This window comes from Aegilops tauschii, chromosome 3, assembly GCF_002575655.3.
Source record: "Aegilops tauschii subsp. strangulata cultivar AL8/78 chromosome 3, Aet v6.0, whole genome shotgun sequence".
NCBI classification, from domain to species: domain Eukaryota; kingdom Viridiplantae; phylum Streptophyta; class Magnoliopsida; order Poales; family Poaceae; genus Aegilops; species Aegilops tauschii.
In genome coordinates this window covers 425,524,208-425,596,296 of record NC_053037.3, presented here as the reverse complement: position 1 = coordinate 425,596,296, position 72,089 = coordinate 425,524,208, and the positions used below count along the sequence as shown (strand labels likewise).

Genomic DNA, 72,089 nt, shown 5'->3' with positions numbered 1-72,089 from the left:
GATCGGTTTATTTTTCTTCGGTTTTATTATTTAGTGAACGTTCACCGATCCGTTCGTTTTGATGAACGTGTTCGTCGGATTTTCGCTGTTAATGAACGTTCGTTCGTTTAACCATTCGTCAGTTTTCTTTTCCGTCGGATTTTTCCGCGATTATTCCAGATCCCGATTTCAGATCAGATCTTCGTTTTCGTTTAACTTTTCGCTCGTTTATCGGAATCAGGCGATTCAAGCGCCTAGAGTTTCGTCTCGAAATTCTCTTTCCTTTTAACCTACTCAAACAAGTTTTTGCTACTGTAAAATTTGACCTAGATCCAGATTAGTAAACGAAGCTTGTTTCTTTCGCCGTTTGACTTTCGTTGCTTCGTTCGAGTTGATTCTTTTTGCAAACCGGAGTTCTTAAGTTGAACTTTCTGGTTGGATCTTTCATTTGAGTTTTACATGTGCATTAGATGAGTACTTATTGTTTGCTTGTTTGTTTGCGATAGAGTACCCGGAGTGCGCCGCTTGTTACTTCGAATCTCTAGGTTTCGCGGATCATCAGCAAGGCAAGTAACACTTTGATCATACTTTTCCATACCCAGTTTTATTTGCACTAGATCAATCCTCAAACATTGCATGGTTAGGATCTAATTAAACTGTGGGTATTGGGATGTAGTTGAGGTAGTACCTATTACCTGTGTTATTTATCAAACCCTTGGGAGTTACTTCTACGTTTGCTATTATATTGCCATGCTATGCTCGTAGACGTGGATTTGGTTTGAGAGATATTCATGACAGATGTGAGATTGTTAATTAATGGTTTACTTAAGGTGGCAACTAAAACTCACATCTGGGTGGATTGAGGCACCTTGGGAACCCACTGCTGCCAGTATTTTTGGATATCCCGGGGTACCCGTGTGATCATCCTATGGACCGCCACCCAGGCTCAAAGGGATCATAAGGTTATTCATGCTAGAAACTTCCGTGTGCAGCCACAAGCTATTATGGGCTCTAGCATAGTTGAGTAGGTTACATGATCTCTTGAAGAGGTGGGCTAGCAGATGCAGGGGAAAGTAGGTGTAACTGTCCATCCGGAGTAAAGGGTGATTGTTTCTGAAAGACTGTGTCTCGGTCATCCGTTTCTCAAACATCATGCAGTGCGAGAATTAAGCGGAGGTGATCGAGTCTTGTGGGGAAAAGTGCACAAACCTCTGCAGAGTGTACAAACTAATCATGGTTAGCCGTGTCCCCGGTTATGGACAACTTGAGTATCTAGTACCTGGATTATCATGTGAATCTCATCACCATGTTACTTTAATTAATTTTATTGGGTTAATGATGACACTTAATTGGGATTGAGTTGGAGGTACCTTCTCAATGTTTAACAACCACCATGATAGTTAAACATAACTTATTCCTTTGCAGTAGGGAAAAATTGGCTTTTCGCAAAACTGTACCATAGAGCTTTCCACCAGCCATATATGCATGTGGTATAGCATTATTATGTTCATTATTCTCTATGTGTTATATTGCCAGCATATTCCATGTGCTGACCCGTTTTCGGGCTGCAACGTTTCATGTTGCAGACTTTTCAGACAATGAGTAAGGTGCCTTAGGTCGTGGTCTTATACTCAGTGATGCCGTTGGAGTTGATGGACTCACTTATCTTCCAAGTCTTCCGCTGTTATCGTATTTAGATGGCCCTAAGCCATATTTATCATACTTATTCTCTTTTGAGATATTCGATGTAATAAGTGTGTGATTGCTACTCTGTTATAAATCCTCCATTTGTACTGTGCGTTTCAGCATTACTGATCCAGGGATGACACTGGTGCACAGCAGCACAGACTATTTGAGGTCTGCTCGCTACAAAGGTGGTATCAGAGCACACGCTGACTGTAGGACACGACCACTAAGCTTAAGCCCTAGAACACTTCTCTCTTCTCATTTCTGACCCCTCTCCACTTTCTACTCTTTTAGGAATGGCGGATGCAAGGAGCAAGTTCATGCAACCAGATGAAGACACGCCTTTTGGACGACACTTGAAGGAAGTCACTAAGTACTTGAACATAGGAATACCAAGCATCACCGGAACCTACAACGCCACATTACCTGAAGAGGAGAGCTGGAAGATTCAAGTTCAAGTTCCAGGAAGGACGTTTGTGCCAGTTACTGAGCCAATAAAATTGGTTTCTGAAGCACCAACCTGGAGTTTAGGGAAGAGCATGGCCGCCCACATCGCTATGGGACGCATTGGAGAAGTCTACCACAGGGAGCTTAAGGATACTATTTATCAGATTTGTGGACGCCGAGACGAGCAATGGGAGATGATCAGAACCAAGAAGGATGGATCAATTGCAGCTTTCATCCAGGAGCAAAACCAACACATTCGTCGCCAGGAGAACCAAATGTGCTCAGACAAGGAAGATCTGAAGAAGGCATTGACGAAAATCAAGGAGCTGGAGGAAGAACTCAAGGCTACACGCGAGGATTATTTGGAGGAAATCGTCGCACTAGTACGGAAGAATGACGACCTGGAGAAGAAGATTGGAGTATTCATGGGAAATCCAGTGCCAAAAGCAGAAGATGACGAATGCGCTTGCCCAGATAACTACATTATCATCGACGACACCGACTCGGACCCCAGTGAAGATGACTTTGTTGATGAGGCTGGAGTAGATATCATGGAGTCTTCAACTGATCAAAATTTCTAGTAGACCACCATATCAGTAGTAGTTTCCCCCACTTAATAGTATAGTTCAAGCACTTTGTAACGCTAGTTAGATCGATTGTATGCCTTGTTTGAATTGATTGAGTGATATTGATTGTATTTGACTCATGAGCATATGGGCAGTGTTTTCCCTCTAGACCTCATTCTATTCTTAACTCTCATCTTTTCTAACCCATCAGATGCCTCCGAGACGCGACACCGGATTTGTTTTCCCACCCGAGATCACCCAGTTGATTCAGCAACAGAATGCCCTGATGCAAGTGTTGGTACAGAACCAAGGCAACAACAACAACAACAACAACCCACCACCTCCACCTGTTGATCAGTTAGCCCGTTTCTTGAGGCTAAACCCGCCGGTGTTTTCCAGCAGCACCGAGCCGATTGTTGCAGATGATTGGCTCCGCAAAGTTGGAAGGGAGTTGGCCACTGCAGGATGCACAGATGCGGAAAGAGTGCGTTTTGCTGCACATCAGCTTGATGGACCCGCAACATCATGGTGGGAGAATTACACAGCCACACACCCTATTGACACTGTCACATGGGACCAGTTTCAGCAAGCTTTCCGCACAGCTCATGTTTCAGCAGGAGCTATGGCTAAGAAGAAGCGTGAGTTTCACAACCTACGCTAAGGAGGACGCACCGTCGGCCAGTATGTGGAGGATTTCAGTAAGTTAGCACGTTATGCACCAGATGACGTTGCTACAGATGCAGCCAAGCAGGAGAAGTTTTTGGAAGGACTGAATGATGAACTGAGCATGCAGCTAATGGTAGCAACCTTCAACAACTACCAGGAGTTGGTAGATAGAGCTCTCATGATTGAAGGGAAGCAGCAGCAGATTGAAAACCGTAAGAGGAAGTATGGACAAGGGAAGTACAATTCGGGAGCTCAGCAGAAGCCACGTTTTGCCCCGAAACCGGGAGGACAGTTTCAGCATACCCATGGAGGAGGTAGTACGCACAACCATAATGGCTCCAAGAATGGTAATGGGAATGGAGGAAGCAACGGACAGAACCGTAATAACCCAACTACCCCAGCCAAGAGGGATCTAAGTCACGTTACTTGTTTCAAGTGCCAGAGGACTGGACACTATGCAAATGATTGTCCTGAAGTCCAGAATGGTAATGGCAATGGAAGCTCTGGGAAGAAGCCGAACCCTTTCAATAAAGGACATGTGAACCACGTGAGCGTGGAAGAGGTTGAAGCACAGCCTGATGCAGTAATAGGTAAGTTTTTGGTTAAGTCATTTACTGCAATCGTTCTTTTGATACTGGTGCATCACATTCATACATATCAAGGGGATTTGTGGATAAGTTTAAGTTGCCCACCAAAGTTCTCAGAACACCTATGTTAGTAACCTCGCCAGGAGCAGAGTATATGGCAAGCCAAGGATGTTTTCAGATGCCATTGGCCATAGGTAGGCATGTTTTCCCCTCAGACCTAATAATTTTGGAGTCGCAAGGTTTGGATGTGATTTTGGGAATGGATTGGCTATCGATGTATGGAGCAAACATCGATTGCGCCAGTAAGTCGATTTTGCTTACCACCCCAGAAGGAAGAAGGATCAAGTATGTATCCCGGCATGTGCCAAAGAGGACTCAAGTGAATTCCTTATCAGGAGTTGTACAGGAGGAAGTACCAGTGGTGAAGGATTACCCGGATGTATTTCCAGAAGAGTTGCCAGGCATGCCACCAGATCGAGACATTGAGTTCTTGATTGAACTTTTGCCAGGCACAGGGCCAATATCTAAGAGACCGTACAGGATGCCCGCAAAAGATTTGGAGGAAATTAAGAAGCAGATTAAGGAGTTATTGGATAAAGGCTATATTCGCCCAAGTTCGTCACCTTGGGGATCACCAGTACTTCTAGTGGAGAAGAAAGATGGATCGTTGAGGATGGTTGTTGATTACCGTGGATTGAATGAAGTGACCATCAAAAACAAGTACCCACTGCCGATGATCAATGATTTGTTTGACCGCTTACAAGGAGCTAAAGTATTTTCCAAGATCGATCTACGATCAGGATACCATCAGTTAAAGATTCGAGAGCAGGATATACCTAAGACGGCTTTTACCACCAGATATGGGCTGTATGAGTATACCGTTATGTCATTTGGTCTGACTAACGCACCTGCCTATTTCATGAACCTGATGAACAAAGTGTTTATGGAGTTCTTGGATAAGTTCGTCGTGGTGTTCATAGACGATATTTTAGTCTTTTCCAAGAATGAGGAAGAGCATAAGGAGCATTTGCGTTTGGTACTTGAGAAGCTCAGAGAACATCAGTTATACGCCAAGTTCAGCAAATGTGAATTTTGGCTGAAGGAAGTTGGATTCCTCGGACATGTTATTTCTGGAGAAGGAATAGCAGTAGACCCCGCCAAAGTTGACACGGTAACAAGTTGGGAATCACCCATGTCAGTTGGAGAGATCCGGAGTTTTCTTGGACTTGCAGGATACTACCAGAGGTTTATTGAGAATTTCTCAAAGATTGCAAAACCCATGACTGAGCTATTAAAGAAGGACACCAAATTTAATTGGACTGAGGAATGTGAAGCTAGTTTCCAAGAATTGAAGGAACGATTGGTTACATCACCAGTGTTGATTCTGCCAGACCAACGCAAGGATTATGAAGTTTATTGTGATGCTTCTCGTCGAGGACTTGGAGCAGTGCTTATGCAGGAAGGTAGAGTGTGTCATATGCTTCACGACAACTTAAACCCCATGAGAAGAATTATGCCACGCATGATTTGGAATTAGCAGCCGTAGTGCATGCGTTGAAGACATGGAGACATTTTCTCATCGGAAACCATTGTGAGGTGTACACGGATCACAAGAGTTTGAAGTATATTTTCACGCAGAAGGAGTTAAATCTCAGACAGAGGAGATGGTTGGAGCTCATTAAGGATTATGATATGAGATTGCATTATCACCCAGGGAAGGCTAACGTAGTAGCAGATGCGTTGAGCCGCAAGAGCCATGTCAACACCCTCATGACAGGAGAGTTACCTCAGGAGTTAGCCGAGGACCTTCGCGAGCTATGTTTGGAGATAGTCCCAAGAGGCTATTTAGCGACATTGGAGATTTAGTCTACCTTGATGGAAAGGATCAGAGAAGCTCAGAAGACAGACAAGGAGATTGACGAGATAAAGGAAAAGATGAGCAAAGGAAAAGCCAAGGGACTTCGTGAGGATGAGCACGATACCTTATTGTTTGAGGACCGCGTTTACGTGCCAAATGATCCGGAGATCAGGAAGTTGATTTTGCAAGAGGCCCATGATTCACCGTATTCGATTCACCCAGGAAATACCAAGATGTATTTGGATTTGAAGGACACTTTCTGGTGGACCGGAATGAAGAAGGATATTGCGGAGTATGTAGCAGTTTGTGATGTATGTCAGAGAGTGAAGGCAGAACATCAGAAGCCAGCAGGATTACTACAACCATTGCCAATACCCGAATGGAAGTGGGATAAAATAGGCATGGATTTTATCACGGGATTGCCCAAGACTCGTTCAGGCTATGACTCAATATGGGTTATAGTCGACCGTTTGACGAAAGTAGCTCATTTCATTCCAGTGAAGACCACTTACACCAGTGCTGAGTTGGCAAAGATATACATGACCAGGATCGTATGTTTGCATGGAGTTCTGAGGACCATTGTATCAGACAGAGGAACCCAGTTTACCTCGAAGTTTTGGAAGCAGTTACATGAAACATTGGGAACCAGGCTAGAATTTAGTACAGCCTTTCACCCACAGACAGATGGACAGACCGAAAGAGTCAATCAAATTTTGGAAGACATGCTGAGAGCTTGTGCACTATATTATGGATCTAATTGGGATGACAATTTGCCATATGCAGAGTTTTCTTACAAAAACAGTTATCAAACCAGTTTGAAGATGGCCCCTTTCGAAGCTTTGTACGGAAGGAGGTGTAGAACACCGTTGTTATGGGACGAAGTAGGAGACCGTCAGTTGTTTGGACCAGATTTGATTAAGGAGTCTGAACAGAAAGTGAGGTTGATTCGCGATAGGCTCAAGGTAGCCCAGTCCAGGCAGAAGAGTTATGCTGATTCTAATCGAAAGGAGACAGTTCACGAAGTCGGAGACAGAGTTTATCTTCGAGTATCACCACTTCGAGGAGTGAAGCGCTTTGGAGTTAAGGGAAAGCTAGCGCCCCGTTTTATCGGACCATACAGAGTTTTGGAACGTATGGGAGAAGTTGCCTACAAGCTGGAATTGCCCGAAGGATTGTCAGGAGTTCACGACGTATTTCACGTTTCACAGTTGAAGAAGTGCCACGCAGAGATGGCTGAGATACCACTGAGGGATACAGTGCCACTGGAAGCGATTCAGCTGGAAGGTGATTTGACCTATGAGGAGAAACCAGTTAAGATTCTTGAGTATGCCAGCCGAGTCACCCGCAGTAAGGTTATCAAGTTTTGCAAAGTCCAGTGGAGTCACCACACGGAAGATGAAGCCACCTGGGAGCGAGAGGAAGATCTACGGAAGGACCACTCTCACCTATTTTCTAGCCAACCCGAATCTCGAGGGCGAGATTCATCTTAAGGGGGGTAGATTTGTAACATCCCAAAATTTCAATTTGGAATGTTATACATAGATCATCATTGCATAGCATATTTTATTGCATTTTGGCAAATCCTCGATAAATCCTAAGCAACTCAAGGACCCTCGGAGAGAGTTGGGGATTTTACCGATTTATCATATTTGATTTTCATCAAATAATAAAACGAGGATTTTTGTTTTAATTATTTTCTCTCCGGAAAAATATTTCACATTAAAATAAATGAGAGGAGAAAATATGACTTCTCCAAAACAATTGAAATATTGGAGGAAAAATATTTAAATCATATATTGGATTTTATTCGGATTTTATTTGCAATTTTAATTGCATTAAAAAAATTGCACGTTTTCAAAACTGCATTTTTGTGTCAAAAAATGTTCAGCTTGTTCTTATTATTTTAATTAGACGGGGAAAATTTGTTTTATCATTTTTGGATTTTTATTTATTTTTCTGCGATTTTTGTTGTTGTTTTCGGCGGAATGTATTTAAAAAAAAAACCCCACCGCGGCCGACCGGGCCGAGGCCCAGCCGAGCCGGCCGGCCCAGCCCCGCGCCCGTCTCCCTCGCGCGCACGCCAGCTGTTGGGGAACATAGTAATTTCAAAATTTTCCTACGCACACGCAAGATCATGGTGATGCATAGCAACGAGAGGGGAGAGTGTTGTCCACGTACCCTCATAGACCGACAGTGGAAACGTTATCACAACGCGGTTGATGTAGTCGTACGTCTTCACGATCCGACCGATCAAGTACCGAACATACGGCACCTCCGAGTTCTACACACGTTCAGCTCGATAACGTCCCTCGAACTCCGATCCAGCCGAGTGTTGAGGGAGAGTTTCGTCAGCACGACGGCGTGGTGACGATGATGATGTTCCACCGACGCAGGACTTCGCCTAAGCTCCGCAACGGTATTATCGAGGTGTAATATGGTGGAGGGGGGCACCGCACACGGCTAAGAGATCTCAAGGATCAATTGTTGTGTCTCTGGGGTGCCCCCCTGCCCCCGTATATAAAGGAGCAAGGGGGAGGCAGCCGGCCAAGGGGAGAGGCGCGCCATAGGGGGGAGTCCTACTCCCACCGGGAGTAGGACTCCTCCTTTCCTTGTGGGAGTAGGAGAAGGGAAGTGGGAAGGAGAAAGAAGGAAGGGTGCGCCCCCCTTCCCTAGTCCAATTCGGACCAGACCATGGGGAGGGGTGCGGCCACCTTTTGAGGCCTTTCTCTCCTTTCCCGTACGGCCCATTAAGGCCCAATACGAATTCCCGTAATTCTCCGGTAATCCGAAAAAACCCGAATCACTCGGAACTTTCCGAAGTCCGAATATAGTCGTCCAATATATCGATTTTTACGTCTCGACCATTTCGAGACTCCTCGTCATATCCCCGATCTCATCCGGGACTCCGAACTCCTTCGGTACATCAAAACTCAATAAAACTGTCATCGTAACGTTAAGCGTGCGGACCCTACGGGTTCGAGAACTATGTAGACATGACCGAGACACGTCTCCGGTCAATAACCAATAGCGGGACCTGGATGCCCATATTGGCTCCCACATATTCTACGAAGATCTTTATCGGTCAAACCGCATAACAACATACGTTGTTCCCTTTGTCACCGGTATGTTACTTGCCCGAGATTTGATCGTCGGTATCTCGATACCTAGTTCAATCTCGTTACCGGCAAGTCTCTTTACTCGTTCCGTAACACATCATCCCGCAACTAACTCATTAGTCACAATGCTTGCAAGCTTTATAGTGATGTGCATTACCGAGTGGGCCCAAAGATACCTCTCCGACAATTGGAGTGACAAATCCTAATCTCGAAATACGCCAACCCAACAAGTACCTTTGGAGACACCTGTAGAGCACCTTTATAATCACCCATTTACGTTATGACGTTTGGTAGCACACAAAGTGTTCCTCCGGTAAACGGGAGTTGCATAATCTCATAGTCATAGGAACATGTATAAGTCATGAAGAAAGCAATAGCAACATACTAAACGATCGAGTGCTAAGCTAACGGAATGGGTCAAGTCAATCACGTCATTCTCCTAATGAGATGATCTCGTTAATCAAATGACAACTGATGTCTATGGCTAGGAAACATAACCATCTTTGATTAACGAGCTAGTCAAGTAGAGGCATACTAGTGACACTCTGTTTGTCTATATATTCACACATGTATTATGTTTCCGGTTAATACAATTCTAGCATGAATAATAAACATTTATCATGATACAAGGAAATAAATAATACTTTATTATTGCCTCTAGGGCATATTTCCTTCAGTCTCCCACTTGCACTAGAGTCAATAATCTAGATCACATCGCCATGTGATTTAACATCAATAATTCACATCACCATGTGATTAACACCCATAGTTCACATCTCTATGTGACCAACACTCAAAGGGTTTACTAGAGTCAATAATCTAGTTCACATCGCTATGCGATTAAAACCCAAAGAGTACTAAGGTGTGATCATGTTTTGATTGTGAGATAATTTTAGTCAACGGGTCTGCCACATTCAGATCCGTAAGTATTTTACAAATTTCTATGTCTACAATGCTCTGCACGGCGCTACTCTAGCTAATTGCTTCCACTTTCAATATGTATCTAGACCGAGATTAGAGTCATCTAGATTTAGTGTCAAAACTTGTATCGACGTAACCCTTTACGACGAACCTTTTTTTCACTTCCATAATCGAGAAATATATCCTTATTCCACCAAGGATAATTTTGACTGCTGTCCAGTGATCTACTATTGTACTCCCTTGCCAAAATCAGTGTAGGGTATACAATAGATCTGGTACACAGCATGGCATACTTTATAGAACCTATGGCCAAGGCATAGGGAATGACTTTCACTCTCTTTCTATCTTCTGCCGTGGTCAGGCTTTGAGTCTTACTCAATTTCACACCTTGTAACACAGGCAAGAACTCTTTTCTTTGACTGTTCTATTTTGAACTACTTCAAAATCTTGTTAAGGTATGTACTCATTGAAAAACTTATCAAGTGTCTTCATTTATCTCTATAGATCTTGACGCTCAATATGTAAGCAGCTTCACCGAGGTCTTTCTTTGAAAAACTCCTTTCGAACATTCCTTTATGCTTTGCAGAATAATTCTACATTATTTCCGATCAACAATATGTCATTCACATATACTTATCAGAAATGTTGTAGTGCTCCCACTCACTTTCTTGTAAATACAGGCTTCATCGCAAGTCTGTATAAAACTATATCCTTTGATCAACTTATCAAAGCGTATATTCCAACTCTGAGATGCTTGCACCAGTCCATAGATGGATCGCTGGAGCTTGCATATTTTGTTAGCACTTTTAGGATTGACAAAACCTTCTGGTTGCATCATATACAACTCTTCTTTAATAAATCCATTAAGGAATGCAGTTTTGTTTATCCCTTTGCCAGATTTCATAAAATGCGGCAATTGCTAACATGATTCGGACAGACTTAAGCATAGATACGTGTGAGAAATTCTCATCGTAGTCCACATCTTGAACTTGTCGAAAACCTTTTTGCGACAATTCTAGCTTTGTAGATAGTGACACTACTATCAGCGTCCGTCTTCCTCTTGAAGATCCATTTAATCTCAATGGCTCGCCGACCATTGGGCAAGTCAACCAAAGTCCATACTTTGTTCTTCATACATGGATCTCATCTCAGATTTCATGGCCTCAAGCCATTTTGCGGAATCTGGGCTCACCATCGCTTCTTCATAGTTCGTAGGTTCGTCATGGTCAAATAACATGACCTCCAGAACAGGATTACCGTACCACTCTGGTGTGGATCTCACTCTGGTTTACCTACGAGTTTTGGTAGTAACTTGATCTGAAGTTACATGATCATCATCATTAACTTCCTCACTAATTGGTGTAGGAGTCACAGGAACAGATTTCTGTGATGAACTACTTTCCAATAAGGGAGCAGGTACAGTTACCTCATCAAGTTCTACTTTCCTCCTACTCACTTCTTTAGAGAGAAACTCCTTCTCTAGAAAGGATCCATACTAAGCAACGAATGTCTTGCCTTCGGATCTGTGATAGAAGGTGTACCCAACTGTCTCCTTTGGGTATCCTATGAAGACACATTTCTCCGATTTGGGTTTGAGCTTATCAGGATGAAACTTTTTCACATAAGCATCGCAATCCCAAACTTTAAGAAACGACAACTTTGGTTTCTTGCCAAACCACAGTTCATAAGGCATCGTCTCAACGGATTTTGATGGTGCCCTATTTAACGTTAATGTAGCTGTTTCTAATGCATAACCCCAAAACGATAGTGTTAATTGGTAAGAGACATCATAGATTGCACTATATCCAATAAAGTACGGTTATGACGTTCGGACACACCATTACACTGTGGTGTTCCAGGTGGTGTGAGTAGTGAAACTATTTCACATTGTTTTAACTGAAGGCCAAACTCGTAACTCAAATATTTTACCTCTGCGATCATAGAAACTTTTATTTTCTTGTTACGATGATTCTCCACTTCACTCTGAAATTCTTTGAACTTTTCAAATGTTTCAGACTTTGTGTTTCATCAAGTAGATATGCCCATATCTGCTCAAATCATCTGTGAAGGTCAGAAAATAATGATACCTACTACGAGCCTCGGACCACATACATCTGTATGTATGATTTCCAACAAATCTGTTGCTCTCTCCATAGTTCCGGAGAACGGCGTTTCAGTCATCTTGCCCATGAGGCACGGTTCGCAAGCATCAAGTGATTCATAATCAAGTGATTCCAAAATCCCATCAGTATGGAGTTTCTTCATGCGCTTTACACCAATATGACCTAAACGGCAGTACCACAAATAAGTTGCACTATCATTATTAACTTTGCATCTTTTGGCTTCAATATTATGAATATGTGTATCACTACGATCGAGATCCAACAAACCATTTTTCGTTGGTGTGTATGACCATAAAGGTTTTATTCATGTAAACAGAACAACAATTGTTCTCTAACTTATATGAATAACTGTACTGCAATAAACATGATCAAATCATATTCATGCTCAACGCAAACACCAAATAACACTTATTTAGTTTCAACACTAATCCCGAAAGTACAGGGAGTGTGCGATGATGATCATATCAATCTTGGAACTACTTCCAACACACATCGTCACCTCGCCTTTTACTAGTCTCTGTTTATTCTGCAACTCCCGTTTTCGAGTTACTACTCTTTAGCAACTGAACCAGTATCAATTACCGAGGGGTTGCTATAAACACTAGTAAAGTACACATCAATAATCTGTATATCAAATATACCTTTGTTCACTTTGCCATCCTTCTTATCCGCCAAATAGTTGGGGTAGTTCCGCTTCCAGTGACCAGTCCCTTTGTAGTAGAAGCACTTAGTCTCTGGCTTAGGACCAGACTTAGGCTTCTTCACTTGAGCAGCAACTTGCTTGCCGTTCTTTTTGAAGTTCCCCTTCTTCCCTTTGCCCTTTTCTTGAAACTGGTGGTCTCATCAACCATCAACACTTGAAGTGGTCTCGTCAACCATCAACACTTGATGTTTCTCTTGATTTCTACCTTCGCCGATTTCAGCATCACGAAGAGCTCGGGAATTACTTTCGTCATCCCTTGCATACCATAGTTCATCATGAAGTTCTACTAACTTGGTGATGGTGACTAGAGAATTCTGTCAATCACTACTTTATCTGGAAGATAAACTCCCACTTGATTCAAGCGATTGTAGTACCCAGACAATCTGAGCACATGCTCACTAGTTGAGCGATTCTCCTCCATCTTTTTGCTATAGAACTTGTTGGAGATTTCATATCTCTCAACTCGGGTATTTGATTGAAATATTAACTTCAACTCCTGGAACATCTCATATGGTCCATGACGTTCAAAACGTCTTTGAAGTCCCGATTCTAAGCCGTTAAGCATGGTGCACTAAACTATCAAGTAGTCATCATATTGAGCTAGCCAAACGTTCATAACGTCTGCATCTGCTCCTGCAATAGGTCTGTCACCTAGCGGTGCATCAAGGACATAATTTTTCTGTGCAGCAATGAGGATAATCCTCAGATCACGGATCCAATCCGCATCTTTGCTACTAACATCTTTCAACATAAATTTTCTCTAGGAACATATCAAAAATAAACACAGGGAAGCAACAACGCGAGCTATTGATCTACAACATAATTTGCAAAATACTATCAGGACTAAGTTAATGATAAATTTAAGTTCAATTAATCATATTACTTAAGAACTCCCACTTAGATAGACATCCCTCTAATCCTCTAAGTGATCACGTGATCCATATCAACTAAACCATGTCCGATCATCACGTGAGATGGAGTAGTTTCAATGGTGAACATCACTATGTTGATCATATCTACTAGATGATTCACGCTCGACCTTTCGGTCTCCGTGTTCCGAGGCCATATCTGTTATATGCTAGGCTCGTCAAGTTTAACCTGAGTATTCCGCGTGTGCAACTGTTTTGCACCCGTTGTATTTGAACGTAGAGCCTATCACACCCGATCATCACGTGGTGTCTCAGCACGAAGAACTTTCGCAACGGTGCATACTCAGGGAGAACACTTATACTTTGATAATTTAGTGAAGGATCATCTTATAATGCTACCGTCAAACAAAGCAAGATAAGATGCATAAAGGATTAACATCACATGCAATCAATATAAGTGATATGATATGGCCATCATCATCTTGTGCTTGTGATCTCCATCTCCGAAGCACCGTGCTTGTGATCTCCATCTCCGAAGCACCGTCATGATCACCATCGTCACCGGCGCGACACCTTGATCTCCATCGTAGAATCGTTGTCGTCTCGCCAACTTATTGCTTTTACGACTATCGCTACCGCTTAGTGATAAAGTAAAACTATTACATGGCGATTGCATCTCATACAATAAAGCGACAACCATATGGCTCCTGCCAGTTGCCGATAACTCGGTTACAAAACATGATCATCTCATACAACACATTATATCACATCATGTCTTGACCATATCACATCACAACATGCCCTGCAAAAACAAGTTAGACGTCCTCTACTTTGTTGTTGCATATTTTACGTGGCTGCTACGGGCTTAGCAAGAACCGTTCTTACCTACGCATCAAAACCACAACAATAGTTTGTCAAGTTGGTGTTGTTTTAACCTTCGCAAGGACCGGGCGTAGCCACACTCGGTTCAACTAAAGTGAGAGAGACAGACACCCGCCGGTCACCTTTAAGCAACGAGTGCTCGCAATGGTGAAACCAGTCTCGCGTAAGCGTACGCGTAATGTCGGTCCGGGCCGCTTCATCTCACAATACCGCTGAACCAAAGTATGACATGCTGGTAAGCAGTATGACTTATATCGCCCACAACTCACTTGTGTTCTACTCGTGCATAGCATCAACGCATAAAACCAGGCTCGGAAGCCACTGTTGGGGAACGTAGTAATTTCAAAATTTTCCTACGCACACGCAAGATCATGGTGATGCATAGCAACGAGAGGGGAGAGTGTTGTCCACGTACCCTCGTAGACCGACAGCGGAAACGTTATCACAACGCGGTTGATGTAGTCGTACGTCTTCACGATCCGATCGATCAAGTACCGAACGTACGGCACCTCCGAGTTCTACACACGTTCAGCTCGATGACGTCCCTCGAACTCCGATCCAGCCGAGTGTTGAGGGAGAGTTTCGTCAGCACGACGGCGTGGTGACGATGATTATGTTCCACCGACGCAGGGCTTCGCCTAAGCTCCGCAACGGTATTATCGAGGTGTAATATGGTGGAGGGGGGCACCGCACACGGCTAAGAGATCTCAAGGATCAATTGTTGTGTCTCTGGGGTGCCCCCCTGACCCCGTATATAAAGGAGCAAGGGGGAGGCAGCCGGCCAAGGGGAGAGGCGCACCATAGGGGGGAGTCCTACTCCCACCGAGGAGTAGGACTCCTCCTTTCCTTGTGGGAGTAGGAGAAGGGAAGGGGGAAGGAGAAAGAAGGAAGGGTGCGCCCCCCTTCCCTAGTCCAATTCGGACCAGACCATGGGGAGGGGTGCGGCCACCTTTTGAGGCCTTTCTCTCCTTTCCCGTATGGCCCATTAAGGCCCAATACGAATTCCCGTCACTCTCCAGTACTCCGAAAAATACCCGAATCACTCGGAACCTTTCCGAAGTCCGAATATAGTCGTCCAATATATCGATTTTTACGTCTCGACCATTTCGAGACTCCTCGTCATATCCCCGATCTCATCCGGGACTATCTTCGGTACATCAAAACTCAATAAAACTGTCATCGTAACGTTAAGCGTGCGGACCCTACGGGTTCGAGAACTATGTAGACATGACCGAGACACGTCTCCGGTCAATAACCAATAGCGGGACCTGGATGCCCATATTGGCTCCCACATATTCTAAGAAGATCTTTATCGGTCAGACCGCATAACAACATATGTTGTTCCCTTTGTCACCGGTATGTTACTTGCCCGAGATTTGATCGTCGGTATCTCAATACCTAGTTCAATCTCGTTACCGGCAAGTCTCTTTACTCGTTCCGTAACACATCATCCCGCAACTAACTCATTAGTCACAATGCTTGCAAGGCTTATAGTGATGTGCATTACCGAGTGGGCCCAGAGATACCTCTCCGACAATTGGAGTGACAAATCCTAATCTCGAAATACGCCAACCCAACAAGTACTTTTAGAGACACCTGTAGAGCACCTTTATAATCACCCATTTATGTTGTGACGTTTGGTAGCACACAAAGTGTTCCTCCGGTAAACGGGAGTTGCATAATCTCATAGTCATAGGAACATGTATAAGTCATGAAGAAAGCAATAGCAACATACTAAACGATCGAGTGCTAAGCTAACGGAATGGGTCAAGTCAATCACGTCATTCTCCTAATGAGGTGATCTCGTTAATCAAATGACAACTTATGTCTATGGCGAGGAAACATAACCATCTTTGATTAACGAGCTAGTCAAGTAGAGGCATACTAGTGACACTCTGTTTGTCTATATATTCACACATGTATGATGTTTTCGGTTAATACAATTCTAGCATGAATAATAAACATTTATCATGATACAAGGAAATAAATAATACTTTATTATTGCCTCTAGGGCATATTTCCTTCACCAGCGCCGCCGCCCGAGTCCGCCCCGAGCACGGCCGCCGCCGCCTTGCCCCCTCCTCCAAGCAGCCCCCTCTCATAAATACCCGCCGCCGTCGCCCCCTCCCTCACCCCGAGCCCGCCCCAAGCCGCCCCGCCGGAGCCGCGGCGCCGCCGCCCGAGGAGCTCGCCGCCCGCTCGCCGTGCGCCGCCGCCGAAGCCGCCCCGAGCCGCCGCCCGAGCCCCGCCACCCCTCCGCCCTCGCCGACCCCCGCCGGAGCCCGTCCCGACGAGGTACCGAGCCACCGCCGCTTGCCGGTTTTTCTAAAAAAAACCGTTCGTTTTTTTTCTTCGAAACCCTAGATCGGTTTATTTTTCTTCGGTTTTATTATTTAGTGAACGTTCACCGATCCGTTCGTTTTAATGAACGTGTTCGTCGGATTTTCGCTGTTAATGAACGTTCGTTCGTTTAACCGTTCGTCAGTTTTCTTTTCCGTCGGATTTTTCCGCCATTATTCCAGATCCCGATTTCAGATCAGATCTTCGTTTTTGTTTAACTTTTCGCTCGTTTATCGTAATTAGGCGATTCAAGCGCCTCGAGTTTCGTCTCGAAATTCTCTTTCCGTTTAACCTACTCAAATAAGTTTTTGCTACTGTAAAATTTGACCTAGATCCAGATTAGTAAACGAAGCTTGTTTCTTTCGCCGTTTGACTTTCATTGCTTCGTTCGAGTGGATTCTTGTTGCAAACCGGAGTTCTTAAGTTGAACTTTCTGGTTGGATATTTCATTTGAGTTTTACCTGTGCATTAGATGAGTACTTATTGTTTGCTTGTTTGTTTGCGATAGAGTACCCGGAGTGCGCCGCTTGTTACTTCGAATCTCTAGGTTTCGCGGATCATCAGCAAGGCAAGTAACACTTTGATCATACTTTTCCATACCCAGTTTTATTTGCACTAGATCAATCCTCAAACATTGCATGGTTAGGATCTAATTAAACTGTGGGTATTGGGATGTAGTTGAGGTAGTACCTATTACCTGTGTTATTTATCAAACCCTTGGGAGTTACTTCTACGTTTGCTATTATATTGCCATGCTATGCTCGTAGACGTGGATTGGGTTTGAGAGATATTCACGACAGATGTGAGATTGTTAATTAATGGTTTACTTAAGGTGGCAACTAAAACTCACATCTGGGTGGATTGAGGCACCTGGGGAACCCAGTGCTGCCAGTATTTTTGGATATCCCGGGGTACCCGTGTGATCATCCTATGGACCGCCACCCAGGCTCAAAGGGATCATAAGGTTATTCATGCTAGAAACTTCTGTGTGCAGCCACAAGCTATTATGGGCTCTAGCATAGTTGAGTAGGTTACATGATCTCTTGAAGAGGTGGGCTAGCAGATGTAGGGGAAGTAGGTGTAACTGTCCATCCGGAGTAAAGGGTGATTGTTTCTGAAAGACTGTGTCTCGGTCATCCGTTTCTCAAACATCATGCAGTGCGAGAATCAAGCGGAGGCGATCGAGTCTTGTGGGGAAAAGTGCACAAACCTCTGCAGAGTGTACAAACTAATCATGGTTAGCCGTGTCCCCGGTTATGGACAACTTGAGTATCTAGTACCTGGATTATCATGTGAATCTCATCACCATGTTACTTTAATTAATTTTGTTCGGTTAATGATGACACTTAATTGGGATTGAGTTGGAGGTACCTTCTCAATGTTTAACAACCACCATGATAGTTAAACATAACTTATTCCTTTGCAGTAGGGAAAAATTGGCTTTTCGCAAAACTGTACCATAGAGCTTTCCACCAGCCATATATGCATGTAGTATAGCATTATTATGTTCATTATTCTCTATGTTTTATATTGCCAGCATATTCCATGTGCTGACCCGTTTTCGGGCTGCAACGTTTCATGTTGCAGACTTTTCAGACAACGAGTAAGGTGCCTTAGGTCGTGGTCTTATACTCAGTGATGCCGTTGGAGTTGATGGACTCACTTATCTTCCAAGTCTTCCGCTGTTATCGTATTTTGATGGCCCTAAGCCATATTTATCATACTTATTCTCTTTTGAGATATTCGATGTAATAAGTGTGTGATTGCTACTCTGTTATAAATCCTCCATTTGTACTGTGCGTGTCAGCATTACTGATCCAGGGATGACACTGGTGCACAGCAACACAGACTATTTGAGGTCTGGTCGCTACATGAGCACCAGCGACCGGCCAACGGCTGGCTCGATTGTCGGAGGCAAGTCGGATGAGGACAGAGGCTTCTTCCCTTTCTCCTTGCTAGCTGGCGCCATGGCGATGGAGGGGACAAGGCTCAAGTCAGATTGGAAGTGGATACGGAGGCTCGAGAAAGAAAGGGGAACAGGAAGCACGCGGGCAGCAAAGAGGAAATAACTGTGTAAAGCTTCGTGGCCGCTTAGCTAGGCGGATATTGGGGGAGCGTGGGGAAGCGGAGATGCCCACGTCCAATCAATCGCCACGCGTCGACCAAGGCCGCAGGCTATTGGGGCCCGCGGTACTCCGCACTTGCCCTTTGGCTTCGCTGCCAAGCCAAGACCGAGCGCGCCTTGGGCCCGGGGGCTACTATCGGCGTCCTGGGAACGGGGGTCCCCAGACTTGCCTGCCTGCGACCTGCAGCGTGGCTCACCAGCGGCCCAGTACGGCCCGTCTTCATCAACCCAAGTTCAAGACCCTCGTGAGGGGCCAAGCCTCGCGGGGCGGATGACACAAGGCCTCCTCAGGGGCGGCCTCACTAGGCAGGCTCGCGAGGAGGCGGAGAGATCAAGGCGAGGGGTACCTCGCGAGGTGCTCAAGACGCAAGCCATGACAATCGAGACCAGGCGGGCGCCAGCCTGCACAGTGTCCTCGTTTCCTCTTTGGTGCAAAGGGGCCAAGCGCAGGCGCGGAGTACCGAGGCATCAAGCAAAGGTTTCCTTATCGGTGCAACGAGACCAAGACCAGAAGAGCGGCAGGGCGGAGGTCACCGTGGAGCCCAAGACGGGGTCATCACCAGTGCTTTTGGCAGTCGAAGACCACCTTTAGTCAGGATAGCTTGTACTAGCTGTCCCCTTTCAAAATGGCCGTTGTTGGCTCCCTTCCCGCTCAATATTTGGGAAGAGGACCAGGGCCTCTATAAATAGAGCTAGCCACCACAGTGAAGGACGGGGGGATCAGATCTAGAGTCAACAGAGACGGATCAATCCCTCTCCAAGCGCACCACCACAAGAACACCTCTCGCGAGGCTGTTCTTCCCCTGTACTGTTCACCATCAGCCCAAGAGGCAATCCACCACACCACACACTGGAGTAGGGTATTACACCACAACGGTGGCCCGAACCAGTATAAACCTCGTGTCTCTTGTGTTGTTGATCGTGTTAGCTTAGAATCGCGGCGAGGTTGTGGGCGCATTTCGGTAGGGAGAAGATCTTCGTGCGCACCCCAGAGTTCAAACCTTAAGGGTTTTGCCGGAACCCGATATCCGACAGTGCTCTCCTAAAATTGGGACGACAAAAGATGACGGCGCTGGATTCTGGAGCATGCGCATGCGGTGCGCCCTGAGAGTCTTCTAGACCGGTTGGTGCTGTCGGCTCATCGTGGGAGGCTTGATGAGGCCACCAGATTAGATGGTGTGCGCTGATGCGTGGTTAGGGCACATCATCAAGCTAGTAAGTGTAGCGACATAGATCTTCAGAAAGGTGGCTTTGGATTGATCCATATATTTGTTCCTCGGTAGGAATAATGTCTTCCACGTTTTATCCCTGCCCCGATGGTGCGAAGAGCATCTTGAAGGATGTGTGGAGGTGTCTCTTCGGTAGATCTCGTGGTATTCGGTCGGTGCTGGTCTTCGGTGGATCTATTTGCATCCAATGTTTGTTCCTCTTCGTTCATGTGGTCACAGATTTGATCTTTTTGATCTACAACTTTCTTCATCGATGACGGTTGTTGCTCTGGTGCATTGGTCCTTTGGGGCCTTAGCACGACGACTTTCTAACTGTCTACTACAATAAGGTTTGCCCGGGTCCGGTGATGAAGGGCAATGACGGCGGCGCGCCTTCGGCTCGCTTCAGTGTTTGTAGTCATCGGTGGGTGGTCTATGGATCTGGTTGTAATTTTTTTACCTCTAGTGTTCTTTGTACGCCATGATTTATGAATAGATTGTAAAATTTCTCTAGTAAAAAAACACTCTTAACAATTTATATTCTATTTTTTTCTAAAGAAAGGAACGAATCACCTTCCCAATTATTCACAGTATTTCATAGACACATGCACGTCACTGCAAGCGATAGAGACCGGTAGCTAGGATCTCGCCAGGGTAGCGTCCACCGGATTAACTAATCGGTGGAGTAACAAACCATGGCGGCATAAATTAAGGTATATCTGCTCGGGGCAAAATTTCGTGTTTTCACCCTTTTGGTGTATAAAATTGGGATCTGACCCCGGTATGAATTTTTTTTTGACATTTGACCCTTCTGCTACTGCCGGAGGACCTGGCGGTAGCGTTATACTGGCTACCGCCGCCCCTCCTGGCGGTAGGTTCCCTGACGCTGTCTGCCAGTTAACGGTAGTGGACACGTGGTGAAGAACCTACCGCCGCCAGCCCTGGCGGTAGGCTAGTGCAACCTACCACCGCCAGCCCTGGCGGTAGGCTAGTGCAACCTACCGCCGGGATGTCTGGCGGTAGGGTCCTGGATAAGGTTTTGAGGGCTGGGGCTGTGCTGCTCCCCCACCAACTCATTCACCCATTCCTCTTTCGAGCTCTCACTCTCTCCCCCTCTTCTCCCCCACCCAAGCACCCACTAGATCCCCCTCCTTTGCTTGAGATTTGTCCGGTGGATCATGGGCATTTGCATCACCCAAGGTACCTCTCCCATTCCCCTTCATTTGGTTGGTTCAAATCATGCATTTTTCTCATTTTGTTGGAACCCTAGTTCATGGTTTTGTTGTGGTGAAATCAATGTATATGATGCATTTAGGGTAATGTGTTGGGTAACGTAGTAATTTCAAAATTTTCCTACGCACACGCAAGATCATGGTGATGCATAGCAACGAGAGGGGAGAGTGTTGTCCACGTACCCTCGTAGACCGATAGCGGAAGCGTTATCACAACGCGGTTGATGTAGTCGTACGTCTTCACGATCCGACCGATCAAGTACCGAACGTACGTCACCTCCAAGTTCTACACACGTTCAGCTCGATGACGTCCCTCGAACTCCGATCCAGCCGAGTGTTGAGGGAGAGTTTCGTCAGCACGACGGCGTGGTGACGATGATGATGTTCCACCGACGCAGGGCTTCGCCTAAGCTCCGAACGGTATTATCGAGGTGTAATATGGTGGAGGGGGGCACCGCACACGGCTAAGAGATCTCAAGGATTAATTGTTGTGTCTCTGGGGTGCCCCCCTGCCCCCGTATATAAAGGAGCAAGGGAGGAGGAGGCCGGCCCTAGGAGGGGGCGCACCAAGTGTGGGGTCCTACTAGGACTCCCTAGTCCTAGTGGGATTCCACCTCCAATATGGAATAGGAAAAGAGGAAGGGAAAAAGAGAAGGAAGGAAGGGGGCGCCCCCCTTCCCTAGTCCAATTCGGACCAGACCAAGGGGAGGGGTGCGGCCACCCTTGAGGCCCTTTTTCTTCTTTCCCGTATGGCCCAATAAGGCCCAATACGTATTCCCGTAACTCTCCGGTATTCCGAAAAATACCCGAATCACTCGGAACCTTTCCGAAGTCCGAATATAGTCGTCCAATATATCGATCTTTACGTCTCGACCATTTCGAGACTCCTCGTCATGTCCCCGATCTCATCCGGGACTCCGAACTCCTTCGGTACATCAACATACATAAACTCATAATAAAACTGTCATCGTAACTTTAAGCGTGCGGACCCTACGGGTTCGAGAACTATGTAGACATGACCGAGACACGTCTCCGGTCAATAACCAATAGCGGGACCTGGATGCCCATATTGGCTCCCACATATTCTACGAAGATCTTTATCGGTCAGACCGCATAACAACATACGTTGTTCCCTTTGTCATCAGTATGTTACTTGCCCGAGATTCGATCGTCGGTATCTCGATACCTAGTTCAATCTCGTTACCGGCAAGTCTCTTTACTCGTTCCGTAACACATCATCCCGCAACTAACTTATTAGTCACAATGCTTGCAAGGCTTATAGTGATGTGCATTACCGAGTGGGCCCAGAGATACCTCTCCGACAATCGGAGTGATAAATCCTAATCTCGAAATACGTCAACCCAACAAGTACCTTTGGAGACACCTGTAGAGCACCTTTATAATCACCCATTTACGTTGTGACGTTTGGTAGCACACAAAGTGTTCCTCCGGTAAACGGGAGTTGCATAATCTCATAGTCAGAGGAACATGTATAAGTCATGAAGAAAGCAATAGCAACATACTAAACGATCGGGTGCTAACCTAACGGAATGGGTCAAGTCAATCACGTCATTCTCCTAATGAGGTGATCTCGTTAATCAAATGACAACTTATGTCTATGGCTAGGAAACATAACCATCTTTGATTAACGAGCTAGTCAAGTAGAGGCATACTAGTGACACTATGTTTGTCTATGTATTCACACATGTATTATGTTTCCGGTTAATACAATTCTAGCATGAATAATATATATTTATCATGATATAAGGAAATAAATAATAACTTTATTATTGCCTCTAGGGCATATTTCCTTCAGTCTCCCACTTGCACTAGAGTCAATAATCTAGTTCACATCGCCATGTGATTTAACATGAATAGTTCACATCACCATGTGATTAACACCCATGGTTCACATCGTCATGTGACCATCACCCAAAGGGTTTACTAGAATCAGTAATCTAGTTCACATCGCTATGTGATTAACACCCAAAGAGTACTAAGGTGTGATCATGTTTTGCTTGTGAGATAATTTTAGTCAACGGGTCTGTCACATTCAGATCCGTAAGTATTTTGCAAATTTCTATGTCTACAATGCTCTGCATGGAGCTACTCTAGCTAATTGCTCCCACTTTCAATATGTATCTAGACCGAGACTTAGAGTCATCTAGATTAGTGTCAAAACTTGCATCGACGTAACCTTTTACGACGAGCCTTTTGTCACTTCCATAATCGAGAAACATATCCTTATTCCAGTAAGGATAATTTTGACCGCTGTCCAGTGATCTACTCCTAGATCACTATTGTACTCCCTTGCCAAAATCAGTGTAGGGTATACAATAGATCTGGTACACAGCATGGCATACTTTATAGAACCTATGGCCAGGGCATAGGGAATGACTTTCATTCTCTTTCTATCTTTTGCCGTGGTCGGGCTTTGAGTCTTTACTCAATTTCACACCTTGTAACACAGGCAAGAACTCTTTTCTTTGAATGTTCTATTTTGAACTACTTCAAAATCGTGTTAAGGTATGTACTCATTGAAAAACTTATCAAGCGTCTTCATCTATCTCTATAGATCTTGATGCTCATTATGTAAGCAGCTTCACCGAGGTCTATCTTTGAAAAACTCCTTTCAAACACTCCTTTATGCTTTGCAGAATAATTCTACATTATTTCCGATCAACAATATGTCATTCACATATACTTATCAGAAATGCTGTAGTGCTCTCACTGACTTTCTTGTAAATACAGGCTTCACCGCAAGTCTGTATACAACTATATGCTTTGATCAACTTATCAAAGCGTATATTCCAACTCCGAGATGCTTGCACCAGTCCATTGATGGATCGCTGGAGCTTGCATATTTCGTTAGCACCTTTAGGATTGACAAAACCTTCTGGTTGTATCATATACAACTCTTCTTTAATAAATCCATCAAGGAATGCAGTTTTGTTTATCCCTTTGCCAGATTTCATAAAATGCGGCAATTGCTAACATGATTCGGACAGACTTAAGCATAGATACGAGTGAGAAACTCTCATCGTAGTCAACATCTTGAACTTGTCGAAAACCTTTTTGCGACAATTCTAGCTTTGTAGATAGTGATACTACTATCAGCGTCCGTCTTCCTCTTGACAATCCATTTATTCTCAATTGCTTGCCGATCATCGGGCAAGTCAACCAAAGTCCACACTTTGTTCTCATACATGGATCTCATCTCAGATTTCATGGCCTCAAGCCATTTTGCGGAATCTGGGCTCACCATCGCTTCTTCATAGTTCGTAGGTTCGTCATGGTCTAGTAACATAACCTTCAGAACAGGATTACCGTACCACTCTGGTGCGGATCTTACTCTGGTTTACCTACGAGGTTTGGTAGTAACTTGATCTGAAGTTACATGATCATCATCATTAACTTCCTCACAAATTGGTGTAGAAGTCACAGGAACAGATTTCTGTGATCCAATAAGGGAGCAGGTACAGTTACCTCATCAAGTTCTACTTTCCTCCCACTCACATCTTTCGAGAGAAACTCCTTCTCTAGAAAGGATCCATACTTAGCAACGAATGTCTTGCCTTCGGATCCGTGATAGAAGGTGTACCCAACTGTCTCCTTTGGGTATCCTATGAAGACACATTTCTCCGATTTGGGTTTGAGCTTATCAGGATGAAATTTTTTCACATAAGCATCGCAACCCCAAAATTTTAAGAAACGACAACTTTGGTTTCTTGCCAAACCACAGTTCATAAGGCGTCGTCTCAACGGATTTTGATGGTGCCCTATTTAACGTGAATGTAGCTGTCTCTAATGCATAACCCAAAACGATAGTGGTAAATTGGTAAGAGACATCATAGATTGCACTATATCCAATAAAGTACGGTTATGACGTTCGGACACACCATTACACTGTGGTGTTCCAGGTGGCGTGAGTAGTGAAACTATTTCACATTGTTTTAACTGAAGGCCAAACTCGTAACTCAAATATTTTACCTCTGCGATCTTATCGTAGAAACTTTTATTTTCTTGTTACGATGATTCTCCACATTACTCTGAAATTCTTTGAACTTTTCAAATGTTTCAGACTTTGTGTTTCATCAAGTAGATATACCCATATCTGCTCAAATCATCTGTGAAGGTCAAAAAATAATGATACCTGCTATGAGCCTCAATATTCATCGGACCACATACATCTGTATGTATGATTTCCAACAAATCTGTTGCTCTCTCCATAGTTCCGGAGAACGGCGTTTTAGTCATCTTGCCCATGAGGCACGGTTCGCAAGCATCAAGTGATTCATAATCAAGTGATTCCAAAATCCCATCAGTATGGAGTTTCTTCATGCGCTTTACACCAATATGACCTAAACGGCAGTACCACAAATAAGTTGCACTATCATTATTAACTTTGCATCTTTTGGCTTCAATATTATGAATATGTGTATCACTACGATCGAGATCCAACAAACCATTTTCGTTGGTGTGTATGACCATAAAGGTTTTATTCATGTAAACAGAACAACAATTGTTCTCTAACTTAAATGAATAACCGTATTGCAATAAACATGATCAGATCATATTCATGCTCAACGCAAACACCAAATAATACTTATTTAGTTTCAACACTAATCCCGAAAGTACAGGGAGTGTGCGATGATGATCATATCAATCTTGGAACTACTTCCAACACACATCGTCACCTCGCCTTTTACTAGTCTCTGTTTATTCTGCAACTCCCGTTTTCGAGTTACTACTCTTTAGCAACTGAACCGGTATCAATTACCGAGGGGTTGCTATAAACACTAGTAAAGTACACATCAATAATCTGTATATCAAATATACCTTTGTTCACTTTTACTAGTCTCTGTTTATTCTGCAACTCCCATTTCGAGTTACTACTCTTAGCAACTGAACCAGTATCAATTACCGAGGGATTGCTATAAACACTAGTAAAGTACACATCAATAATCTGTATATCAAATATACCTTTGTTCACTTTGCCATCCTTCTTATCCACCAAATAGTTGGGGTAGTTCCGCTTCCAGTGACCAGTCCCTTTGCAGTAGAAGCACTTAGTCTCAGGCTTAGGACCAGACTTAGGCTTCTTCACTTGAGCAGCAACTTGCTTGCCGTTCTTTTGAAGTTCCCCTTTTTCCCTTTGCCCTTTTCTTGAAACTAGCGGTCTCGTCAACCATCAACACTTGAAGTGGTCTCGTCAACCATCAACACTTGATGTTTTTCTTGATTTCTACCTTCGTCGATTTCAGCATCACGAAGAGCTCGGGAATTACTTTCGTCATCCCTTGCATACCATAGTTCATCACGAAGTTCTACTAACTTGGTGATGGTGACTAGAGAAGTCTGTCAATAACTATTTTATCAGGAAGATAAACTCCCACTTGATTGAAGCGATTGTAGTACCCAGACAATCTGAGCACATGCTCACTAGTTGAGCGATTCTCCTCCATCTTTTTGCTATAGAACTTGTTGGAGATTTCATATCTCTCAACTCGGGTATTTGCTTGAAATATCAACTTCAACTCCTGGAACATCTCATATGGTCCATGACGTTCAAAACGTCTTTGAAGTCCCGATTCTAAGCCGTTAAGCATGGTGCACTAAACTATCAAGTAGTCATCATATTGAGCTAGCCAAACGTTCATAACGTCTGCATCTGCTCCTGCAATAGGTCTGTCACCTAGCGGTGCATCAAGGACATAATTTTTCTGTGCAGCAATGAGGATAATCCTCAGATCACGGATCCAATCCGCATCTTTGCTACTAACATCTTTCAACATAATTTTTCTCTAGGAACATATCAAAAATAAACACAGGGAAGCAACAACGCGAGCTATTGATCTACAACATAATTTGCAAAATACTATCAGGACTAAGTTCATGATAAATTTAAGTTCAATTAATCATATTACTTAAGAACTCCCACTTAGATAGACATCTCTCTAATCATCTAAGTGATTACGTGATCCAAAGCAACTAAATCATGTCCGATTAACATGTGAGATGGAGTAGTTTCAATGGTGAACATCACTATGTTGATCATATCTACTATATGATTCACGCTCGACCTTTCGGTCTCTGTGTTCCGAGGCCATATCTGTATATGCTAGGCTCGTCAAGCTTAACCTGAGTATTCCGCTTGTGCAACTGTTTTGCACCCGTTGTATTTGAACGTAGAGCCTATCACACCCGATTAACACGTGGTGTCTCAGCACGAAGAACTTTTGCAACGGTGCATACTCAGGGAGAACACTTTTATCTTGAAATTTTAGTGAGAGGTCATCTTATAATGCTACCGTCAATCAAAGCAAGATAAGATGCATAAAGGACTAACATCACATGCAATCAATATAAGTGATATGATATGGCCATCATCATCTTGTGCTTGTGATCTCCATCTCCGAAGCACCGTGCTTGTGATCTCCATCTCTGAAGCACCGTCATGATCACCATCGTCACCGGCGCGACACCTTGATCTCCATCGTAGCATCGTTGTCGTATCGCCAACTTATTGCTTTTACGACTATCGCTACCGCTTAGTGATAAAGTAAAACTATTACATGGCGATTGCATCTCATACAATAAAGCGACAACCATATGGCTCCTGCCAGTTGCCGATAACTCGGTTACAAAACATGATCATCTCATACAACACATTATATCACATCATGTCTTGACCATATCACATCACAACATGCCCTGCAAAAACAAGTTAGACGTCCTCTACTTTGTTGTTGCAAGTTTTACGTGGCTGCTACGGGCTTAGTAAGAACCGTTCTTACCTACGCATCAAAACCACAAAGATAGTTTGTCTAGTTGGTGCTGTTTTAACCTTCGCAAGGACCGGGCGTAGCCACACTCAGTTCAACTAAAGTGAGAGAGACAGACACCCGCCAGTCACCTTTAAGCAACGAGTGCTCCGAACGGTGAAACCAGTCTCACGTAAGCGTACGCGTAATGTCGGTCCGGGCCGCTTCATCTCACAATACCGCTGAACCAAAGTATGACATGCTGGTAAGCAGTATGACTTATATCGCCCACAACTCACTTGTGTTCTACTCGTGCATAGCATCAACGCATAAAACCAGGCTCGGATGCCACTGTTGGGTAACGTAGTAATTTCAAAATTTTCCTACGCACACGCAAGATCATGGTGATGCATAGCAACGAGAGGGGAGAGTCTTGTCCACGTACCCTCGTAGACCGACAGCGGAAGCGTTATCACAACGCGGTTGATGTAGTCGTACGTCTTCACGATCCGACCGATCAAGTACCGAACGTACCGCACCTCCGAGTTCTACACACGTTCAGCTCGATGACGTCCCTCGAACTCCGATCCAGCCGAGTGTTGAGGGAGAGTTTCGTCAGCACGACGGCGTGGTGACGATGATGATGTTCCACCGGCGCAGGGATTCGCCTAAGCTCCACAACGGTATTATCGAGGTGTAATATGGTGGAGGGGGGCACCGCACACGGCTAAGAGATCTCAAAGATCAATTGTTGTGTCTCTGGGGTGCCCCCTGCCCCCGTATATAAAGGAGCAAGGGAGGAGGAGGCCGGCCCTAGGAGGGGGCGCACCAAGTGTGGAGTCCTACTAGGACTCCCTAGTCCTAGTAGGATTCCACCTCCCATATGGAATAGGAAAAGAGGAAGGGAAAAAGACAAGGAAGGAAGGGGGCGCCCCCCTTCCCTAGTCCAATTCGTACCAGACCAAGGGGAGGGGTGCGGCCACCCTTGAGGCCCTTTTTCTTCTTTACTGTATGGCCCAATAAGGCCCAATACGTATTCCCGTAACTCTCCGGTACTCCGAAAAATACCCGAATCACTCGGAACCTTTCCGAAGTCCGAATATAGTCGTCCAATATATCGATTTTTACGTCTCGACCATTTCGAGACTCCTCGTCATGTCCTCGATCTCATCCGGGACTCCGAACTCCTTCGGTACATCAACATACATAAACTCATAATAAAACTGTCATCGTAACTTTAAGCGTGCGGACCCTACGGGTTCGAGAACTATGTAGACATGACCGAGACACGTCTCCGGTCAATAACCAATAGCGGGACCTGGATGCCCATATTGGCTCCCACATATTCTACGAAGATCTTTATCGGTCAGACCGCATAACAACATACGTTGTTCCCTTTGTCATCAGTATGTTACTTGCCCGAGATTCGATCGTCGGTATCTCGATACCTAGTTCAATCTCGTTACCGGCAAGTCTCTTTACTCGTTCCGTAACACATCATCCCGCAACTAACTTATTAGTCACAATGCTTGCAAGGCTTATAGTGATGTGCATTACCGAGTGGGCCCAGAGATACCTCTCCGACAATCGGAGTGACAAATCCTAATCTCGAAATACGCCAACCCAACAAGTACCTTTGGAGACACCTGTAGAGCACCTTTATAATCACCCATTTACGTTGTGACATTTGGTAGCACACAAAGTGTTCCTCCGGTAAACGGGAGTTGCATAATCTCATAGTCAGAGGAACATGTATAAGTCATGAAGAAAGCAATAGCAACATACTAAATGATCGGGTGCTAAGCTAACGGAATGGGTCAAGTCAATCACGTCATTCTCTTAATGAGGTGATCTCGTTAATCAAATGACAACTTATGTCTATGGCTAGGAAACATAACCATCTTTGATTAACAAGCTAGTCAAGTAGAGGCATACTAGTGACACTCTATTTGTCTATGTATTCACACATGTATTATGTTTCCGGTTAATACAATTCTAGCATGAATAATAAACATTTATCATGATATAAGGAAATAAATAATAACTTTATTATTGCCTCTAGGGCATAATTCCTTCATAATGTTTGTGCTTTGACAATGTATTGTGTTACTACCATTGTTTGGGCAGTAAGAAATATCATTTAGGGTTTTGTTAGGGTTAGATTTAATGATATCGTTAGGGATAAGGTTATGGTTAGGGTTAAGGTTATGCTTCAGTAAATGCCTATATGACGAACGTTATAGTAGTTACCTCTCGAATTGTAGCTCGATCTAGTCGTAGTGTTATAGTTTTTGGCAAGATACGGTTAGGATTTTGGCCTTTGATGACAGTTATAGTAATCCCTCGACATGTAGGATGGGATCGATCATCTTTGTTGAGACTTCTCCGGAGGCGGCGGCGAAGCATGAACGTGCAGTCATTGAGGAAAAGATGGACTTGTGGGTCAAAGCCGTCGATGCATCGAATGCGGCTTGTAGAGATTTTTCAAAGTGTTATGTGTCGAAGTGCGACGATGAAAAAGTTAAGTTATACCAAGCTAAAGAGAAAAACATAAGCAGTCTCAAGAAGGAAGAGAAAATTCATAGACGCGCTTTTGCAAGGCAAATTGCATTGTGTGGAACAAGGGATGAAGTGAATGGGATGGACTTTAACAACCCTGGCCAGATCATTGACTGGCTAGTTAGGCAACCATCATCGGCGATACCTAGTCGGGCATCTCGTTGAGCTTGGGTGCGTGAAAGAAATGATGTCATTTGTTGCAACCCGGGGCCGTACAACAAAGGTGTGTTGTTGATGGACTAATAGAGGGGGTTGAAACACATGATGTTGTAGTGTCATTTGGACTGTAATGGCATGTACCCTTATCATTTATGCAACCTATGTCATTTGAACCAGTGAGAACATTATGTAACCTAGGTCATTATAAATAAGTTATGCTTTGTGTTTGTATTGAGTTTTGGTTTGGGTTGAGTTTTGGTTTGTTCCATTTCATGTAGCATGGAAAACAGGACCCCGGAGATGATGAAGAAACCATATGAGAAGTGTTGTGACATTGCATCTATGAGTCTAGCGGTACATCATGAGAAGATTGTAGCGGAGCGACAACTTGGTATCAAGAGGGAGCTTGAAGCATGGTTCAAGAGAAATGATGAGGCAAATGCAGCCATGGTGGATTTCAACAAGTATCCTTTCATGGAGGAAACTTCTGATCTTAAGACGAAAAAAGTTTTCCGGAGGCTTGTGAAAGAAAAACAGAAGATACTTAATGGGCTACATGAGATGAAATATGCTTGCAGACATTCTTGGGCAACGGAGATCTTTTCTCTATGAGCAAAGAAGAATTGCGCGAGCTGGACTTGAGAAAACCTGGATAGGTCATTGGATGGGCAATCACACAAGGCAAGTCAGAGATTCTGGAACGCCGAGCTCGATGGGCCTGGTTCGGCGAAATGAAAGGTGTGTTGGACAATTGGGTGGGATCGTCGGATTTTCAACTGAAACCTAATCCTGATCGTGACTCACAAATTGAACGTCTTATACGTTTTAGATCTTTTTTCCGTTGTAGAAAATGTATGCTCGAGCTTGAGCTTCTACTTTGAACTCATGTCATTCAAATCGGTAGATGTTTTAAGTCATTTGAACAAGTTTCACTTGTGGATGTAATGAACTATGCTCAGTTATGTATGTGTTTGCTACTCGATCATTTGTGGATGCTTAGTTCATAGAAGTTTGTAAGAAATGGAAAGGCAAAGGGCTAAAAAAGACAAGGAAATGGACATGGATCAGCACCCTACCGCCATGGGCTCCGGCGGTAGGCTGGCCAACCCTACCGTCAAGAAATTGGCCTATTTGGTCATAGTAAAAACGGCCGTAGGTGGCCAACCCTACCGCCATGAACCCTGGCGGTAGGGTCCTACCGCCAAGATGGCTGGCGGTAGGGTGGCCAACCCTATCGTCGTAAATGTCGCCGATTTGGTCACCGTAGGGTGACCAACCCTACCGCCATGGTCGCTGGCGGTAGGGTGGCCAAGCCTACCGCCGAAAATGTGGCCTATTTGGTCACAGGACCCACAGCAGAGCAGGCAGTAGGGTGGCCATGTACCGCCGTCCGTCTTGGCGGTAGGATGGCCAACCCTACCGCAGAACAGGGGAGCGTTTGCGTTCCAGTACATATAGACACCCTACCGCCACGCCCTATGGCGGTAGGGTTTCATTTCCTACCGCCACTGCTTCTAGCGGTAGGGTGCAAAGTAGAGCAGAGTTTGCTCTATTTTTCTTCTTCATCATTTCAAGCCAAGTCAAGTCACAGCAACAGCACAACAAACATAGTTCATGACATAGTTTCATCACAAGTTTAACAAACCGAAGACATGGTTCATGACAGGTTTCTTGAATCGAAGACATAGTTCGTGACTAGTTTTTTGAACGAAGGCCTTATTGGGTCACACGAGGCCATTTCCTTTCTTGTCGCGTGCTTCATCCTCCTCTTGGGCATCACGAGCCCTTGCAAGCTTTCTTGCTCTCTCCTCTTGACGAGCAATCTTCTCCTTGCGTGCCCTCTCCTCCTCACGCTTCTTTCGCTCCATCCGCTCCTTTTCACGATGCTCTTCATCCAAGCCTCTCTGAAATGCTTCTTCAACCAACCACTGCCTCCTTAGACAATCTCGATATTGATCTTTCTTAACATCTTCTGGCACATCTTGATCTATCCATGTGAAGTACTTACAAAGTGGAGGCGGCGACTATGTACGAATAAAGAACAAATGTGTCCATTAGTAAGATATATAGGTTCAAGTTGTAACAACGGTTGAATACTCTTTTAACTTGAACAACTTACCGGTGGTACATCATAGGCGTGAGCTGGACGAGGACGATCATAGGCATAGTTGGAACAAACAAAATATCTTCTTCCTTCCGTCCATGATTTATGGCGGTCGGTGGATACCTTAACTTTGCTAACATCTCCACACCAACATGATGGAGTTCTCATATCTTTGTCCTTCACGTTATCCAACTTGGTGTTAGTCCACTTGTCCGGCATGTCCTCGCGGTTAGCACACGGGGGCCTCATCATGGAACCGAAACAAGCCATGCCTATAAAGAAAATTTTGGTAGTTAGTAAAGTAAAATAACATGTATATATGCAAGAAAAACAAATAACAAGACCGAATTAAGCTTATAAATGTAAGTACCGTTCACATTATTTAAACCATCCGGGTTAAGCAAGATGTCAATAGTGTTGGGGAACGTAGTAATTTCAAAAAAAATCCTACGCACACACAGGATCATGGTGATGCATAGCAACGAGAGGGGAGAGTGTGTCCACGTACCCTCGTAGACCAAAAGCGGAAGCGTTAGCACAACGCGGTTGATGTAGTCGTACATCTTCACGATCCGACCGATCCAAGTACCAAACGTACGGCACCTCCGAGTTCAGCACACGTTCAGCTCGATTACGTCCCGCGAACTCCGATCCAGCAGAGCTTCACGGGAGAGTTCCGTCAGCACGACGGCGTGATGACGGTGATGATGTTGCTACCGACGCAGAGCTTTGCCTAAGCACCGCTACGATATGACCGAGGTGGAATATGGTGGAGGGGGGCACCGCACACGGCTGGGAAATTAACTCCCACTTGATTCAAGTGATTGTAGTACCCAGACAATCTGAGCACATGCTCACTGCTTGAGCTATTCTCCTCCATCTTTTAGCTATAGAACTTGTTGGAGACTTCATATCTCTCAACTCGGGTATTTGCTTGAAATATTAACTTCAACTCCTGGAACATCTCATATGGTCCATGACGTTCAAAATGTCTTTGAAGTCCCAATTCTAAGCCATTAAGCATGGTGCACTAAACTATCAAGTAGTCATCATATTGAGCTAACCAAACGTTCATAATGTCTGCATCTACTCCCGCAATACGTCTGTCACCTAGTGGTGCATCAAGGACATAATTATTCTGTGCAGCAATGAGGATAATCCTCAGATCATGGATCCAATCCGCATCATTGCTACTAACATCTTTCAACATATTTTTTCTCTAGGAACATATCAAAAATAATAAACGAGGAGCAACATCGCGAGCTATTGATCTACAACATAGTTATGCAGATACTATCAGGACTAAGTTCATGATAAATTTAAGTTCAATTAATCATATTACTTAAGAACTCCCACTTAGACAAACATCCCTCTAATCCTCTAAGTGATCACGTGATCCAAATCAACTAAACCATGTCCGATCATCACGTGAGATGGAGTAGTTTTCAATGGTGAACATCAATATGTTGATCATATCTACTATATGATTCACGCTCGACCTTTCGGTCTCAGTGTTCCGAGGCCATATCTGCATATGCTAGGCTCGTCAAGTTTTACCTGAGTATTCCGCATGTGCAACTGTTTTGCACCCGTTGTATTTGAACGTAGAGCCTATCACACCCGATCATCACGTGGTGTCTCAGCACGAAGAACTTTCGCAACGGTGCATACTCAGGGAGAACACTTATACCTTGAAATTTAAGTAAGGGATCATCTTATAAAGCTACCGTCGAACTAAGCAAAATAAGATGTATAAAAGATAAACATCACATGCAATCAAAAATATGTGACATGATATGGCCATCATCATCTTGTGCCTTTGATCTCCATCTCCAAAGCATCGTCATGATCTCCATCGTCACCGGCATGACACTATGATCTCCGTCATCTTGATCTATATCAATGTGTCGTCACATGGTCGTCTCGCCAACTATTGCTCTTGCAACTATTGCTATCGCATAGCGATAAAGTAAAGCAATTATTTGGCGCTTGCATCTTATGCAATAAAGAGACAACCATAAGGCTTCTGCCAGTTGCCGATAACTTCAACAAAACATGATCATATCATACAACAACTTATATCTCATCACGTCTTGACCATATCACATCACAACATGCCCTGCAAAAACAAGTTAGACGTCCTCTACTTTGTTGTTGCAAGTTTTACGTGGCTGCTACGGGCTGAGCAAGAACCGTTCTTACCTACGCATCAAAACCACAACGATATTTCGTCAAGTTAGTGTTGTTTTAACCTTCGCAAGGACCGGGCGTAGCCACACTCGATTCAACTAAAGTTGGAGAAACTGACACCCGCCAGCCACCTGTGTGCAAAGCACGTCGGTAGAACCAGTCTCGCGTAAGCGTACGCGTAATGTCGGTCCGGGCCGCTTCATCCAACAATACCGCTGAACCAAAGTATGACATGCTGGTAAGCAGTATGATTTGTATCGCCCACAACTCACTTGTGTTCTACTCGTGCATATAACATCTACGCATAAAACCAGGCTCGGATGCCACTGTTGGGGAACGTAGTAATTTCAAAAAAATTCCTACGCACACACAGGATCATGGTGATGCATAGCAACGGGAGGGGAGAGTGTGTCCACGTACCCTCGTAGACCGAAAGCGGAAGCGTTAGCACACCGCGGTTGATGTAGTCGTACGTCTTCATGATCCGACCGATCCAAGTACCTAACGTACGGCACCTCCGAGTTCAGCACACGTTCAGCTCGATGACGTCCCGCGAACTCCGATCCAGCAGAGCTTCACGGGAGAGTTCCGTCAGCACGACGGCGTGATGATGGTGATGATGTTGCTACCGACGCAGAGCTTCGCCTAAGCACCACTACGATATGACCGAGGTGGAATATGGTGGAGGGGGCACCGCACACGGCTGGGAGAGATCAACAGATCAACTTGTGTGTCTAGAGGTGCCCCCTTGCCCCGTATATAAAGGAGTGGAGGAGGGGGGAGGGCCGGCCCTCCAATGGCGCGCCCTAGAGGAGTCCTACTCTCACCGGGAGTAGGATTCCCCCCTTCCAAGTAATAGGAGTAGGAGTCAAGAAAAGGCAAAAGAGAAGAGAAGGAAGGAGGGGGCGCAGCCCCTCCCCCTAGTCCAATTCGGACTAGGCCTTGGGGGGGCGCGCAGCCTCCCCTCTCTCTTTCCCCTAAAGCCCAATAAGGCCCATATACTCCCCGGCGAATTCCCGTAACTCTCCGGTACTCCGAAAAATACCAGAATCACTCGGAACCTTTCCGATGTCCGAATATAGTCGTCCAATATATCGATCTTTACGTCTCGACCATTTCGAGACTCCTCGTCATGTCCCCAATCTCATCCGGGACACCGAACTACCTTCGGTAAATCAAAACACATAACTCATAATATAAATTGTCACCGAACTTTAAGCGTGCGGACCCTACGGGTTCGAGAACTATGTAGACATGACCGAGACACATCTCCAGTCAATAACCAATAGCGGAACCTGGATGCTCATATTGGCTCCCACATATTCTATGAAGATCTTTATCGGTCAAACCGCATAACAACATACGTTGTTCCCTTTGTCATCGGTATGTTACTTGCCCGAGATTCGATCGTCGGTATCTCAATACCTAGTTCAATCTTGTTACTGGCAAGTCACTTTACTCGTTCCGTAACACATCATCCCGCAACTAACTCATTAGTTACAATGCTTGCAAGGCTTATAGTGATGTGCATTACCGAGTGGGCCCAGAGATACCTCTCCGACAATCGGAGTGACAAATCCTAATCTCGAAATACGCCAACCCAACAAGTACCTTTGGAGACACCTGTAGAGCACCTTTATAATCACCCAGTTACGTTGTGACGTTTGGTAGCACACAAAGTGTTCCTCTGGTAAACGGGAGTTGCATAATCTCATAGTCATAGGAACATGTATAAGTCATGAAGAAAGCAATAGCAGAATACTAAACGATCAAGTGCTAAGCTAACGGAATGGGTCAAGTCAATCACATCATTCTCCTAATGATGTGATCCCGTTAATCAAATGACAACTCATGTCTATGGCTAGGAAACATAACCATCTTTGATCAACAAGCTAGTCAAGTAGAGGCATACTAGTGACACTCTGTTTGTCTATGTATTCACACATGTATCACGTTTCCGATTAATACAATTCTAGCATGAATAATAAACATTTATCATGAAAATAAGGAAATAAATAATAACTTTATTATTGCCTCTAGGGCATATTTCCTTCAAATAGGCCTTCCTCTATCAACCCTTCTCGTCCTACGACCACGGCCACCGGTACCCGACCGTCCCCCACGCCCTCTAATAGTGTCTCCTCGTCTACTACCGCCAATATTCGTCCGTCCTCCACGCGCACCACTCCTGCCTCCTCGTCCACTACCACTCCCACATCCTCGTCTGCCACCGGTACCTCCTCTTCGGGCACCACTTTGACTAGTGGGATCCAGAGTGTTGGCACCGGTCCGTGGCTTTTTGGTGCATTTCCTAACATTGTGTCCCGGCTCGTCACATTGACCACAACTATTGATGTCCGGTGCCTCCATGAAATGGCCTCTGCCAAATTGTTTCATTCCGGTGTATCCAGCTAGATCATCCATGTCACCCCTAAACCTCTTCTTTCTTCTTCTTCCCTTTATAGGCACCATGAGTTCAGGGTCGGGGACGATGTGTGGCCCATCATACTCAGGCCACTGTGACTGATCTAGGAAGGGATGAAACCTAGGAGCCCATGTCAACCTCGTTCGTTCCAATGTGAACTCATGCAACTGCACGGTGGTACCATCGGATACGTTCAAGTTTCCGAACCTTGCGGCGGTCATCACATGCGAGCAAGGACAATGATACTTGTGAGGTCTCTCGCACTGACACCACCAGGTCTTGAGGCGCACCTCATACGCTACTCCATCATACGTCATGCCATCCCTTGTTGTGCCATCCGGCTTATCGACTTGGTAGATTTGTTCTTTTTCATTGAAACTAATGATTTGTTGACGCCAAGACTTGCGCGCTTGATGCTTCAACCAATCCTCAACTTCGAAGGGAAATTCCATTTTCTCACCTATCCATTTGGCCGTCACTTCAGAATGCCTAAGAAAATACTCGTTGAGCTTGAAGAAGGTATATTTCACTATTGCAGTGACCGGCAAGGAACGAACACCCTTGAGCACATTGTTGAAGCATTCCACCATGTTACTTGTCATGTCTCCGTATCGGAAACCTCCTTCGTCGTAAGCACGTGACCACTTATGCTTCTCCGGAAAATGCCTTCTCAAGAATTATCTCCCTCCTGTGTTCTTCTCTGATGCCTTGAATAGTTTATCATAGCGGCTTTGGAATGTGTCGGTGTTGAATGCCACACAAACATGGGTAAGATCTTTGCAAAACTCCTTACTCTTGCATGCACGGTAAAAGTTTGCCACGAAATGCGTCATGCACCAACGGTGTTGCAGCTTTGGATAGCCTGGAATGTCAACTTCTATTGCTTTGAGAATCCCATGACGGCAATCCGATATGATGCACACCTCTCTTTTGGGGCCAATCACCTTCGTCCTCACATGATCCATAAACCACTCCCAATTATCATCGTGCTCGGAAGGCACCAACGCAAATGCCACCGACAACACATTGTCATTGGACGAGTGAGCCATTGCTACCATCAACGTGCCCTTGTACTTTCCGGTCAAGAACGTGCCATCAATTGACAAGACAGGGCGGCAATGCCTAAATGCATTGATGCATTGCCCAAAGCTCCAAAAAGCTCGACGAAACACTCCCTCGATTGACTCGACCCTATGGCCCATGCCCGGGTTCTGATGAGCAATGGCTCCCAACATTCTCGGAAGAATATTGCACGCGGCGACATAATCACCATGCAATATCCTTATAGCGTTTGCCTTGGCCATCCACACCTTTAAATACTTGACCGGGTACCCGAATCGTTCGAAGACCGAACTCATGAGGAACTTCACCTGCACGGTTGGATCATGGGATATCTCATTCAACATTTTGTAGCCTAGATACTCGGACATGAGTTGGCGGTGTCCCTTGCTTCGGTCCGCTTTCTCCGGCGGTATGCACTCGTGGGTGGCCACACAACTCTTCAACTCCCATTGCCCAGTTTCCTTGATCTTTCTTCCACGGACCTTCCATGGGCAACCTTCTTTGTCACATTTGATGGTGTAGCGCAATTTTTTGTTGGAATGACCAACAACGAACGGCATATGGTTCCGAATGGCGTAGTCACTCAACCATATCTTGAACTCTTGCAAACAACCAAACTTGATCCCTTTCTTCAAATGAGCATTCTCATCCTCACCCGATGGCCTTGGATCACCCATCCTCGGGCAAGGTGATGGTTCGACCAAGCCCAACCTCATGCCACCATCAACAACGGCCTTGTTGGAAAGACTAAGATCACGAAACAAAGAGGGTCCTCTTTCCTTGCCCTTGACCTTCTTGTAAATTTGGTTTTCTTGCGGTGTGAATCCATCCTCATCCAATTCTTCCGGTGGACCCTCATCATCCGACTCATACCTACACATACGGCTATAAGGGAGGTTACGGTCCAAGTCTTGTTGATGCACAATGACATCCAAGTCACCAATGGGATTGTAATGAATCTCTTCTTGTTCCACATACACATCATCTTGAGCAATAGAATCTCCATCAACATGAGCAATGGCATCTTCATCAACATGAACAATGGCATGTTCATCAACATGAGCAATGGCCTCATCTCCAACATGATCATCACCTCGAAGAACTATGGCTCTAGCATTGATGTTCTCTTCATTTGGATGGCTACTTGGTGGTTGGCTACCCGCATTGTGGTCATACACCACGACACCATCATGTACTGGGGAGGACACATTCCGGTTCAAGTCGAGTAGTGGCCGAGGAACTTCAACCTTTACTTGCCTTGTGGCAAATAACTCAAGTGACTTGTCTTGTGATCCCTCAACTTTCTCCTTATACACATCCCAATGCAATTGAGAGGTGATGGGCATACTCTTTAACTCAGGATTTTACTCCCACTCCCACATCATACCGCCCAATAAGCTTCACACCATCACTTGGGTTAATCCAATTGAGGACGCTTCTCACTTTCACGACAATATCATCATAGCTCGGGCTTATGTCAAAAACCATGGCCTCCTCCCCTTCGTCGGCACTTCCATCCATGAAAGCCGCCTTGTCCTAGTTTATCCATCTAAAACAATGGAACAAAATTGAGTCATCCATTGGACCGGCCATTTTATATGGACGAACTATCTAAAGTATAAGAGTTGAATCAAACCACTAGTATACCTTAATCATAGCACTAACCCTAACCTAGCTACACCCCTAACCCTAACACTTAAGCTAGCTTGCCACAACAGGGAGTGACACAAATTACTTAGGTCAACCATAAATGCCCCATAAATGCACCATAAATGCTCAACTAGAGGAAGAACTAGGGGGTTGCAAAACTAGTTGATTCCAACAAAAGTAGATGATTTGAACCAACCAAATGAAGGGGGGATGGGAGAGGTACCTTGGGTGATGCAAATGCCCTCGATCCATGGGACAAATCTCAAGCAATGGAGGGGGATCTAGTGGGTGCTTGGGTGGGGGAGAAGAGGGGGAGAGAGTGAGAGCTCGGGGAAGAAGATGAGTGGAGTGGGTGGGTGGTGAGTGGACCCCATAAACCTTATCCTCCAGGACCCTACCGCCAGAGACCTCAGCGGTGGGGTGTTGGATCCTACCGCCAAGGCTGGCGGTGGTAGGTCCCCTTTGCCACGTCAGCGCCCGTTAACGGCCAGACGGCCGTCAAGGGAACCTACCGCCAGGAGGGGCGGCGGTAGCCTGTAGATCGCTACAGCCGGGGACTCCGGCGGTAGCCAAAAGGGTCAAATGTTGAAAAAAAATCGTACCGGGGTCAGATCCCGATTTTATACTCATCGAAGTCAATCAAGCGGGAAGTAGGGTTTTACCTCCATTAAGAGGGCCCGAACCTGGGTAAACATCGTGTTCCCTTTGTCTCCTGTTACCTTCGATCCTCAGACGCACAGTTCGGGACCCCCTAGCCGAGATCGGCCAGTTTTAAGACCGACAGCAAGTTTGAAAACATAGCTATAAGTGAATGTTGTAGAGGACAAGACACATATTTATATATAGATATATCAGTAAAGACCAAATCAACATTGCGTAGATAAACTCTCAAGTCAAATCAATGTTGCAGACAAACCAAATATGAAGATCATACAACCATGACGCCAAATGAAAATCTTCAAGAAAGTTTGGTGGTGGCATTACCCACCGTATAGGAAGTATTAGACCCAGACACGGCGCACAATTATCGTGGTTCTCCGAAGTCAATTTCCACATTAATGTATTCACACTTAGAGGGTAAGTCTTCATTAATTTAAGATATACGTTACTTTGTGTGTTGCACATCTAGCTCATCAACATGCATAAGCGTTAGGATGTGTGTCCATTCACAGGACATTCGAGGATTCTAAGATATTTCGCTCACACCGCAGAATGCAAAACCTTTTCTCATCCAAGGGATTTGTGAAGATATCTGCCAATTGCTCTTCAGTGTTGACGTGAATGATATCAATGTCTTCCTTCAACACATGATCTCTGAGAAAATGATGATGTATTTGAATGTGCTTTGACTTCGAGTGCTGAACTAGGTTGTGAGCTATCTTGATGGCGCTTTCATTGTCGCAGTAGAGTGGCACATGCTTCATGTTGATGCCATAGTCCTTGACAGTTTGCTTCATCCAGAAAAGCTGAGTGCAGCAAGATCCAGCAGCAATGTATTCAGATTCAGCAGTGGAGAGTGATACACAGTTCTGCTTCTTTGAAGACCAACAGACAAGAGATCGTCTAAGAAAGTGACATGTTCCTGATGTGGACTTGCGATCAACCTTGTCACCAGCATAATCAACATCTGAGAATCCATCTAGATCAAACTCTGAGCCCTTTGGATATCATAATCCTAGTGTTGGGGTGTGAGCCAAATACTGAAGAATTCGCTTCACAACTAAGTGATGCGATTCCTTTGGTGCCGCTTGGAATCGGGCACACATGCAAACGCTAAGCATTATATCAGGCCTAGATGCACATAAATAGAGTAAAGAACCAATCATGGAGCGGTATACCTTTTGATCGAACTCTTTACCATTGTCGTCGGGGCCCAATTGGCCTTTGGTTGGCATTGACGTCGTGTACCCTTTGCAGTCTTGCATTCCAAACTTCTTCAGGCAATCTTTGAGGTATTTCTCTTGTGATATGAAGATGCCATTTCTCTGTTGACGGATTTGAAGACCAAGGAAGAACTTCAGCTCACCCATCATGGACATCTGATATTGCTCTTGCATCATATGCCAAAACTCATCACTGTATCTCTTGTCAGTGCAGCCGAGGATAATGCCATCCACATAGATTTGGCATACAAACAGTTCACCATCATATGTCTTCGTGAAGAGAGTGGGATCTAGAGAACTAGGTTTGAAGCCTTTGCTCTTCAGGAAGTCTTTGAGTGTGTCATACCAAGCGCGAGGTGCTTGTTTGAGGCCATACAATGCCTTATTGAGCTTGTACACCATGTCATGACACTTTGGGTCTTCAAAGCCAGGTGGTTGTGCAACATACACTTCTTCTTCAATTTTGCCGTTGAGAAAGGCACTCTTTACATCCATTTGGTATAGAAGAATGTTGTTGTGGTTGGCGTAGGCTAGCAGTATGCGAATGGCTTTAAGCCTAGCCACAGGAGCAAAAGTTTCATCGAAGTCGATCCCTTCAACTTGTGTGTAACCTTGAGCAATGAGACGAGCTTTGTTTCTGACAACTTGACCATGCTCATCTTGTTTTTTGTGATAGATCCATATGGTGCTGATGATATTGTGCTTGTGAGGATCAGGACGCTTTACAAGCTCCCATACATTATTCAGCTCAAACTGTTGAAGCTCTTCTTGCATAGCTTGAATCCATTCAGGTTCCATGAAGGCTTCATCAACTTTCTTGGGTTCAGATATAGAGACAAATGCAAAGTGCCCACATAAATTTGCTAGTTGTGTTGCTCTTGAACGGGTGAGTGGACCAGGTGCATTGATGCTATCGATTATCTCCTCAATCTGGACTTCATTTGCAATGCGATGATGTACTAGACGAAGATTTTGCCCTTGCTGATCATTGTCTTCATCTTCAGCATTGGCTTCTGGTTGAGCAGTGTCTTCATGCTGATTAGGTGCAGAAATGTTGACTTCCTCTTCAGCATGTTCCTCTGAAGGTATGATTTCTCCAGTACCCATAAGCTTGATAGACTCACTTAGTGTAGCTTCATCTAGCACATTTGGCAGGTGCTCTCTTTGCGAGCCCTTAGTCTCATCGAACCGCACATCCACAGTTTCAGCCACTTTGTAGTGAAAGAGGTTTAAGACTCTATAGGAGTGCGAATCCTTTCCGTAGGCAAGCATAAAACCTTCATGTGCTTTCGGTGCAAATTTTGAAGTGTGATGCGGATCCTTGATCCATCACCTAGCACCAAAGACTCTGAAATAGATGACATTTGGCTTCTTACCAGTCAGGAGCTCATATGATGTCTTCTTTAGGAACTTGTGAAGATAAACACGGTTGATGATGTGGCAAGAAGTATCAATGGCTTCAGGCCAGAATTTCCTTGGAGTCTTGTACTCATCAAGCATCGTTCGTGCCATCTCAACCACCCACATCTTCAGGGGTGGCTTAGAAGCAATAAGTCTAAGTGTAGTATCTGAGAACTTTGGCTTTGGAGCCCTAGCAAATAGCCTTACAGGAGGTGAATAATACTCATAAGAATAAGCACAAAAGTTCTTGGTTTTATGAACATAGCGGTTTGATGAAACACGCTCATATTCATAAGTCTGAGTATGGTTTCCCTGCAAAACATTGGCGTTAGGGTGACCCTAGTGGGTCCTTTGTCTGTATGAAGCCTTTAGACCATATGAACCCTTTGGTCTGGGGTTTGTCTTCTTCCCAGGTGGTGTCATGTTGACATTCACAGGAAGCTTCTCAAGACAACCTTTGGGCACCCAGATCTTCTTCAAGGGTCGTCCATTCCTGCAGTTAGTACCAATATACCTGGCAAACACTTCACCATTCTGATTCTTAAACAGTTTATAATTTGCATCAAAGGCTTCATCAATGATAATAGGGTTAGCACAAGTGAAGCCAAATAAGGTAGATGGATCCACTGAAGGTCCCTTTGCACCAACCCATGTGGTTTTAGGGTACTGCTCAGGTTTCTAGTAAAAACCATCGATATTCATTTTCCTGTCGAACCCAACACCCTCTTTCCTAGGGTTTCGGTTCAGAATCTGTTTCTTGAGGACATCACATAGTGTCTGATGTCCTTTGAGGCTTTTGTACATGCCTGTTTCAAGCAAAGTATTCAACCTAGCATTCTCGTCAACAATAGTAGTGGTATTCTCAGAAGAGGGTTAGTCACCACATCAGCAGTTGAAGATATGGCAACACTAGCAGCAGTAGAACATTCAGCAACAGACATAGCATTATCACGCTCAAGACATTTTAAACATGGTGGCACAAAGTCTTCCTGAGTGGAACTGATCTGTTGAGCGTGAAGTGAATCGTTCTCATTTTGAAGATCTTCATGAGACGCTCTCAGATTCTCAAGTTCTTGCTTCCTTTGAAGATAATCATAGGAAAGCTTCTCATGAGTAGCTGAGAGTGTTTCATGACGACTTTCAAGTTCCTCGTACTTAACGTGAAGATTTTTTATGTCTTCAATTAAGGACTAAGTTCAATTCATTTCCGCGTCCAACAGGTCATCGCTTTTATCTAGCAACTTTTGAATATGTTCCATAGCAGTTTGTAGATTCACATTCAGAGTCATCTTCACTTGATGTTTGAAAGTAAGCATCGCGTGAGTTTACCTTGGCACTGTCGGTGTCAAAACCGGCAGATCTCGGGTAGGGGGTCCCAAGCTGTGTGTCATGGATCGATGGGTAACAGGAGACAGGGACACGATGTTTACCCAGGTTCGGGCCCTCTTAATGGAGGTAATACCCTACTTCCTGCTTGATTGATCTTGATGAATATATAGATTACAAGAGTTGATCTACCTCGAGGTCATATGTTGTGGTCTAAAACATAAGGGTATGATGAATAATAACATAATGATCTAGCATGTCCCTATCGACTAGCCCGGCCTCTATTTATATAATGTACCAGAGGCCTAGGATAACAAGAGTCCTAATCGAATACGTCGGTGGAGAGGAGTCCTTGTCTTGATAACCAAGTCTTGTGGAATCTTCCTTGAGTATACATCGACTATCGAACTGGCCCATGAGTAAACGGCCATGGGGGTCCTCAGCCCAATCCAACTGATCGGGAGACGACGTGGTGAGTACCCCCTAGTCCAGGACACCATAAGTAGCCCCCTGAATTGGTCTTCAAGTTGGGGACGCTACTCGGTTCTTCTGAACTGTTCTTCATCTTTGGTCGTCGGTCTTGAAAAATGGTTCAACAAACCTTCCCATCTTCTATCTTGAGGATTGCCGAGCTAAATTTGAAGATCTCACACGTCGGGTATCCGAGGAGCCCTTTAAGTCTTCGGCCTTTATCAATGCCTTGTTATTTTTATGCCACACCTCAGGTTTGAAGTGTTTGTCGTGCGGCAGTGTCCTCTTGCATCCGAGCTTCAATGCCGGACTACATTCGAGGTATCTTTTGCAGCCGAGCACCAACGCCGGACCGCTTCCGAGCTCCAACGCCGGAATGTATCCGAGCTACAACACCGGACCGTATCCGAGGTGTCATAGATCACCTTGGTTCAAAAAAGTTGAAGGAGTTTAGCCGAGCTTAATGCCGGAAATGCCCTTTATGGAGCCAGCCACTTGCATCCGAGCTATATCCCGAAATGCTTTCGAGGTGGTTCAGCACCTCGGTGATGGGCTAATTGTTTACGGATTTTATTTCCGATGTGTGTAAATTTATTTGCTATCAATATGTATAACCAGTAGCCCTCAAGGTGTGTGTCGGTCTAAAACCTGAGATGCACCTGAAGGAAAACATGAAACCGCTGATCCTAGTAGCCCCTGAGACTCAGGTCGATTCGCGAAATCGTCCTAAGGATCAACTCCTAGCTCGGCAGCATACGTAGGAATAGAAACGCAATGTAATATATTAGAGGTAATAGTGATCGGCAGACGGGCCCTTGAGAAAGGGTCGTGAGAAGTTGCCGTGATATATTAGCTTGATGCCGGATAAGTTCCAGATGGTACTTATTGTTGTCCGAAGACGCGCTTGTCCATAGTTCGGTCATGCCGAACACTGAGCACTTTGAATTTTCTGCATTGAATAGGCAATGCAGTAGCCCGCGAGCCACTGGTCAGGTGGCAACACCAGATCAGGGGATCAATGTGCCCCTTTAATATTTATAAATAATGAGCGCGAAGCCCAGTAGCCCCCGAGCCTTAATGTGGGCACGGGTGGCTGAATTAAGGATCGATGTCCGTTTGAAAGAAAAATTTGTTTTGTTTAACACAAACTTCTCAAAAAGAGAATAAGATCTCTTAAAGGAGCTTAGAGCTAGTCGAAATCCGAGCTCGCCAAGGTAGGCCCCAAGGGGGTTAAAAGATGGGTTGCAGTAAATGAATTTTACTTGCAATTTTTATGTGTAATGATTCTATGTATCCAAGTACTTTACATCATTAATGCTTGGGTCCACATTGTACAAAACTTTGTTGATCGACCATCGGCTTCAACCTCCTCGGTCAGTAGCTAGGGAGTGTTTGTCCTACTTTATAAAGCCTTTACAAGGGCAAATTTTTACGACAAACAAGGCAATCTGGCCATATGGTTTTATAAACAAAGGTATGCGGAGAGATATGTTATATTGCTATTAAATGTAAAAAGCATCTTCCAAAGAAAATAGTCCCGCTATCGGTTCCTTTCTTTGGGTTGTCATGCTGATCATGATCATGAAACCTCACCTCTGAGTAATGTGGGAGGAAAATATTGAGGATTTAGTTTGGGGAAAGTTCCCGGACTATGTGGTCTATAGCGAACCTAAATTTTCACTTCCCTTGTTGCCGACCAATTATATCCTTTAAGATGGCTAGTTTTCGGCTTCACCCAGTCTGAGGTACTAACTCGGATGACCCGGTAGTAACAATCACAGAGGTGCTCCCTTTACCGCCTAGCCAAACGATCGGGAACGTAGGGGTAAGCACAGGAGCCAGGCAACCCAGCTTGGCCAAAATCTTAAGTCAAATTGATGCATATTTATGGCTTTATAACGATAATTACGGAATGCAGCGCTTGTGTAATGAATACAAACACTGATGATATATGTTTATTTTGACTCCGTTGCAACCGTTTATCATTTGAAAGTGGCCCATCATCGGCTTCTACCCCTTAGTAGATGCTACACAGGGTGTTTCCACAATAACAAGGAAACCCTTAGCCGACGTCTCGGTGCCCGGAGGCGGTTGTGCTAGCAGAAACAAGGCAATCAGATATGCGAGCTTTATAACTTTCACTTAGTCATAGGAGCTTGAAGTTGGGAGGCCAATTACTAGCCCCCGGTTAGTGTTCGGCAACAGTCGAAGTCAAGCCGTAAACACTTCGGCCCATGTTATGAACGGACCGTCATTTAACACGGGGTGACCTCTATCGATCTTATAGTTTAATACAGTCATCGGATCGCTGACCAGTTTACGCCTATTGTGACAGTCAGTTTTCGGCTTTCTCCATTGAGGCGCTTAACCATGCGAGCTGGAAACACAATCGCAGTGGTTCTCCCTTTGCACACCTAGCCGAACAAGGCGGAACATAGGAGGCAAGCACAGGAGCCGGGCAATCCAAGTATTGACCAAAGACACAAGTCGAAACCGATGCATATAAAGCAATGCCCGAGAAAGCTTGCCGAGGACTCTATGGGGTACCTCGGTTTTGGTGGGTTCGACTGTAATCCCACCCCCCCCCCCCCCCCGTGAATATTGTCAATGCTTTAAAGGCGTCTGGCGTTGCACTGCTCGGGAACTAGTCCCGATATGGCATGTGTTTTGTCAACACCGAGGTGTAGTTCGGCGGGAAAGATGACGAGTTGTGGGTCGAAAAAGATCTCCCGAGCTGAATTATTATGCAGGGCACCTTGGTCATGAGGATGTCCCGCTTCCTGAAAGAAAAACATTCAAATAGCTAAAAGGTGCCATAAGCTCGAAAAGCCAAAAACTTATGTAAAAGCTTGACGTCCGGGCTAAATCAAGATTTTTGTGCCAATCCAAACATTGGTCTTTAAAAACAATTGTGCTTCTGTCGTGCTTTAACATGACACATCCGATCTCAAAACTTCAAGCAGGTCAGCCTTTGGCTTCAACCTCCTTATCCCGAAGGCGGAGTGCTTCTCCGAGGCCAGTTTAGCAAACTAAACTCGAGCGGCTTTGAGAGAGAAACTAGGTTCCCCGGCTATTAACCATACACTCGCGTCAAAAAAGGAGTGATAGAAAAAGACTTTGCAACGACTAGGAAGAAAACAATTATTATAGAACGGCTCATATAAATTTTAAGAGCCCCCAGTTAACATGGGCAAAGGGAGTTTCTTTCAACAAACAACGTATGTGAGCACGGTCGAACCGAACACAAATTAAAAATTTAAAACATTGAGCATGAAAGCGACTTAGTTGGTTAATGTGCTCGGTGTCGATGCGCGGCCCAAGCTTACGGCGGGACGAGGTCCCAGCCCCCAAGCCGGTCCCGAGGTGGCGGAGAGAAGAGCTCGGCACTCCGAAGTGGCGACATAGCACGACCAATGTGGCGAGGTGGAACCCCCCGGACGACCGAGGCGACGGAGCAGGCCGGCAGTATGACGCCGAAGTCCCCAGTGTGGGTTAATGAAGTGATGATGAAGCCCCCGATCCAGCCGAGGTGTCGTGGTTCGTCGGTACACCGAGGTGACAACGCGGCCCGGTCTGAACCAATCGCTTGCACACATAAAATAGTGCAAGCGAGAAATAATAACAATAATATGCTTTAAAAAATTCTTCTACTTAATTAATTTAAGTGAAGTAAATAATTAAAGAAATATGGCCTGAATGCCGAGGTGACGGAGCAGGTCGGTAAGGTTATGTTGCAGCCGCCATGCCAGCCGATGTGTCGAAGCTGGTCGGCCGGTGACGCCGAAGGCACCGGAGCATGTTGATGAAGAAATAGCGGAGCCCCCGGTCCAGTTGAGGTGTCGAAGCCTCCATGTCAGCCGATGAGTCGAAGTAGGTCGGCGTGATGGACATCGGCTTGAAGAAGCAACAGTGCGGCCATGCCGATACAGGTCGTAACTCGTGACGTGGTCAATGCCGGCTTGATGAAGTGACCGTGCGGCGATGCCGGTGTGCCTGCTCCGTGTAATCCGTGGGGCGGCAATGTTGGTGATGATTTATCCTTCGCGATGCCGAACTCTTGTTCGGCTCGCCGAGATGATGATCCGAAGAAGTTGAGCTCGGCTCAACTAAGCGATGATGTGTCTAGTGCAGGTCGGCAGCCGTGGAGCAATGTTACCGGACTGGTTTGACACCAGCGTGATGGTGAAGAGTACCTCAGAGAAGCCTTAAAATTTTATGAGCACGTGTTAAGAACAACACACAATACCCTAGAAGAAAATTCCTTTAAAAAGGGTGTCCAATATCACTTTCATAAAGAAACATGAATTCGGGTCGGATCCGTATTCGCGCAGAAAACAGATAAGAAAATTGGTACACTCATCGGAAGGTTCCCGGAGTTTGAACCGTCGGATCGAGCTGAAATTTTGAGGGGTGTAGATATGTGAATTCCGCAGCAGATGAACGGTTGGATCTTCCAAAGGACCCCCGAGCTGGGCTCTGGAGACCACGCCCTAAACTCATCCAGATTCCCGTCCAGATTTCACAGGGCTCCAGTATATCGTAGATTGCCGGAGATTCCTCCATCGGAACTCGACGAAATTGTGCATGATTGTAGTAGACTTAATTCCACACAATTCCACCGAAGCAATCGTTAAAACGAAACTCGAGGAGGCGGTGGCGGCGGATACAAGTTCGCTGTCCAGAAAAACAGCACGATCGCTCAAGGGCAATGTTGACATTAAGCCCCCGGGCTCCATGTATGATTCCTCCATGATCTTGAGAGAGATCGGAGTTGATGTTGATGAAGGTCATCGTCCGAACATGACGATCTGACGCGGAGTGCAGTCCTCGGTCGAGCCAAGGTGACCAGTCGAGCCGGTGACGAAGATGCCGACGTCGCAGTTAATCTGGAGACGAGCCATTGATCCTTTGTTCATCTCACAACGAAACTCTTAATGAAAGCACCATTGTCGGTGTAAAAACCAGCAGATCTCGGGTAGGGGGTCCCAAGCTGTGTGTCATGGATCGATGGGTAATAGGAGACAGGGACACGATGTTTACCTAGGTTCGGGCCCTCTTAATGGAGGTAATACCCTACTTCCTGCTTGATCTATCTCGAGATCATATGTTGTGGTCTAAAACCTAAGGGTATGATGAATAATATCATAATGATCTAGCATGTCCCTATCGACTAGCTAGGCCTCGGTTTATATAATGTAGCAGAGCCTAGGATAACAAGAGTCCTAGTCGAATACGTCGGTGGAGAGGAGTCCTTGTCTTGATAACCAAGTCTTGTGGAATCTTCCTCGAGTATACATCGGCTGTCCGAACTGGCCCATGAGTAAACGGCCATGGGGGTCCTCGGCCCAATCCGAATGATCGAGAGACGACGTGGTGAGTACCCCCTAGTCCAGGACACCGTCAGGCACCTCGCGCCATGAAGCAGTAGGTCGGAACGGAGTCGTCCTCATCATCGGCTTCAGCGTCGGCGAAGTGACCATTGTTTTCAGTGTTGAAGATGGACTTGGTGACGAATGCCGGTGCTAGAGTCAGGCTTGCCACGCCTGAATCAGAATCCTCCTCAGACTCCACCTCCGCCTCTTCAGAAGCAGACTCCTCCTCTGAATCCATCTCCTTGCCAACAAATGCACGAGCCTTGCTGGATGAGTTCTTCTTGTGAGATGAAGACTTTGAGGATTTCTTCTTCTTCTTGTCGTCAAAATCATATTCCTTGCTCTTCTTCTTCTTCTTCTTCTTAGATTCCTTGTCCCATTGCGGAATCTCAGAGATGTAGTGGCCTGGCTTCTTGTATTTGTGGCATGTTCTTTTCTTGTGATCACGAGTGGAAGCCTCATCATTTCTTAAGCTGGATCTTCAAGACTTTCCAAAGCGATTCTTCTTGGAGAACTTCTTCACGAGCATAGCTAGCTCCTTTCCAATGTCTTCATGATCCTCAGAAGTGCAGTCAGATTCTTCTTCAGATGAGGAAACAACCTTTGCCTTCAAAGCATGGGTTCGGCCATAATTGGGGCCATAGATGTCTCTTTTCTCAGATAGCTGGACCTCATGTGTGTTGAGCCACTCAAGTATGTCAGACGAATCGAGATCTTTGAAGTTAGGACGTTCTTGTATCATCAGGGCCAGGGTGTCAAATGAGCTGTCAAGTGATCTCAGGAGATTCTTGACGATTTCATGCTTGGTGATCTCAGTGGCGCCAAGAGCGCGAAGCTCATTTGTGATATCAGTGAGGCGATCAAATGTGAGCTGGACATTCTCATTGTCGTTTCTCTTGAAGCAGTTGAAGAGGTTGCGAAGAACATCAATCCTTGAGTCCCTCTGAGTTGAGATGCCTTCGCTGACCTTGGACAGCCAGTCCCAGACTAGCTTCGCAGTTTCCAGTTCACTCACACGGCCATACTATCCTTGGGTTAGATGACCACAGATGATGTTCTTGGCGGCCGAGTCCAATTGAGTGAACCTCTTGACATCAGCAGCGGTGACACCTTCACCGACCTTGGGAACGCCTGTCTTGACGACATACCAGAGGTCGACGTTAATGGCTTCAAGATGCACGCACATCTTATTCTTCCACTAGGGGTAATCAGTGCCATCAAAGACTGGGCACGCAGCAGACACCTTTATTATCCTTGCAATCGACATAGCTGAAACTCCAGGTGGTTAAACCGAATCACACAGAACAAGGGAGCACCTTGCTCTGATATCAATTGAAAGTGCTAGTTATCGACTAGAGGGGGGTGAATAGGCGATTTTTATGAAAGTCTTCAAAACACGAGGTCTTTGAAGACAAACAAATGCAATGAACCTATTGATATGCGGCGGAAGATAGACTACACTAGACAAGCCATAGTTAAGTAAGCAATGTAGTGAAAGTATGAAGACTATCAGTAGCTAGGTAGTATGGATCAGGATGGAAGACAGTATGAAGCCAAACAGGTAATAGTCTTCACACAGTGAAGTCAAACAGATCAGACAGGCAAGCAATGACTTCACGAAGACAAACAGTAAAGTAAAGGTGAGAGAGGGATAGAACCAGTTGCTTAACAAAGACAAGGATTTGGTAGACCAGTTTCAGTTGCTATGACAACTGTACGTCTGGTTAGGGAGACTGAGATTGAACTCAGAAGACCACGTCTTCACCTTATTCCCCTTGAGCTAAGGACACCTAGTCCTCGCCCAATCACTCTGGTAAGTCTTTAAGGTAGACTTCCAAACCTTCACAGACTTCGTTCACCGATGATCCACAATGACTCTTGGATGCTCAGAACGCGACGCCTAACCGGTTGGAGGATTCACAGTCCTCAAGTGTAACAAGTCTTCAGGTCATGCGAACAGAAAGACTTCAGTGATGCCTAACACTCTTTGGCTCTGGGTGTTTTTGGGCTTTGTCCTCGCAAGGATCTCTCTCTCAAAGGCTTCGGAGGTGGGGTGCTCTCAGACGACAAAAGACGTGCACTAACTCTGAGAAGCCACTAATTTATGGTGTAGAGGGTGGGCTATTTGTAGCCAGGAGGCAACCCGACCTGATATGTCCGAAATGACCCTGGGTCACTAAGGAACCGACACGTGTCCAACTGTCGGATTTCGAACACACGCGACAGCTTGACTTGGGCTACAAGTAAAGCTGACTCATCCAGCTCTGGATAAGATTTGCTCTCATTGTCTTCGCTCGAAGACATAGGATTTTTGTTGAGTATCACATCAGTCACCCTGACTTTGTTCACTTGGACCCCACTTAACAGTACGGTGATTCCTATGACTCAATAAAGAAGAAAATGAAACTACGAAACAACTATGTCTTCGCACTCCATAGTCTTCAAGTGAATGTCTTCACATGTCATAATCTTCATCGTGAATGTCTTCACGAACCACCTTTCTCTTCAATGTCTTCATACATTTTTAGGGGTCATCTCTGGTAGGTAAACCGAATCAATGAGGGACTACTACCTGTGTTATCCTGCAACTCTCACAAACACATTAGTCCATCAACCAAGTTTGTTGTCAATACTCCAAAACCAACTAGGGGTGGCACTAGATGCACTTACAGCTAGGGAGTAGATTGCAAGCGGACCTGTTGTTGAATATTTTTACCAGAGCTTTTACTTGAAAGTCAGGAGTTTATTCCTAAATTACTTTGTTCACAAAATAGGGTTGCTCATTGTTTACCTAATCATGACAGACCTGGTGTTAACATTCCCGTTTTACAAAATAAGCTTTCGCTCCGCTTTATAGATAAAGGCAACCAATCCTCCGTCGGGGATGATGGGCCAGGAGGAAGCGATCTCCTCCGTAAGGATATGGGTCGCGAGACTTGCCGATCCTCGATGCGGTTGGAGCTGGAGGTGGGGATTTGGATTGGGAGAAATCCCTAGCCGACACAGGTTGGCCACGAGGATGGCGACGCCCATGGGCGTCGTATTTTCTCCATGGAGACGTTCGTAAGATCGGTTTCTACTTCCACAACGCCATTTTCATCCAGGTGAAAACCCTAACTGCGGTGGGCAGCGACGACGCCTTCAATGTTGCTCCCTTCTTGAAGGCGCCGCCTTGGGAGATAGTTGGTTGGTGGACACCGTTGGGTTGGCTTTGGCGACGATCTGGATCAAGAGGTGTTGCAGCGTGACATTTACCGTGTTGGCGGCGACGGGTCTCGGTGGCGTGGCGCAATGGGGTCGACGTTGGACGTGTGTTGAGCCTGGCAATGTCAATGCGTTGACCTCTCCTAAAATTGGGACGACAAAAGATGACGGCGCCGGATTCTGGAGCATGCGCATGTAGTGCGCCCTGAGAGTCTGCTAGACCGGTTGGTGCTCTCGGCTCATCGTGGGAGGCTTGATGAGGCCACCGGATTAGATGATGTGCGCTGATGCGTGGTTAGGGCACATCATCAAGCTAGTAAGTGTAGCGACATAGATCGTCAGAAAGGTTGCTTTGGATTGATCATATATTTGTTCCTCAGTAGGAATAATGTCTTCCACGTTTTATCCCCGCCCCGATGGTGCGAATAGCGTCTTGAAGGATGTGTGGAGGTGTCTCTTCAGTAGATCTCGCGGTATTCAGTCGGTGCTGGTCTTCGGTGAATCTATTTGGATCCAATTTTTGTTCCTCTTTGTTCGTGTGGTTACAGATTTGATCTTTTTGATCTACAACTTTCTTCATCGATGACGGTTGTTGCTCTGGTGCATTGGTCCTTTGGGGCCTTAGCACGACGACTTTCTAACTGTCTACTATAATAAGGTTTGCCCGGATCCGGTGATGAGGGGCAATGACGGCGGCGCGCCTTCGGCTCGCTTCAGTGCTTGTAGCATCGCTAGGTGGTCGGCGAACCTGATTGTAATTTTTGTTACCTCTAGTGTTCTCTCTACGCCATGATTTATGAATAGATTGTAAAATTTCTCTCGTAAAAAAAACACTCTTAACAATTTACCTTCTCAATTTTTTTTAAAAACGAACATTACCTTCCCAATCATTCACAGTATTTCACAGACACACGCACGGCACTGCAAGCGATAGAGACCGGTAGCTGGGAGCTCGCCAGCGCAGCGTCCACCGGATTAACTAATCGGTGGAGTAACAAACCATGGCGGCATAAATTAAGGTCTATCTGCTCGGTCGCTTGCGTTTGGTACAGAGGTGGTCGAGCTGTGAAAGCGAGCGGGCTGCGCAGGTGGACGTGGCGGGAGGAGGGCGCGCGCGGGCTCCACCTCCCCGGTGTCGTGGATGCACTCCCGCTCACAAATTACAAGCAGGCGTCCCCACCACCACATGCACGCAGCCGCCGAGAAAAGATCTCGCTCCCTTCTCTTGGTTTGGTCGCTCCTCTGTTCGCCGCTTTCTCTGGTGTCATGGGCTTCCGGCGTGTACGCACTAGCTGCTTTGGTACGTGTACATCCGCGATGAAAGTAAGCATGCACGTCGTATACGTTCTTGCATGCATGCCATGCCGCCATGCCGGCCTTGGTGCAATCTGCATGCACTGAGCACGTACCCCGCAAAAAAGAAAAGCACTGAGCACGTACGTACGTACGCACGTATGAATACGGTTCCACGTACGAGTCGGTTTTGCTCTCTCCTCCTCAAACATCCTGAAACCTCGGAGGTCGGAGCTGATCTATGTGCATAATTCTGGCGGTTGGGAAATGCGATGAAGTTGACGTGTTTATTTGTGGAGCCACGTGCAGGGCCGCAGTAGGCCGGTGCCCAAGCACGTGGGAGATAGACCCACGCGATCCGCAACCGGCAGACTCGTACTCCCGTCGTGAATCATGATTGATCGGCGATACGTATCCGCGAACCCGATTCACCGGGCCGTGTGTGCCCGCCATGTCAAGCTCCCATTGGCCGCGGCCGGGAGCCACCATCGGCACGCCAGCTCGTCGGTCCGCAACGGACGCGCGGACCCTATCGCCCGGTCGCCCCGCCGCCACGTGTCTTCGTACGGCCACTCCGTTTAAGCCACGTCTGCCCGTCAATTCACGACACGATTCTCCAGGACCAGAGCCGGCTCGTATATATGCCCCGGCAGTGCCCCCTCCCGGCCGTCTCGTCCACAGCAAATTCTTGCAGCTGATAATCGAAACGCACTCGCGCCCACATCCCACTTACAAGGAAGAGCAGCAGTGAGACACGTACGCGTCGTGTATTTGTGGTGCATAGCATACGGTAGAAGCTGTCTAGGGGCATATATACACACACGGCGCCGGAGATGGGGACGGTGCAGGTGCAAGGTGTGGCGGCGTCGGGGAGGATGCTGTCCATGGAGGCGGAGCCAAAGACGCTCACCCTCGAGCAGCTCAAGTACGCAAGGGTACGTATATTCTGTGTATATACGTATATATCTTTTTTTGCGGTTGTATATACGTATATGTCTGTTCCAAACCAGGCAGCTTTTTATCCCTCCCATGTTTGAAATCCGATCCATCACCACTAGCGCTATTTTTTGCTTAAAGAAAATTCAAGTAGCGCTAGCCCAAAAAGTATCATGTGTTCTCCCTCCATTCTTCCTTGCTGTAATAATATAAACTTAATTTTTTGTACTATGTGCCTTCTTCGCAACTTGTAAGGATGTACTAACACATGTCTATATACCTTCCGTAGAATAAAAATGAAAGCAATATTCTAGTATAGGATATACAGATAGTTGTAGAACAGGATTGCACTATAAGTCTATAACAGTCTACAGATTTGTACTCCCTCTGTAAAGAAATATAAGAGCGTTTAGATCACTATTTTAATAATCTAAACGTTCTTATATTTTCGTAATGATCTAAACGCTTTTATATTTCTTTACGGAGGGAGTAATATATATTTTACTGAAATTTTTTTCTTTGACAAACCCCCTCAACTGGGACAGTGTTCCTACTAAATTGTCAATTAAATAGACAATGATGATAGAGGAAGAAGTTGAAAACTAAAGTTAACACTGAAATCTGAAAATATTTTTTATAACAATTTACAAATTTACTGTGTTCAATGGTAGGTTTCTCATGGTTCTAGTAGTCTTCTAGAGCTGAAAGGCAAATTATTCAACTCGGCCATCTTTTGCACGTGTAGCTCTACCGTTTCTCTTTGGTGATTAGTGACCTACCTCAGCTTCCTGTAAAGTCGATTCCATCCGGTTTCCACTCATCTCTACAACACCCCGGACGTTAAGTTTCGTATGCATGCACACAGGTTAAGCAAAAGAACTAAGCCTTAAAGAGGATTCTTGATAAACGTATGTACCGGATCCATCCATTCAAGGGATCCTGTTTGTACAAAGAACCCTCCTGCTAAGTTAAAAAAAAAATCCTATTCCTACATGTACTAATTTCCTGTTTTTAATATACTAATTTCCTGGTTGAAGTGAATAGATAAATTTACGATGTTTTCTACAAAATTATTTTGTATCCCAAAATGCAATATATACGACTTTGTAAACTTGGAGGGTCGCAGTCACCCGAACAATGCACAAAGAAACACAGAACAAATAGTACTGCAATGAAAAGGAATTGATGAACGGAGGTGCTTATATACGCAACTGCGATTGCTATTGCTTCCTGCATTGCTGTTCATGCACTTGGGTCGGTCTCTGTTACCACGAAGCTTGTGTGTCGACGTGTCCTGTGTCCGTCACAACAGAGAACAGTCGTGACAAGGACGCTGCCCACCACAATTTAATGTTGCTCGTTTACGTTGCCATTTACATATGTAATATTCCTTCTGTACTCGCATACGCATCACCCATGTAACTTGTACATATGCACGTACGTACATCGGCACTCGCTTCAGTGCATCCTCTATGGTCTATGAATATTAATGTAATTATTATTATTGTGTGTTCTTTACACCCGTCATGAGATGATAAGTAGATCCAAACTTTTTTATATAAAAAAGACAGAGCAGCTTGAGTTAGTTAATTGACAGATATTAATCAAAATTGCAGGAGGCGGCGCTGTACGTGGTGAGCACAAGGACGACTGAGGAAGCCATCAGGATCTTCACGGAAGGGCTCAAGCCAGTGCGGGGCGTAAGGAAGATGGGCTCCTCCACGACGGACTCGTCGGACGACGACGTCGAGCTCGGCTCGTCGGAGGACTCGACGCCGCGCGGTGGCGGCGGCACGGGTTGCCGCACCCACGGACGCTCCATCAAGAGGGACATTGCCACTGCACCGTTCTAGCTTGCGTGTTTAGTTTGAAACCTTTTCTACGTTTTTTTCTTCCTGGACCAGTATTTTAGCTTTAGCATCGGCTGGTAGCGCGGCAACATTTTGGGGTGCGTCCTGGCCTAGAGAAGGCTGCAAGAGACGTGAAGCTGGCCCGCACGACTAGTATGCCGTTTTGTGTGTGTGCGTGCGTGTACATAGCAGCAGACTACTTCAGTTCTGAAGAAAAACAAGAAAGATTGAAGTGAATGAAGTGATCTTTATTGATTGATTCATCCAGGCTTTTATATGTTCTGAACGGATGTTTACAGTCTCGATTACAAGAGGCGTCGCATCGTTTAGAAAAGGTACGTCGACGGTTCGGAAAGACATGACAACGGTTTACTTTATACTGCGTCTAGACAACACCAGGATTCTAACCACCGGTTAGAATATCCTAAGAAATCTGCTAATCATCTAATTAGCTTAATACTAATACTATTAGATTCCTAACACTCCTCGTTGGACAACGCTGTTCTTAGTCTTCATTGTCTTGAGAATCTACATATATCTTATGTATCAAAAGTCTTGTGTCTTCTTGATAGTCCTTGATCTTATAACTTTGAGAATCCTTTAATCTTGTACTATTTATGCCCCTGTAGGAAAATATAAAAGGAACTATAGAAATTTGATATATCATTAGTATATTTAATCACTTATTTAAAACCACATGAGAAATCCGTTGGAAAGCTCATAAATTTAGTTCTAGGAAATTTCCCCCCTGAACATGGCAAAATTTGTAGTCGTCTCATACCAATACCATGAATGCATTTTTGAAATGCTGCTCCTGGTAAAGACTTAGTGAACAAATCCGCAAGATTGTCACAAGATTTTGTTTGCAAAATATTAATCTCTCCATCTTTCTGTAATTCATGAGGAAAAATAATTTTGGAGAGATAAGTTTTGTGATATTACTTTTAATATATCCCATATGCATTTGAGCAACACATGCAGCATTATCTTCATAGATAATGGTTGGTGATTGTAATGAACCAATACCGCATGATGTCTGAATATGATTTATCACTCTCCGGAGCCATACACATTCTCGTGAGGCTTCGAATAATGCAATTATTTCAGAGTGATTAGTGGAGGTAGCTACTAAAGTCTGTTTTGTTGAATTCCATGAAATAGCAGTTCCACCATATAAAAATACGAACCCTGTTTGTGACCTGGCATTATGAGGATCAGAAAGATATCCAGCGTCACAATAACCAATTAGGGTCATGTCTTGATTTCTCCGATAGAATAAACCAAGATCTTTAGTACCTTGTAAATATCTGAAGATATTCTTTACTCCTGTCCAATGTCGTTTTGTTGGAGCTGCACTATGTCGGGCGAGTAAATTTACTGCAAAGGCAATATCTGGTCTAGTACAATTTGCAAGGTACATTAGTGCTCCTATGGCACTGAGGTATGGAAACTCAGGTCCCAATACCTCCTCGTTATCATCCCTTGGTCTAAAAGGGTCCTTGTTCATATCAAGAGATCTGACGACCATAGGTGTTTTGGATGGATATGATTTATCCATGTTGAATTTTTCCAAAATTTTCTGAATGTAAGCGGGTTGATAAACGAGTATTCCCGAGGGAAAATGCTCAAGTTGTATACCTAAGCAGAATTTGGTTCTTCCCAAATCTTTCATCTCAAACTCCGTCATTAAATGATTGCGTGCTAGAGTTATATCTTATGCGTTGCCAATGATGTTGAGATCATCAACATATACTAAGATGATGCAAAATCCCTTTGAGGATTTCTTTATAAATATGCATGGGCAATCATTGTTATTCGAGTACCCTTTACTGAGAAGGAACTCACTGAGTCGATTATACCACATTTTAAGCGACTGCTTCAAGCCATAGAGTGACTTTTGTAGTTTTACACAATACATGTTGCGATTTATATTTGGATTCGGGATTTTAAGTCCATCAGGAACTTTCATATAAATTTCCGCATCGAGTGACCCGTATAGATAAGCGGTCACTACATCCATTAACTGCATTGGTAGATTCATTTGTACTGCCAAAGATATTAAGTATCAAAATGTAATTCCATTCATTACAGGAGAATATGTATCGTCATAGTCGATACCGGGTCTCTGCGTAAACCCTTGAGCTACTAGTCTCGCTTTATATCTCACCACCTCATTGTTTTCGTTCCTTTTTCGAACAAAAACCCATTTGCTCCCACGGGGAAGACTTTATGACGAGTAGGTATTATTTTAGAAAATACCTCTCTTTTATTAAGCGAGTGTAATTCTGCCTCAATTGCTTCCTTCCATTTGGGCCAATCCGAGCGCTTGAGGCACTCTTTCATAGATTTTGGCTCTGGATCCAGTTGAAGGGTTTCAGCAATTTTCGAGGAGAAATCTGTGTCGACAACTGTAGTGCTTCTATTGTATGTTTCTCCTGAATCAATATAATTTATGGATATTTCATTAATTTCTTCAGGCTCCGTATGATTTCCCATAACAACGGAGTCTGATTGTTTCGATATCCCAACATTGTAATTTGTGTGCACATTTATGTTGGGTTCTTGATGTTGAACATCAATTTGGTGTCCATCAACTTGAGGTTGATTTGCATTTACTGTCATAGATTTTGATTTTCTTTGATTCCGCGGAGGCTTTAGAGAAGCCTTTTCCCCTGTGACCAGATTTCTCCCCCTTTTATTTGTAATTGGGAGTTGAGTAGTTTTATTTGGTACCTCTACTCGTTCTGGTGCATTAACTGCGGGGATATAAGATTTAATGACACCTTTGTGATCAGTAAATGCATCTAGCAGGTTATTTGCAAAGTGTTGCAAATCTATAATTTTCTGAACTTCAAATTCAGATTCTTTAGTACGTGGATCTATGGACTGAATGCATGTTACATTCCAATCTATTTCCTGGCATTCTTTGTGGTTTGTTTCTCCCCCTAATGACGGGAAATGGTCTTCATAAAAAATTGAGTCAGCGTACCGGGCTGTGAACAGGTCCCCTGTTAGGGGTTCTAAATATTTTATAATTGACGGAGAATTATATCCCACATAGATTCCTAATTTTCTATGGGGTCCCATAGAGGTATGTTGCGGTGGTGATATCGGTACGTATACAGCGCAACCGAATTTTCACAGATGGAAAATACTTGGCTGATTGCCACGTACTATTTGAAACGGGGAAGTTTCATGATATGCAGTTGGTCCGACTTGCATCAGATCTGCGGCGTGTAAAACCGCATGTCCCCAACAAGAGGTTGGTAAATTGCAATTCTGTAATAGTGGTCTAGCAATTAATTTTACTTTTTTGATTAAAGATTCAGCCATTCCATTTTGAGTATGGACATAGGGTACTGAATGTTCTAGATGGATTCCTAAAGCCATACAATAATCATTAAATGCGCGTGAACTAAATTCAGCAGCATTATCCATTCTTATTGTTTTTATCATGTGTTCAGGATGATTTGCTCTCAATTTGATAATTTGAGCAATTAATTTGGCAAAGGCATGGTTACGTGTGGATAATAGACACACATGTGACCATCTAGTAGATGCATCGATGAGCACCATGAAGTACCTAAATGGTCCGGATAGAGGTTGTATTGGACCACATATATCTCCTTGAATTCTTTCAAGAAAATTAAGCGACTCATTTTTAACTTTAAGATAAGATGGCTTAATAATTAATTTCCCGGTAGCACAGGCGGTGCATACAAAATCTGATGATTTGGGAAATCTTTTAATTGGTAAATTATGACCAATAGAATTACTTATAATTTTTCTCATCATACCTATTTCAGGATGACCAAGGCGATCATGCCAAGTCTTGAATTTATCAAGATTTTGAAAAATTATTTTGTACACAACATAAGGTACGGGTTTTATGTATGTAAAGTATAATCCGGATGAAAATGAAGGGAATTTTTCAAGAGTTTGTTCCTCATATCCGTTGCTTTTTGTTAAAAGCAAATATTCTTTGTTATCCACCTCTATTGTTTTTAGATGGAAATTGTTAGATCGGATATCTTTGAAACTTATAAGAGTACGTGTAGATTCAGGATATAAGAGTGCATTCTGAATTACGATAATAGTACCCATAGAGAGTGTGAATGTGGCTCTTCCTGAACCAATAATTGCTTTGTTATTTCCAGTTATGGTCATAACATTTTCCTTTCTTTTAGTAAGAGTTTGGAAATATTTTTCTTCCCTTAAAATTGTGTTGGTGGTAGCACTATTCACTAAACATAACTCTTCTTCCATCGGATTGTTCCGCGGCATCCGTGGTGATGTTGGAGGCAGAGGCCTCTAAATTGATGTCGTACCTGATCTGTCCTTTGGTCGATCCCCTTTTTGACCAGAATGCTCCAAGCGGTGACGACACAAGCCATAAGCCAAAACAGGCCACGTCGCCTGTCACTCGTGATGTGTAGTATTAATATAATCTAATTTGTATTAGACGTACTCCCAGTTTGTATTTCCTAGCTGGAGACCTATATAGTGTTGTAAATCTACACCGTAGCCCTTACATCCATTTATATCTGTAATATGACATGTCTATTAATATTTGTTTTAGTATATTATAACATGTTATTTGATACAACAATTTTGTTTTGCATTAAAAAAATATTTTTTCATGCAATATTCTCTCATTAATATGAGATAAAAAGGCCAAATAAAATATATGATTATCTTGAATTATATTTGTGCAATCACACAGTAATGGCATTTCTACTGTATATTACAATTTGCCTATTACTCAGAGGCAACTTTTATGTCTCCATAGTGCTCTTCCAAATATATCAAAATTCGATGATATACACATATATGGCTTACAAAATATAAGTGTTCCTTTAGAACATATTTGTTTTTTACCAAAATAAATTTTACTATCAAGTAAAATTAATCAAATGCATGATCATACATGAAGGAAATATGGCTGACATCAATAAGAAAGAATTCCAAGAACTACGAATAGATGGAAGTAACTATCTATCATGGGCCATGGATATGAAAATATTCTTAAGTGGACGTAGCCACGGTCTTTGCATTGTCGCACCCCCCGAAAATGCTCCAGAAATACCTCAAGTGGTAAAGTATGCAACATTGCACTACATAAGGCACCATCTCCATCCTGATTTAAAAACTGAATATTTGATGGAGGAGGATCCATTAGCTTTATGGGACTCCCTCAAGGAGAGATATGACCAACAAAGAGCAGTAATGCTGCCGGAAGCCCAAAGAGAATGGTCTCTTGTAAGGTTTCAGGACTTTAAGTCCGTTGCTGCATATAATTCTGCTGTGCATAAAATTAACTCCAAACTAAGATTTAATCAACAAGTTTCAAATGCAGACTTAATAGAGAAAACTTTATGAACTTTCCATCCCTCGATGAGGATATTGCAACAGCAGTATCGTCAACAGAAATACACAAAGTATTCTGAGCTAATATACACATTACTTCAGGCCGAGAAGCATGATGAACTTCTCATGAAGAATCACAATGCTCGCCCAACGGGTGCCATGCCTATCCCTGAAGCACATGCTAATGCTCATTCTACTAGTAAATTTGGAAACCGTAAAAGGAACTTCGAGAAATTCAAGGGAAAATGGAAAAGGAACAACGGTCAAAAGACCAACGGTCAAACTAAGGGGAAAGGTCATTTCAAGAAAAATGATCAAAATGACAACTCTCAAACTTGTCAAAGGTGTGGATGCATGAATCATCGTACTAATCAATGCCGAATTCCAAAGCACCTTGTGGATCTATACATGAAGTATGGAGGAAAAGGCAAACAAGTTCATGGAAATAAAGCTGAAGCTCACTTCAACGCTATTCAAGATAACCCTCAAGCTGGTTCTTCTCAAAGCGCTATTCAAGTATACAAGCCAAAGGACGATCTCATCCTCGATGAAGACATGCTTGTGGATTACACCCGAGATGTTTTTGGAGACCTCAGTTAATCTCCATAAACAAATTGATGTCACTTAGCTATTTAAATACTACAAGACGTTATATATTGTATAACAATAAGTAGAATAAAGTCTTTCAGACTATGTATATTATATTATGTGAATCAGACATAATGTTGTAATGAATTTATATTTAAGATTGTAATATAAATATTGTGTATGTAATTTGGTGAATATATGAATATAAGTATATTTATTCTAAAATATTCTCTTTCTCACCTTTCTTTCTCTCCTGTAGCCTATTCTCTGGTCCGAGCAGTGCTGATGACGTGAAGAGAAATAAGAAAGATTGAAGTGAATGGAGTGATCTTTATTGATTGATTCATCCAGGCTTTTATATGTCCTGAACGGATGTTTACAGTGTCGATTACAAGAGGCGTCGCATCGTCTAGAAAAGGTACGGTGACGGTTCGGAAAGACACGACAATGGTTCGCTAGATACTGCGTCTGGGCAACACCAGGATTCTAACCACCGGTTAGATTATCCTAAGGAATCTGCTAATCACCTAATTAGCTTAATACTAATACTATTAGATTCCTAACATGTTCTTTGGCTTCAAAATTCTCCTCGTGTTCTTCCATGCATGTGGGCTCTCACGGGGCATCCAAATTTCCCCTTTTTGTATTTTGTTTTTTGCAAAACGCACAGGCAAAACGCCGGCGGCTGTTTGGTTATCTACACGCTTTTCACATTTTTTCAAAAGCTCGGGGTCACGTTCTGCATGCCGTTTGATCGCCTGAATTTGTCATAGTTTGCGTCTGCATTCTCTCTTGTAGTTTAAACTGCACCGCAATGAACCCGCATCTGAGAAAAAGGCTGATTTTGGACTTTGAGACGGCTGATTTTGGGCATTTCAAAGCCCCGCCTTGGTTCCTCTAGTGTAAATTGCACTACAATGAGCATCTATCTGAGGAGCCCTTGGGCTTCTTCCAATGGTGTAAATTGCATTATAATAAGCCCGCATTTTAGGAAACGATCGATTTGGGCGTTCTTAGAGATCAACCCGTATTCTCAAAGCCTCGTCGAGGGGTGCTTTGAGATTCATGTCGTGCAAGCTCATGCAAGTGTGAGGATAAACAAACAGGCGAATCTTGACATACTAGAGTCTATATGAGCCTCGTGCAGGCAATCAAACATGCCTCGGTTATTCACCGAGCTGGGTGATGTCAACGGTCAACCAGATTTATCGTGCTAGAGATAAAAATGACCTCAACATCAATCGAAGCAGGCTTAACTGTTCCCAAGACGCTTTCCTCAATTGCGGGCTTAGGCTGCTTTCAATGCATTGATGCTTACATGAGGTGCTAAATACATTAAAAACTTTAACAACTAAAGCCCCCAATGCATAGGTGCTTAACTTGTTGGTGCTAAGCATCCTTCATTTAATGATTTTGCAACTAAAGATCTTCATGCATGGGTGGGATTCTTCCATTTAAGTGTTTTTTCTAGGTTCTCGCGCTTGGCATTGTTTCTTCCTGGGTCACCACATTCATCTCTCTCCTCTTAATTATCTTGCCACATCAGAGTTTTTGCATACATGGCAGCCTTAGCACCTGTACAAGGTGGAGCATTGGGAGCGGCCTTAGAGAATTACACATGCAAAATCGTTGTTTCAATTGACAAATGAGCTATAGACCATGACTTTGAGTAAAATTGACAGTTTTTTCTACATTGCGGTCTTAGAGAATTACACATGCAAAATCGTCATTTCACTTGAGCAATGAGCGGTAGACCATGACTTTGAGCAAAATTGACAATTTTTTCCTACAATGAGGACAGGGACATTACGGGCGGTAGACCACGACTTTGAGCAAAATTGGCAGTTTTTTCTGCAATGAGGCCTGGGACATTACCCTCGATGATCATATCCTATTTTTTCATTGTATTATCTTGAAACATGGGGAAATAATGCATTTGATTCTTCTGAATAAACTTTTTTGGGAGAGATATGCGATGGAAAAAAGGTAGTGAGGAGTTCGCGAACGCGAGACTTAACCCAACACCTTACGACATGGAATATTCTTATTATGCCAATGTCAATTGATTCAATGTTATTAGCTTTTTTTGGTATTTTCCATTTCTTCCATGCCCTCTAATATCACTCTCCGACCATGGCCCGCTGTTACTCACTTGTGATCAGGGTCCCAAAAAGTCCCACTCTTTTAAAGTCGTGAGCTTATGCACCCGGATTCCAGATTTTATGGATATTGCGCAAAACTCTTGGAATGCGCCCTCAAACCACTCTAATCCTTACCAACGTCTTTTCGACAAGTTGAATTACATAGGGAAGTGCCTAAGAACTTGGAGCTGCAACATGTTCTTTGACCACAAGCTCCAGCTGCACATGGCCCTCTCTGGCATCCTCTATCTGGACATGGCCATGGACCACTGGACGCTCTCCGATGATGAGGCAAATGTTGCCACCAGATTAAAGAAGAGGGTCACCAGCCTAGTTGCACCAGGAAGGGCGAGGAAAAAAGCAAAGGTATTAAATCATCAACCTCCATGAGGGTGATGGAAACTTTCGTTTCTTGTTTATCTGATTTAATGCTCGGAGAAGGAAAAACTTCATACAGGCTCAAGCATAATAATGGGTGGGTCACCTCTCATGATAAGAAGGGGGGGGGGGGAATCAGCTAGGAACACTTTGTCACGACCATGAAGAAAGATGCCCCCATGTCACTGTTTTCAACTGGGAGGCTCTTAACATTCATAATGAAAACATTCAGGATATCGACGTCACCTTTTTTGGAGGCAGAGGTCAGGGCTGCTATTGTTCAGATGCCTTCCCATAAGGCATCGGGCCCGAATAGCTTCACCGCGGAGTTCTTCAAGGCATGTTGAGAGATTATTAGAGAAGATGTGATGAATGTTGCCAACCATTTTATTGACCATCAAGTCACACACTTCACTTGTAGTGGCTCAGCTCGGCTAATGTAGTTATTTTGTCCAAGAAGGAGGTGCCGAGGACATTCTTGACCTCCATCCGATTACCCTCATCCATGCTCTCGTAAAAAAATTGTCCAAGGTGCTTGCTAATAGTCTTGCTCCCCAAATGAACTCTATTGTTTCAAATGCGCAAAGTGCCTCCATCAAAACTCAGAGCATTCATGTTTATCCGCAACTACGCAAGATGGCTGCACTGAGAAAACAAGCGAACCCCCATGTTTAAGCTTCACATCAGAAGTGCCTTCGATTCGGTGTAGTGGGTTTACATCCTTGATATCCTTCAGAGAAGGGGTTTCCCTTGTAACTGGGTCATGGCTTTTCTTAATGCAACATCCTTGCGTGTGCTACTCAACAGTGTCCCCGGCGACCTGATCAAGAATGGAAGGGGATGTGATAGGGGGACTCGCTATCCCCACTCCTCTTCGTCATTCCGATTGATCCCCTATAGAACATCCTCGCCTCTACCACCGACCAAGGACTCGTTCACCGTCTCCCAGTAAGTGGTGCCACTTTTTTCCCTTCTTTGTATGTTGACGGCATGGCAATTTTTGTACCTCCCTTAAGGACATTGATGTCGTTGCTCACATCCTTAAAGGGTTTGGAGAGGTCACATGCCTAAAGGATAATTTTGGTAAATCTTTGATGGTGCCTATTTGAAAGTGCTAGTTATCGACTAGAGGGGGGGTGAATAGGCGATTTTTATAAAAGTCTTCGAAACACGAGGTCTTTGAAGACAAACTGTTGAAATGAACCTATATAATATGCAGCGGAAGATGAACTACACTAGACAAGCCATAGTCAAGTAAGCAGTATGATGAAAGTACGAAGACTAACATCAGCTAGGTAGTATGGATCAAAATGGAAGACAGTATGAAGCCAAACTGGTAATAGTCTTCACACAGTGAAGTCAAACAAATCACGCAAGCAAGCGATGACTACACGAAGATAAACTGAAATGTAAAGGGAGTAGGGGATAGAACCAGTTGCTTGGTGAAGACAAGGATTTGGTAGACCAGTTCCAGTTGCTGTGAGAACTGTACGTCTGGTTAGGGAGGCTGAGATTGAACTCAGAAGACCGTGTCTTCACCTTATTCCCCTTGAGCTAAGGACACCCAGTCCTCGCCAAATCACTCTGGTAAGTCTTTAAGGTAGACTTCCAAACCTTCACATACTTCATTCACTGGCGATCCACAATGACTCTTGGATGCTCAAAACGTGACGCCTAACCGGTTGGAGGATGCACGGTCCTCAAGTGTAACAAGTCTTCAGGTCACGCGGACAGAAAGTCTTCAGTGATGCCTAACACTCTTTGGCTCTGGGTGTTTTGGGCTTCGTCCTTGCAAGGATCTCTCTCTCAAAGGCTTCGGAGGTGGGTTGCTCTCAAATGATAAAAGCCGTGCACTAACTCTGAGCAGCCACCAATTTATGGTGTAGGGGGTGGGCTATTTATAGCCATGAGGCAACCCGACATGATATGTCCGAAATGCCCTGGGTCACTACGGAACCGACACGTGTCCAACTGTCGGATTTCAAACACACGCGACAGCTTGGCTTGGGCTACAAGCAAAGCTGACTCATCCACTCTGGATAAGATTTGCTCTCATTGTCTTCGCTCGAAGACATAGGATTTTGGTTGAGCATCACTTCAGTCATCTGGCTTAGTTCACTTGGACCCCACTTAACAGTACGGTGGTTCCTGTGACTTAATAAAGAAGAAAAGGAAACTAAGAAACAACTATGTCTTCGCACTCCATAGTTTTCAAGTGAATGTCTTCACACGTCATTATCTTCATTGTGAATGTCTTAACGAACCACCATTGTCTTAAATGTCTTCATACATTTTTGGGGGTCATCTATGGTAGGTAAACCAAATCAATGAGAGACTACTACCTGTGTTACCCTGCAATTCTCACAAACACGTTAGTCCCTTAACCATGTTTGTCATGAATACTCCAAAACCAACTAGGGGTGGCACTAGATGCACTTAACACTATTCCCTGTCAAAACATCAATCTCGAGGACGTTCTTCATAGTCTTGCAACCAATAAAATAGTTTCCCCCATGATGGACATTGGCATCTCCCTCTCTGTTAGGTGCCTAAAGCGGGTCCACTTCTAGCACCTAAAGGATAATTTTTTTTGACAAGCTCCCTCCCTGGCATGGCAAGCACTTCAACATGGCGGATTGTCCTGCTCTTTTCAAGGAGGTCCTCACCTCCATTGAAATCAACAAGATCACATTGCTTGCCATTCTGGTAGAGGTCCATGAATTTATTGACATGATCCGAAGGGCTTTATTGTGGGAGGGTACTGACAAAGTTTCTAGAGGAAAATGTAAGGTTAACTGTTACGCAGTGTGCCGCCCGACTGATCTCGGTGGCATGGAGGTCCTTCACTTGGAAAAAATTGCTAAGGCTATCAAGCTTCGGTGGACACGATTCGAATGGACCGCAACAGAGTGTGCTTGGGTGGGCACTGATAACATGTGCGACCACAATGATATGGTCCTCTTCCACACCCTCACAATGGTATCCATTGGGAACGAGAAGAAAACAATCTTCTGGGTCTCCCCTTGGGCTGGTGGCATTAGAACATGTGATACGTCATCCATCATTTTTGTAATCACCAAAAGGAAGAACTTGAGTGTGCAAGAGGCGATGCACAACAATTGCTGGGTTGCTCAAATTGACACCTCCCATGGAGTCTCCTGACTTCACCAACATGAATTCACCAATCTATGAAACTACACTTCTCAATTCAACCTCTTTGAGCATCAGCCTGACAACATTTCTTGGTAGGAAGTGATAATTGCAACATTTTTGAATTCAACCCCAGTGAAAGCATTGAGTTGGCCTTGCTAATTACAAGGATTAATGTAACTTATGGTTGAAAGTGATAACTGCAACCAAAACAAAACAAAGTAATAATGATGAATGGACCGGGATCCATTATTTCATAGTCATTATCATTGTGTCATTAGATCATGACTCATAACACCCGTTGACGGTGTCCTGGACTAGGTGGTACTCACCACAACGTCTCCCGACCAGGTGGGTCGGGCCGAGGACCCCCATGGTGGTTCACTAATGGGCCACTTTAGGCAGCCCATGCCGCATACAAGGAAGATTCCACAAGACTTGGTGATCAAGACAAGGACTCCTCTCCACCAACGTATTTGACTAGGACTCTTGTTATCCTAGGCCTCTGGTGCATTATATAAGCCTAGGCCAGGCTAGTCGATAGAGCATTATGACATTATCCATCATACCCTCAGGTTTTAGACCACAACATATGATCTCGAGGTAGATCAACTCTGTAATCATACACATCAAATATAATCAAGCAGGAGTGGAGTTTTACCTCTTAAAGAGAGCCCAAACCTGGGTAAACATTCGTGTCCCCCGTCTCCTATTACCCATCGATCCTAAGACACACCGCTTGGGACCCCCTACCCGAGATCTGCCGGTTTTGACACCGACAATGGTGCTTTCATTGAGAGCCTGCTGGGTGATTGTCATGGTTCGATGGGATCTTCAACAGACGCCAAATCAGGTGTTGTAGTTTCAATTTATTCCGTTGTACGTAAATTAACTCTTTTGCCAAAAAGAAAATATCTACTATTTATTGCTATTTTTCCACAGATTAGATCTGGCTCCGCGCGTATGGGCTATCAAGGCGAGAAACGTGCATAGCTATATCAGCGCCAGATGACGACGTGTGCTAGAGCAGCGGCGGCAGGAGGCCTGGCGGCCGAACTCAGTGTTGGGGACCCATGCCCTAGGGTACCCGATCAGGGCCATGTTCGTACACGCCGGCTGGACAGCACCTCATGGGACCTGCTAAAAAAGTATTTTAGGTGCTAGAAGTGGACCCACAGCTAGGTAGTATGGATCAAAATGGAAGACAGTATGAAGCCAAACTGGTAATAGTCTTCACACAGTGAAGTCAAACAGATCAGGCAAGCAAGCGATGACTACACGAAGATAAACTGAAATGTAAAGGGAGTAGGGGATAGAACCAGTTGCTTGGTGAAGACAAGGATTTGGTAGACCAGTTCCAGTTGCTGTGACAACTGTACGTCTAGTTAGGGAGGCTGAGATTGAACTCACAAGACTGTGTCTTCACCTTATTCCCCTTGAGCTAAGGACACCCAATCCTCGCCCAATCACTCTGGTAAGTCTTCAAGGTAGACTTCCAAACCTTCACAGACTTTGTTCACCGGCGACCCACAATGACTCTTGGATGCTCAGAACGTGATGCCTAACCGGTTGGAGGATGCACATTCCTCAAGTGTAACAAGTCTTTAGGTCACGCGGACAGAAAGACTTCACTGATGCCTAACACTCTTTGGCTCTGGGTCTTTTGGGCTTCGTCTTTGCAAGGATCTCTCTCTCTCTCTCAAAGGCTTCGGAGGTGGGTTGCTCTCAAACGACAAAAGCTGTGCACTAAGTCTGAGCAGCCACCAATTTATGGTGTAGGGGGTGGGCTATTTATAGCCAGGAGCCAACCCGACATGATATGTCCGAAATGCCCTGGGTCACTAAGGAACCGACACGTGTCCAACGGTCGGATTTCAAACACACGCGACAGCTTGGCTTGGGCTACAAGCAAAGCTGACTCATCCACTCTGGATAAGATCTGCTCTCATTGTCTTCGCTCGAAGATAGAGGATTTTGGTTGAGCATCACTTCAGTCATCTGACTTAGTTCACTTGGACCCCACATAAAAGTACGGTGGTTCCTATGACATAACAAAGAAGAAAAGGAAACTACGAAACAACTATGTCTTTGCACTCCATAGTCTTCAAGTGAATGTCTTCACAAGTCATTATCTTCATCGTGAATGTCTTAACGAACCACCATTGTCTTCAATGTCTTCATACATTTTTGGGGGTCATCTCTGGTAGGTAAACCGAATCAATGAGAGACTACTACCCGTGTTATCCTGCAATTCTCACAAACACGTTAGTCCCTTAACCACGTTTGTCATCAATACTCCAAAACCAACTAGGGGTGGCACTAGATGCACTTACACTATTCGCTGTCAAAACATCAATCTCGAGGACGTTCTTCATAGTCTTGCAACCAATAAAACAGTTTCCCCCATGATGGACATTGGCATCTCCCTCTCTGTTAGGTGCCTAAAGCGGGTCCAGTTCTAGCACCAAATAGTTTCAAGAACGAGAGTTGTAAGGACTTAGCAAAAAT

At 44.5% G+C, this 72,089-nt stretch overlaps 1 protein-coding gene across 1 annotated transcript; it reads left to right on the top strand.

Moving 5' to 3' along the window:
- The first annotated feature begins 55,850 nt into the window (after positions 1-55,850).
- Positions 55,851-58,220, top strand: LOC109753742 (uncharacterized). Its single transcript, XM_020312665.3, has 2 exons — positions 55,851-56,106; positions 57,724-58,220. Exons 1-2 carry the CDS (start codon positions 56,005-56,007, stop codon positions 57,958-57,960), a joined length of 339 nt encoding a protein of 112 aa, XP_020168254.1. The 5' UTR covers positions 55,851-56,004; the 3' UTR covers positions 57,961-58,220.
- Positions 58,221-72,089: the final 13,869 nt, after the last annotated feature.

Coding starts and splice junctions, on each gene's coding strand:
- LOC109753742 (XM_020312665.3), top strand. CDS start 56,005: ATGGGGACGGTGCAGGTGCAAGGTGTGGCGGCGTCGGGGAGGATGCTG. Junction 56,107..57,723: donor AGCAGCTCAAGTACGCAAGG/GTACGTATATTC, acceptor TCAAAATTGCAG/GAGGCGGCGCTGTACGTGGT.